The sequence below is a fragment of the Tympanuchus pallidicinctus genome, unplaced genomic scaffold, assembly GCF_026119805.1.
Source record: "Tympanuchus pallidicinctus isolate F22 unplaced genomic scaffold, pur_lepc_1.0 scaffold25, whole genome shotgun sequence".
Lineage (NCBI taxonomy): Eukaryota > Metazoa > Chordata > Aves > Galliformes > Phasianidae > Tympanuchus > Tympanuchus pallidicinctus.
Genome location: NW_026294742.1, coordinates 9,171,660 through 9,241,858, shown reverse-complemented (window position 1 = coordinate 9,241,858; position 70,199 = coordinate 9,171,660). Strand labels below are relative to the sequence as shown.

The following is a 70,199-nucleotide window of genomic DNA, read 5'->3' as shown; positions in this document are numbered from 1 at the left end:
AACAGTTCCTTTCAGACCCAGCAGACAAGAGAAGTAAAATAGGTTTTTCAAGTGGAAAACTGCCAATTATTCCGGATTGTTGTGATAGTTTGGTGATTCACACAAGGCTTCAGCAGACAGGTAGCGAGAGCCTCTCTTTTCAGTGCTCCCTGGGTTACAGAGCACGCTGTGAATCGGTGCTCGCACTGGGAAGAGGTGTCTCACAGCTTTGGACACAGCCTGCCATTAGAGCCCCGGCCCTGCGTGGAGGTGGGCTCTGTTTGACATCCCCAGAGCGCTGTGGGCAGCAGCCAGGCAGGCAGTGAAGTTTCTATTCTTATTTTCTGCTGAAATCCCGTTGATTTGCAAAGCAGGGCAGATTGGAAGCACTGAACATCCCAGCACTGCATCTGGCCCTCAGGGACCCTGGCAGTGAAAGAAAGCTTCCCCGCAGGTGGGTGAGATCAGGGAGAAATAAATACGGAAAATGGGGACTTAGGTGGGGGTAAGTCACTGCATGCCACCATTTGATTATTTGGTAAGGGGTTGTGCTGATTCCGTGAGGCTTTTTGGAAGAGCTTAAAGCTGTAGGATCACTGAGCAATGCTCCCTGCCACGGGACCCTCTTGTCTTCTCTCTAGAGAGCTGCTCAGCCCAATGAGCACTGCTCTCACCTACCTGAAACTCAGCACGTTGCCCAAAAGTGCCTTTTGTGAGGCGTCTAAAGCAGGAATGTGACAGGATACAGAAATCCGAGGACACGAGGGGATAAAGATGTCCATTGACCTGAGAGTTCAGGCTGTTAGGTGTGATTTATGAATGCAAAACATAAAAGAGCATATTTAATTAGTCCGTGATTACATATTAATTACCTTTCTGTGGCATGTACGCCCAGGAGAAATAGAAGGTCTCAAAGCAGAACGAGTCTATTTCCTTTAAGGAAATGAAACTGCAAAAAGGCAGATGCGTGCTGGGGAAGCTGAGGCAGGGCTTTCTCTAGTTAGAGTTTTTCTCAGTCCTTGTGAGCTAAGATTAAAACCAGAATGGAAAATTAATCTTGTGATATAACAGTAAGAGAAAGAATGGGAAATATGCTCACCTTCCATGAATCTGCAATGAAGTTGGCTGGTTCTTCTACACCGCACTGAAAGCTGCTCAGGTTTTTTACCCCATTGCTCGTTATTGAGGCTCTTTTTCTTTTTTTCCCAGTCAGGCTTCTTGATGTGTAGGTAATGTCTAACTCATACCTGGCTGTCTGTGCTTCCTGGCAAACAGCAAGAAGCAAGGCAGGCTTCTGTTAACCTCACACAGCGCTGCTGTATGGGCGTGCTGCCTGTCCGGGTGCCCGTGTCCTCACGGATGAACACCTTGCTGGTGGTCACAGCTGGCTCAGTTGTTGGCTGGCTTTTAGTGCTCAGTGCTCACTGTATACATTGCAATTTATCCCTTGAGCACGTGTGCTATCCTGTGGGCTATTTTTGGTGGCTTTATAAACACTTACGCCCATGGACAGCCAGCCCTGCACTGGGGGCAGAGCAGGGTCTGCTCTCTCATGCAGCTGCTGGCTGGGCTGGGCTGGCTCCTGGGCTGGGTTAAGGCCTCCTGCTCAGCACTTGGCGTGCTGGTTGCTTCACCCCTTGGTGTGTGAAGGGGGAAGACAGTGGTAAGAGAGCTGTCACCTCAGGGGAATGGTGGAAATAAGGCAGAATGTGTTTATCCCGACAGAAGGTAGGAAGTTGTCAGGGAAACAGAGGAACTTTGTCCACTTCTCGTTGGCTGAAAGTTCTGTTTAGAAATCACCATCTAAATTAATTGAAACGCAAAGACAGGAAATAAAGTGTTAAACAGGATGACCTTTGCTGAGTGCTCCCCCAGCACCCCCTCCAGCTTTGCCTCTCCCTGCAGCACACAGCTGTGATAAGTGTTCAGTGCCGAGGGGAAAAAATGAGCGCCTTCCAGGAGCGATGCACAACGCGAGGGGCCGTTCCCTGCCCGGCCGTCCCTCAGCCCTGCTGAGTTGGCAGCCCGGAGGGATGCAGCAGGATTGCATGCAGCCAGGGCTGCACGAACATCAGCGCCACAAGCCGTACCTGGTGGGAGCAGAGCAAGCAAAAGGGATGGCAGCAAAACCCCGATGTGTTGGAGAGGGGAGCCGCTGTGCTTAAAACAGAGGTGGTCAGGGGGAGAAAGAAGGACTATATTCACTTATTTTAACTGTACTTGAAATTCTTTCCAAGATAGCAGTGTCAGATGCAAGTGATAGAACGGACATGTGACATCAATTTTGTCATAAATGCCACAAAATATCTGTGCAGTTTGTAGAAACCATGACAGATCTTTAAAACAAATGCATTCTTCCCATCTTTTTTTTTCTTTTTTTTTTTCCTGACTTTTCAATGTTGGCAGTTTAAGGAATTTGAAAATTGAATCCATCCATCTGGCACTGGGAAAACAAACAACATATTTGTCTCTGTATTCTCTCTTCACTCCAGCGCTTAAGGATCCTAAATGCAACCAAGCACATGTGAAACTGCAGGGAAAGAGAAGGTTAAGTCATTTATACTTCAATTTATTAGCTTGGCTGTGTTATATAATCTGCATTATTTAGCAACAAGCAGAAGTTCTCTTGTAGTTTGGAGCATTCAGAAAATCATGGAGTATGGGAAAATACGCAGTTGGTAAAATAATGAGCAGTAGTTTGAAAGTGCAGGGGTCGATGTCATGCAAGGCTGCACTGTGGGACATGAGGACATCAGGGCCGCTCAGGGCTTACAGACCTTCGTGTGTGCATGTATCTGTGGGCACCATGAGAGGCTTCTTCAGGAGAGGATAAGTCCTGTTCCAAGCATTTAAACCACAATAGGTTCTGGTGCTTACCATGGACTTCATAGCTGTTCTGTGGTTATGCTTCCGTTCTCTGAACTTCAGCACAGCCCATTGTGGCTCCTTTAGCAGCTCAGGGGCTCATTCAAGATGTCTTCCAGTCACTTTCTCCCTGTTTCAGGTGAGGGAGGTGCTGGCAATGTGTGATGGTGACTCAGCGGAGCGCCCAGCTTGTCTCTCTGCCAGTTGTGCCTATAGGAAAACGCAACAATCAACAAATTCCTCTTCTTTTACATGCAGATTGAAATGGTTTCAGAAACTCAATTATCTCTGGGCCCCCATTTTGAAAGCAGGCGCCAGCTGTCAGTTCCCATATTCCCCCAAGGCTTTGTGCTCTGCTCTACATGTTTTTGTTGTTTGCATTTGGTTTCTTAATTTTGATTTTCTGAAGTTACAACAGAGTTGCAGCAGGAAAGCTGAGGCTGTGAGCGGGACCTGGTGCTGCACAGGGCTTTTTGTGCAGCTCCATCTAGCAGCATTCACTGATTAACCCTGCCAGCGTCCCTGGCACGTGTCTTCTTCCCTTTCTTTTGCCTTTCTCATGGCAGTGGGCTGCTTGTCAGGCTGGCTGCACAAGGCGTAGCTCCTCGTGTGCCTATTAAAAGATTTAACATCCTCTCATCTGACACTGAAGGGCAGCCGTGGCGTTGCTTCCCTCTAGAGAAGGCACTTCACCCTTCCAGAGAAGCAGGACGCATCATTCAGTTACTGATTAAATTTTGAGGAAAATAGTGGGAAATGGAGGCCGTCAATTTTTATATCTGTTTGGAGCAACTGGGAATTGATCACTTTTCACCTTGGTAAATGAGGGAAAGCTGTAAGGTATTAATCTTTACCAGAAAATCCGCAAGCACGCCAGCCAAATTATTTTCATTGAACGCCCTGCCCTCCCCGCTGTCTGTAACCTTGGTCACATTATCAAGAATGAAAATCATTATCTCTTTCGTTCACATCTGTTACTAATTTTCGAATCCTCCTTTAAATCTGATTAGAACTCCTCATCCAAACCAAACCCATGTTGAACTCAAGGTTAAAATGTATCATGTTAGCTTAGCGATTCAGATTATATTTTTATTTTCTCTTCCTAATTGAATTTGTACATTGATGCGTGTTACTGTTCTCCTGACTGGTTATTACTAACTGTATGTAAAATGCCAAGGATATAAAATGCTCTGTGAAGGCAGCAAACACAAATTGCTTCTCTGGTTACCGTAACCCATCAGTGCTGTCCCTGCCCAGGCAGTTTGACTTGAGGATGCTCTGTCTCTTCCTTGCCGCTCACTGCCATCAAGCTACTTCTTTATGACTAATTGGGAATGTTACCTGCAACATTAGCTCTTCCAGGCCGTGCTATACAAGTGTCATGAATTTTGGGGGGCCATCCCCCTTACCCAGCAGCAGCACACATCAATGTTGTGGTGCTGTTACGCATTTCCTTCATCTTCTCAACAGCATCCCTGTGAGTTTCCATCGCCTAGCGGTGGTCAGAGCAGTAACAGCAGATGAACGAGGGCACATCGGGCTCCAGTCCACAGCACAGCAGTTTCCTGTTTTCTTCTTTGGTTATTTAGAAAGGTCTCAGCAGAAATAGCTACCAGCCCTTTGGGGAGATGCCTTCTGCAGCCCAGCACCCCACAAGCAGCCCATTCCCTCCATCTGGAGGCACAGCGGGTCCTCGTGCCATGCGGCCAGGCTCGGTGAGGACAGAAATAGCACTGGGTTTCACTTTCATTCTGTGTGGCAGCAGAAGTGTGTGCGCCCAAACAGCATCGCTGCTCAAACGCCAGGGGAAGCAGGGCAGCAGCAATGAGCTGCAGGGCAGGGCTGTCCGGGGTGGCTGTGCTGCAGGGATGGCACCGTGCTGTCTGGCTCTGGTGGCTGGGCCGTGCCCTGCAGACCAGGCTGTACACTGTGCTGTTCTCTTCCTGTGCAGTATTTTCAAGCCTTGTGCCTTGTTACTGCAGGTATGGAAGAAGTCTGACTTTGACTTCTTGTGCAAACACAAAAGAGTCTTTTGGGGCAACATACAGCAGCTACAGGACTTGTCAGAGGTTGGTAAGTTGCAGCCCGTAAGCTGCTCCATCCTTCCTCTTTGAAGGTGACTGAAAGTTATTCTAAAATTAGTTTTCGTTGTTTTATTAATATATTTCTCTAGTCCCTATCTTCTGTGGATCACAGAGCACTTTGCAGCCATGACCCCAGCAGTGTGACAGCAGCCCTGCAAGGAGGTGCAAAGCTGAGAGCCCAACCTCCCCGCAGCAACCTGAGCCAGCCAGTGCATTCCTCCAGCTCTCTGTTCTGTAACAAAGCTGTGAGCCCACCGGGGCCCTTCCTGAACTGCACACATAGGAAGGGAGAATGAATTTCTCCCTCTTTCCCCATACAGTCACACTTTGCTGCCCACTTGCCCCATTTTGTGTCCCCACAGCATGGTGAGGTGCCTGGTGTTGGCAGGGCTCACAGCCCTGTCCTTTGGTGCAGGTCACATTGCAGCCTGTAGGGCTGCCCCGCTGTGTGCATGCTGCAGGGCTGCACAGCTGCAGGAGGAGCCACGGCTCCTCCTACACACATACATGCACCATCTGTAGCCAATAGCAGCGTGCTGCAAGGGCCAGCTATGTTTAGGTTGAAGGAAACGGTTCAGTAGTTACATCATACTTTGATCCTCCTGTCCTGCGATCTTCTGGAGGCTCTCATGTGATGAGTGTGCTCAATCGCATCCATTCTGACTTTGCTTTGGTTTGGTTTTCTGCTCTCTGTTCTTACATGCTCTCCGGCTTGTTTTCACTTTGCACTCCCAGAAGTCGTCCCATCCCAGCCCTGAGCAGAGCCGTAGGGCCGCTGGCCTTCCTCTACCAGACCAGCATTTGGAGTTCTCTCTGCCCTCAGCACAGGTGGGGGGCTGCCCTCAAAGAGCCCACAGAGTGAGGGGGGAGGGATGTGACAGGCTTGTATCTGGCCAGCTCTCACAAAGCAGTGGCACATATGGCTTCACACGGGTGCTCAAAGCACCCAGTGGGCCTCAGCTGCACAGAACGGGGCACACACAGTCCAGCTCTGCTTGGTGTGCGTGGAACACGTGGGCACACTCGCCAGCACTGCTGGAAGTTCTCGTAGTGATCCTGATCCATGGCTGGTGATGAGCCCCAGCTCCTCCTCATCTGCAGGGAGCCCCATACCTCACAGCACTTGTAGAATGCATGCCATCGTGTGAGCTCTGCTGCTGTGGCAGGGGGTTTGTCTGGCTGTTAAATGTTGAAAAACAGTTTTTGGAAAGGTTTGCATTGATCCAGGAGAGTCAAATTCTACACCCGTGTCAGTGCTTCTAACCTAAATATTCTCTCTTGCATATTCCTACCAGCAATGGGGTAGTTCTCATTCTGCAATCAGCCCTCCTGTTCCTGCTGTGCAGCCAGCTGGGATCTGCTCCCATCCATATGTGGGATGGCAGGTCCTGCTCCCCACAGCGCAGTGCTGGTGATTTCCTGGAGGTTACTCTGGCTGCCCCAGGGATTCCATCCAGCAGCACAAGGCCTATCGTTTAAATTTGCTTCTTTTAATAAAAAGTTGGCTTTATTCCTCTGCTTTCTGCTTCTTGCTATTTCAGAGCAGCATTCATGTCAGAGGAAATAAGCTATCAGGGGGAAATGGGACAAGAAGTGGTTAAAATATAGAAATGAAAGGTAGGCAGAAATGGCACATCTCAAAGCCAAAGGAGATGATTACTGAAGTCTACAGGGATCCGTGCAGGAGCTGTGCCACTCAAGATATCCACAAACTGGAAAAATGGAGGAGGGGGCAGGAGATGACATAATAAATTATTCAAAGCTGCAGAAACTAACTGGAAAGAGCTGCAGGAGTGTCTCACTGTAATGAGTGATCAGGTGGTAAGGATACCAGGCAGTCAATTATAAGTAATAAACAAAAGGAAATGCCAAATGCAGGAAGAAAAGTATGGATGTGTGCAGTGAGAAACTATAAATCAAGTATTGGGAAAAAAGAGATACGTAACTGTGGAAGCAATCTCCCTGCTGGAAACTGCCATGTTAGGAAATGGGAGGGAAGGGGGCGAGGGTATACCTGAGAGCAACCTGCATCTTGTGTGTTGTGTGTGCTTGTGGCTGCCCATCTCAGCAGGGACGTGTTAGAACTGAGGAAGGCATAGCAAAGGTCAAGAATTATGATTAGAGCAAGAGAACCCTGTTCTGTGGGCTTTGCATTGCCACAGCGTTTGGGTATTCCTTCAGCTTATTGTACTTCTAAACGTGGGACAGAATGCTTTGGTTTTTATTTGCCTTTATTTCTGGCGCTGCAGTTCTGGCGCTGATCGCTGTGGTGTCGCAGTGATGGTAAGAATGGCCTCACTGAGCAAATAGCTTTGGTACTTCTGCTCATCTCCCCATTAATACCACAGAAGAAGCCCATTCAAACCCAAGGTCCTCTGAAAGTTATACTTGATCATAACAATAAAACAAGGAATAATAAGTGTAGACAATCATCTTTTCATGTAAACACCGAGGCCACATATCACAAATTCTCATTTCAAGGAATGCAATCATAATTTCCCTGTGCACCCTTAAATTTAATTTCCCACGTTCCCCACACAGAAGTGTGATATTGAAGGAAAGCCATCAGCACTGCCTCCGTATGCAGCAGGTCTGCGGCACACACAGACCTTCCTGCTGCCTCCCAGGCAGGTCAGGTCCTGCAGTGCTGGCAGTGGCAGAGATGGGATTTGTGTTTTCAGTCTAAAGAGAAGTTGTAGCTCCTGTGATAAAGACAGATGTTTGAAAAGGTATCTGATGTTCCATAGAACTTTTTCAGCAGTGGCACTTCTCTTTTGTTTATACCTTTCCTTACATATTTTAGTCATGAGTCTGAGCTTAAAACTTGTACGGTCTCGAATCCTGAACCGCTCTTCATTTGTAAACCCACTTGTCTGTAATTCTGTTTTACTGCTGACAAGCCCTAAGTTTATAGAATGATTTGTAGTTACTAACATGGGAAGGCATGACTCGCTTTAAAACAAAACAAGCATAACCCCCTGCATTCTGTACTCCTGCAGTGCATCTGCTGTGCCAGAATTACACGGCAGTGTGCTTGGATATTCACTCAGCATTTGAAATTGTGTGTTAATGTGCTCCTTCATTGCATCGTCACTGCTGAAGCATTCCTGTCTCCAATAGGAGCAAATAAAAGGAAAAGCAAATCCTATTATTTTATCACTTGCACCAGGCTGAGTCTTCACACACAGCAATTCACGGACCTCTCAGAGCACTGCGCAGGGCCAGGCCTTCCTCCCACAGCCACATCTGCCTCTCTGGGGCATTTCTATCTGCACAAACTGCCACTGAGCCGGCCTGGCTCCCCAGCAGCCCCCGAGCTCTCACACTGCTTCCTGTGCTGCCCCAGGTGCTGCATGCATGCGGGGCTGCAGCGTGTGATCCTGCCTACCTCCCGCTCCCAGGCAGCACAGGCAGTGGTCCTGGCCCTGTGCTCCTGCCCTTGTGGCAGGGGATTTGCTGTGTGCATGTGAGCGTGCAGGGAGATGTAAACTGTGCTACCCAGGCTGCCCCACGCCGTGCAGAGCCGCAGTCGCACACACTGCACAAAGCACCCAGGCCGTGAGTCTCAGTCACTCTCTGCTGATTTTTATTGGGCATTGTGTTGCAGGAAAAAATATTGGTGGAAATCAAACGTACTTCTTTTCTCGCAGGCATCCTGTAATTAGCTAAAGTTCTCTTTTCCTCATAGAGAGGTCTTGATGCATAAAGCTAAAGTTTCCTCTTCCTCGCGTGCTGTTGCCAGATGTTTCGGCAGATCTTAAAAGTAACAAAGTTATTTGTGTGAATTTACACATGACTTCACCCCCAGTGCCTGTCATGAAGTGCTCCTCCTCAATTAACCCAATTACTTCTCCCCCCGTTTCTGAGCAGTGTGTTTCCGTTGTCTGTTGGCTGCAGCATTTCAGCAGTGCTGCTGTTTGCTGTGGATCCATGTCCCAGCATTCAGAAAGGCACAGCAGGGCTGTAACCTTCTCAGATTAGTTTCCACTTGCAGTCGAGATTTCATTTTTACACAAACAGCTGCAGGAGACCCAGGACGGGGGGATTCAGAACACGGCTGTCCTTACGGCTCCCGTGACCCCCAGTCCTGAGCCCAGCCGGTCAGACCAGCACCAGCTGATACCAGACTGTGCCAGGAATGGATCCATCCAGCACAGGGCTTTATCAGCTGGATGCAGGCTTCAGCTGTCTGCAGTATGGAGTGCTAAGAGCTCGAGGTGTGTGCTTCATTAGGGCTTTTGCCACTAATTCCACTTCGTTGCAGCTACACATGAAGGTTTACTCTGTGCTCTTGTCTCTTTCCAATGATGACTTTGGATTTTGCTGTGCTCAGGGCCTGATAAAAGCCAACAGATTTCACTTAGCCTGGCTGAGGTTCTGCGCTTCCCAAACCAAGTGCTTATAGCACCATTGCACCCAGCGATTCACGTGCAGCCTTTCTCTGTTCACTCCTCCTATAGCAGGTAACGTGCTTCCAACCTGACCCTCATCACAGCTCACATCTGCATGCCCCAGGATGTGGCCCAGCCCCCTGCCACAGCACAGCCCTGCTGGGAGCTGCAGGTGCTCAGGCAGAGTACAGATAGGGCCTGGCCAGCCTGCTCTCTGCTGCCCCGGGGAGAAGCAGGGAGAGCGTGAGGGTCCTGGGGAGGCAAAGCTGCATGCAAGGAAAGGAAGGATCCTGGGCCGTATGGCAGAAGGCTAAAACAGTGGTTTGTACAGCAGTGAAAGACCCAGTGGGAAATCAAAGCATAAAATGTTGCAGGGCACCAAACCAGAATACAGGACTAGCATGGGGAATAAAGAAGGGAAAAAACACACTGAAAGTAGAAAAAAATACAGTGAGTTGTTAACCTGCAAAGGATGAAGGATGGCACGGCAGAGACCCTCTGTGCCTCAGCCTAACATTAGTAGCAAATGCCTACTTTGAGTTTGGGCCCAGAAGTCCATTCGGACAAATAAATCTGCAGTCACACAGGTTCTGCTCACTGCCTCCTCGTGAGGAATTGTGCTGCTGTGCCTGGGGAAACCGCAGCTGGGAGATGTGCTACCTCTGCTCTGCCCCAGGGGGAACTGCTGGCACGCTGCAGCCACCAGCTCAGTGACTTCAATATACATTCAAGAATTAAAACAAGTGACTTGTGAGAGGACACAAAACCAATCTGCTTATGAGACAAAAGTGAGATCTCAAAGGATTTGCAACTGTGCAGAGCATGGGGTACTGGGCACATCGCTGTCCTTCTGTGGAGACAACAGATTGCAGAGGGAGGAAAAGTCTTCCTACAGAGCTGAGGTTTATGAGAGCTGTCTGCGACCCACAGATACAGAATGAGCAGTTCATAGGAAGAAGCAAAGCCAACTGTCGTTTTGCAAGATGAAGTGTTTATTATTTGCTATTTGTGGATTTCACGCAGTATTTATTACAAGAGCACAAGTTCTTTATTTTAAATAATCATCTTCCAATGCCTATCACCTCTGCAGATCTTTATTCAGTAAGATTTTGCTATGTTAATGTGCTTTCTGGTCACTGGTGCTACCATGCCCTTGGTATCACCAAGCTCTTTCCATTCCCCAGTGCCTGAGACACTGAGCACAGCTCCTCAGCATAAAGAAACCTCTAAGCTTATCTTTTTATTGATTGCTTCGGAGATCAAAGACATCATTTGTGTCCATTTCTGTATTTTAACTGAAATACTGGCAAATCAGTCACTTAGCCTGCAAACTCCTCTTTGCTGCCAATGCAAAGCAGATCCAATCAATTGAACCTAATCTCCATTAATTGCTAGTGCCATTTCAGACACTGTTTTCTTGAAGGTTGCTGAGAAAGTTCCTTCTATTGTATTTCATGAGCACATCGCTTCGTCTGGAAACACTTCAATCATTTATTTTCTAGCCTGCTTCTGGCACTAAAGAATGATGTAGTGCAGATCCTCAGTGGCCTATATACATTTGCCAGCCGGGACCCACGTGTTAGCTCTGTTCTTATTGGGCTTGTCAGCAGTTTGTAACCAAAGACATTTCCCCGTGCTTTAAACTTGCTCGTGTGCTTTTACGTTGTTTCCTTGAGTTTAGAGCAGGTCAGTCTTTACCCCGTGACCCCAGCCCACATTTTCCCCTTCGTGCTTTGTGTGGTTCACTTTACACGAGCTCACTTTGGTCACACGTGGCACCGTCTGCTTGCCTTGGGGCTCCCTGCCCACCCCGGCCCTCCACAGACGAGCAATGCCTGCAGCCAGCAGCCAACACAGCGCCCTGCAGCGCTTCAGGAGTTGCTCTCTGGCCCTTGGCTCAGAATGCTGCACGCAGGTCTGAAGTTCTCAGTTCTCAGTTCCGATGCATTGCTCCATCTCTTCCACGAGAGCCGTAACCGCACCTTTATGATTTAATAATGTTCCACAGCTAGATACATCTTTTAATGTCTATGTTTAATGTTTGCTGAGGTTGAGAGTCCTTGTCTTTGCAAGATTGTTATGTGGTGGCATAGGGAAGCACAGCCATTCATTTCCTTTTTCAGTCTCCTCTGACAGCTCTACCACCGCTCTCCCCCCACAGCCCCACAGCTCTGCACCCAGCTGGGTGCCCCCTGCCCACAGCCCTGCTTGCTCAAACACTTTCGACACGATGCACGGATTGACAGCCAACATTTTTTTTGTCAATACAACGTTCTTCCCCAAATTCAAATTTCTTCCCTCTGTTCTCCAAGTGTCTTTCTCCTTTACATAGAATTATTACTTAAAACTTAGTAGATGCATCGAGATGCAAACCAAAAAAAAGTTTCCTGTATTTGAACTCATCAGTTAAGTATATATTCATTAGCAAAATAGCAACAGTATTTGTATAATGATTGCTATATGGCAGAATTTGTGTATTGAGAAGAAGAGGACTGGTGGAACTAACGAGGATGGATTTCATCTATCTCTATCATCACGGAAGAGTTCTCCAGTTGTTATTTACAGGCTCTCATGTTTCTACTGGAAAATGTTTCTACATTACATTTGTTTTTACAGTCTGGGAGTACCGCAGGGAACTGCTGTGCTTGGAGGAAGGCAGGAGGAGGTCGGCCCGGCTGCACACACAGGCAGCAGGCAGGCTATGGCTGAGCTCTCCATCACTGCAGGCTGTGCGCTGGTTCTCCTCCAGCAGCACTTGTGGCCAGCAGAAGTGAGTCGGTAATGCTCCCTTCCTGACGTGGTGGGCTAGAGGCAGAAAACATCTGAGGGTATTCACTGGCTCCGTTCAATGAATGATGCTTAAAAGGGAACAAATCTATAAGTCAGACCTCTTGTGTGTAGCAGCAACTTGCAGACAATGAGCAAACCCAACTCTGCATTCAAACATGAGTGCAGCTGTACGGTTTACCACGAGCTTACCAACGATGGCCTTGTAACGAATGCTGCTGTGCTTAGCAACGAGCCAAAAACGTCCTTAGTAAATCATTCCACCCTGATCACATCTCGTCTCTGCAAACACGACCCCGCGGTGCCCCTCACTCCAAGCCATGGGATGCTCTTTGCTCACTGTTTGGCACTGCTTTACGTCACTGCGTGATGCTGGAGATAAACGCAGCACAGCAACACGAAATCGTGTCCTCTTGGATAAAAGATGATATCAAGCTGTTAATTAGAGAAGAAATGTCCTACTCGTTACTTTGCAAAACCAGCTTCAACCAAGCATGGGAGCGTGTTTGTAAACAGAGGTCTCATCTAAAGATCTTAGAAACAACCAGCTATGGTAAACACGTTCCTGAGACAGCATGGAGTTCAGGCTGGCGCTGGCACAGTGCGAAGCTGCAGCCCTCCTGTACAGGCTGATGTCCTGGCACACACACAGAATCACAGAATCACACAATGGTAGGTGTTGGAAGGGACCTCCAGAGATCATCGAGTCCAACCCCCTGCCAAAGCAGGTTCCCCACACCAGGTCGCACAGGTCGGCATCCAGGCAGGTCTGGAACATCTCCAGAGAAGGAGACTCCACCACCTCCCTGGGCAGCCTGTTCCAGTGCTCCTCACCTCACTGTACAGAAGTTCCTTCACACCCCAGGGCTGAGCTGAGCAGGTTGACACCAAATGGAAGAGTGTCTATGGTAGAGTATTCACAGAGCAGTAAAGTGGAGTACATTTTCTAGGTATAGCCCCAGATGTGCGTCAGGATTCCCTTCTCTGGGAGACGTTCTGGCTTTTGCTTCATGGCAAAGTCCCCTGCAGCATTCCTGTACCTGATAGCAAAGATCTCTGTGACTGTAGCCTGACTGCTCACTCTGCTGTTCTCATATGGGAAGCAGTGCTTCCTGCTAGCTATAATTTGTGGCACGAGACGACAGTTTGAAATGCCATTTTAAATGTCCCTTTCAAACGTCCATGAGATTAAGGGGAGTTGCAGAGGAATATGTAGATTTTTAGAACCATTTTCCATATGTGCAGCATAGATGAATACAAGGGCTAACACAGTGTGCATTTATTTTGCATATGTAAACATAAAGCAGAGTGTTCCAAAATTCAACACTGTGTTAAAATAGTAATAATAATAATAACAACTAATAAGGATTTATGATGCTTTCAAAATGGTGCTTTTCTTGGCCTTCCCAATGAAAGAATATCCAAATCTGGATTTAAACAGCTGGATAGAAAGAAAACCCATTTCAGTGATGTGTTCAGTACTGTGTGAAGTGATCTATCGGGTACCACAGCAGACACTGGCTGCTCATCAACAGCATGAGCACGGGCAGTACCTGCTCATCATCTCCAACGTCATTAATTGCCCCAAATCAGAACTGACCCCTTTGGCATCTGACAATCACTGCTTCTGAAATTTGTCAGCTCTGTGGAACACCGGTGGCACGAGGGTCCCTCGTTGTGCCCTGGAAAGGCGCCCTGCTCCCTACATTTCTGCAAAGCAGAGCTTTCTGCTTTGCTGTTCCATTTCATTCTATTTTTCACTCCTGGTCTACATCCTCTGTGATGGCTCCTGCTCTGTCCTTGCCCCGCTCTCGGCCGCCGTTACGGGAGACGTCCCCGCAGCGCGCAGAGGAGCCTCTGCACCTCAATTCGCCCCAGCCGCGCTGAACTCCCACTGTTGTTCCTTTTATTCAGAACCTCGCAAGTGAAGCGGCACGGTGCTCCGCGGGGCAGAGGCGCACCTCTCGGTGACAACGTGCGTTCTGTCAGTGCTGCAAGCCGGAATGCCCCCCCCACCCCCCAGCACCTCTTTCCCTCAACTATCCGTGGGCTTTTCAGTTTCCGCGCATTCAGCTCGAGCCCTTCACCCCCACACCTCCAGCGGCCCCCGAGGAACGACACGCAAACCCGCGAGCGCCTTCCCGCTGACTTCTGGCCGCCCCCCCGCACGCCCCGCGTTCTGCTGCGGGGACGTCACCCGCCTCCCGCTGGGACGGACGTCCGCGGAGGGGCAGCGCCAGGAGCGCGGCGCTCAGCCCGGCCCCCCCGCGCGGCGCTGCCCCCGCCTGGGGAGCGGGACGGGACGGGACGGGAGCGGGGCGGGGCGGCCTCGCGGTAGCGGGCCGAGCCCGGGCGGCGGCGGCGGCCCCCTCGGAGCCCGGGTGCAGGCTGCAGTTGCCCGCCGCAGCCAACAGGTCGCACCGTTCCCCCTCGCTTGAGCCCGGCGGGCGCTGCCCCGCGGAGCGGAGCCGAGCGGAGCCGTGCGGGGCCGGAGCGGAGCGGGCGCTGCAGCCGCCCCTATAAGTGCCGCCGGCTCCACTCCCTCTCCACGTCGGGGAGGCGGGCGGCAGGGAGGGGGCGGGGAGGCGGCCGCCGCCGTCCTCCATTTTGTGGCTGGGGCACAGCACCGCCGAGCGCGGCGCGGCCGAGGGGAGGGCGGCGGGAGGGGGGCGGGCAGCGCGGGGCAAAGTCTGCGGAGGCAATTAGCTCTAATTAGCGAGGGGGCGCCGCGGGCAGCGGAGGGAGGGAGGGGCGGGGATTCGGGCCGGAGCTCGGGCCGGTGGGAGGAGGAAGGGGGGGGCGGCGGGCGCTCTCCGCTCCGCTCCAGGAGGGGCGGCTGCTGACTTCCTCCGCCCGCCCCGCTCCGCTCAGCCTGCTGCCCCCGGCCGCTGCCCCCGGCCGCCATGGCGGTGGGTGGCTGAAGGATCCAGCGCCCCCCCCTGGACGAGGTAAGGGCCGTGAGGGAGGTCGGGGAGGGGGGGGACAACGCGGGGCCGGGAACTTCCTTGGGAGGGGGCGGGGGGGACGCCCCGCAGGAATGCCCCGAGCGCCGGGGGGGGGGAGGGGGCGGCAGGCCGGCCGAGCTGCTCCACGGGACGGGGCTGAAGGCGGCCCCGGGGTTTCGTTGCCGCCCGCAGCACGGGTGGTCGCGGGGAGCAGAGCGCAGGGGGAGCGCGGCGCCCCGCTGCCGTGGGCCGGTGTTATTTTGTAGAAGTGGGTGTGCCAGGAGACGGCTCAACAGGTCCCGACACATTGCTTGGGAAGCCGCGCCGCGCGAACGGGAATTCGCCGCACGTAACGCTGTTCGCTGCTCTTCGATCCCTCCGTGGGTCCGCGCGTGTCGCTCCGGCCGCGTCCGCCGCGCCGAGTGTCCACCGCTGCCCGGGGACGTCGTCGGATGGAGCGGATCGGGCGCCTTCCCCTCGTGTGAGCGCGGCGGAGCCGAAGCGAACGGGCTGCGCTTGTGTCCGCGCTTCGATATTTCAGTTATCGTCGCGGTTTCCCCGCGGAGTCGTCGCGCAGCGTTTTCACGGTCCCCGAATTTCGGGCGCTGTGTTTGGGTGTCGGGGCGGCTGTCGGCGTCGCGCGCGAGTTGGAAAACGAGGGCGAGAGATTCTCCCTTCGGCCGCGCTGAGGTTATGCGACACGATCCCAAACCCTCCCCCGGCCCCGAGCTGAGCTCGCTCCACTCGGCCGGGCCACCTTAACGCCGTGCGCCCGGAGCCGCGCTGCTGGCTGCGGCCCTCGCTTTGGCACGCGGGGCCGGGCGGGCGGTGCGGGGCCGGGAGCTGCGCTGTGTGCTGCGGGCCCGTGGCTGAGGGCGGCGGGGTTCGGGCAGAGGAGAGGCAGCGTGGGAAGTTCGGATAAGAATTTGCAGTTTTTCTCCAAATATTTACGCTCCGCGCTGGAAGTAAATAGAGTAAACACAAACAGACGAAACTGAGATTTACTGCCGGTGCTAGATGGGTTTGGAGGATAGCCGCGGGCTTTTGAAGTGTTTGAAGCTGGTAAAAATACTACTTTAGTTTTAGTTGAGTTTTATGTGTAAATGTGGGGCTTATTTACAGAATGACAGTGACTTATTTTTAGGATTCACGCGTTCTGTTTTAGGCTGAACTGAAGCAGAGCGTTCTGGGGCACCGAGGCTGTGCGGCTCCCGGGCAGCTGCCGCGTTGGGCTGGCTGGCACCGAGCGGTGCCGGGGAGGTCGCTGTCGGAGGCTGTGAATGAGGCACTTTCACAGTTCGCAGCTCCTCTGCTTGCTGGCGTGGCTGTAGCAGAGCTGGGAAGTGCTCACAAAGTGCCTGCCGTTGTGCTGTGGCTCTGAGCGGTGCTGGCGCACGGAGCGCTCCGTACGGCTTTAGAAAGCTTTAAAAATAACAAATTCTAATTATCACTCACCTGTTAAAATATATCAGTGGGTTTGGGAAAAACGTGGCGTATGTCAGCTCGTGGCTTGGTTTGCTTTGCTTCCGTCCTCAAACCAAACCAGGCTGATGATTTTGCCTTCTGTTATGCTGTTATTAAAGTACCCTCGATGTGCTAACTTTGGTATCTTGTGATCTTTTTGTAGCTGATGTTAAAATCATGGATTCCAAAGAATTGCTTAAGTCGTCAGATCAAGACGAAACCGGGAAAAATGTGCTCATGAGTACCAAAGGAGGGATTGTGATGGACTTCCATCCGCCCTTCAGGGGTGGAGCCTCCGCACAAGCCCCTGTATCTGCAGCTCCTCTCCCCGTGTCTTCTCAGTCAGACTCTGCTCAGCAACCCGCTCTGGCTGACTTCTCTAAAGGATTGGTAAACAATGTGCCTCCGCCGGACCTGTCCAAGGCAGTGTCGCTCTCCATGGGACTGTATATGGGTGAAACAGATGCGAAAGTGATGGGAAACGACCTTGGATTTTCACAACAGGGCCAAACTGGCATCCCTTCTGGAGAAACGGACTTCAGGCTCCTGGAGGAAAGCATAGCAAGCTTGAACAAGTCCTCGAGCCTGGCAGAGGACACGAAGGGAGCAGTGTCATCCGAGGCGCCGCTGGAGCCGGACTTTGCGGGCATGGCTGGCCGCGGGCCCCTGGAGCCGGGGGCTTCGGTCCAAAGCCAGGTCGGCTCCAACGGCGGCAGCCTGAAGCTGTTCTCTGAAGACCAAAGCACCCTGGATATCCTCCAGGACTTAGAATTGCCATCGGTATCGCCTGGCAAAGAGCCGAATGGGAGCCCGTGGCGGCTGGACCCGTTGCTCGATGACGGAGGTTTGCTGTCCCCCATCTCTGCTGACGACACGTTCCTCCTGGAGGGAAACCTGGGGGAAGACTGCAAGCCCCCCATTTTGTCTGACACTAAACCTAAAATTAATGACCGTGGTGACCTTTTACCCAGTTCCAAAATGCCGATGCCTCAAGTGAAAACAGAAAAGGAAGACTACATTGAACTCTGTACTCCTGGCATAAAGCAAGAAAACATGGGCCCAATTTACTGTCAGGCAAACTTCTCCGGGTCTAATCTGCTGGGTGCTAAAGTCTCTGCCATCTCTATCCATGGTGTCAGCACCTCTGGGGGACAGATGTATCACTATGATTTAAACACTGCATCGCTCTCTCAGCAGCAGGATCAGAAACCAATTTTTAATATCATTCCATCTCTTCCTGCCAGTTCAGAAAATTGGAATAGGTGCCAGGGATCAGGGGACGAGGCTTTAGCTCCCTTGGGAACGCTCAACCTTTCTGGCAGACCTGCTTTCTCTAATGGCTATTCAAGGTAACCAGTTTTATTTCTCTGTACTGAAATATTGCAAGCGTGCTCTGTGTAACTGCGTGCATGGGTTTGGTTTTTGCTGAAGGTCGGTTGTGGCTCTGTTGGTTGGCTCCTGAGCATAGCTGGGTGCTGAGCTGTGCTGCCAAAGGGAAGAAAGGAGCAGGGCAGCAGACTGTTTAAAAAAGAAAAAAAAAGTTTCAAGTGTATCCCAGAGTGGAATGGAGTTTGTGGCGGAAGGATCCATGCGCAGGGCGGCGGGGAGGGGGAAGTATTTGTGTCCGAAAGCCGCTTCGTTCTCAGGGGTCAGAGGATCAATTACTGCAGCATGAGTTTTTTTGTTGTTTTCCCCCTGGTGTTACTGAAATGTTAGGCACAAAAATAGCTTGGTTGCTGGGTAAATTTTGAGAATTGCATTTAAGCTGAAACGGAGCTCTAGCTTTGCTTGGTGTTGCGCTTGCCTTACATGGACAAGAGGATCCTGAGTAGGAAACGCTCAGCAGTTCGCTTAATAGCTGCGTTCAGAGAGATAAGAATGTTTGCAGAGATTTACCCGTACCTGGGCTTAACCCGGAGCCGGGCTGCTGGGAGGCGGTGCGCTCCGAGCGCCTGCCTCTGTGCCGTGCTTTCTGCCGGCCGGCCCGGCGCACGGCTGCTCCGCACGAGGCCTTTCCCCGCTCCCTGCTCAGAGCACGGGTCCGGCCGCAGCGCCGGCTGTGTTTTCCTTGGCCGTGTCGCACAGAGCCTGGCGTGGCCTCACCTGGGGAGGAGGATTTTGGTGCGTGTCGGCGGGGCGTTAGGAAATGGCTCTGCGGGTCTGAATGCGGAGAAGCGGCGACTGTGGGTTCGGTTCGCGTCCGTGTGAGCGCTGTGCGTTATTGCGCTGCTGGCAGTCGGTCCCTGCGGGTGAGCTGTGCGGGCTGAGCTCTGCTTTCCCACGGCTCGGTGGGATGGAGGAGGGTCCGCATCCCTTCAGCACGCAGCTGGAAGCTGCTGCAGCCTGAACTTCAGCGGTAGGTTTTGGTTTTTGTAGCGGAGGTGTGTGCTGCTTTAGGGACGTGTTCAGAGCAAGCTGCAGCATCAGGAAGCCAGGAAGGGAAGTCGGGCTTTGGGGAGAAGGTCTGCTTTGATGGATGAATATTGAATGCGCCTTATCATTTATTTGACAGAGCAGAAATCCTCTGTATGAACCTTTTGCAAAACCAGTCCAACTTTCACATTGTTCTTCATTTATTTCATAGTTTCTGGGAGGGGGGTGAGGGAGGGAGGGAGTTGGTTTTTTTGTTGTTTTTTTTTTTCATTACATTTTCTGTGTGTGTATATGATGATCATAACAAAATCTGTATCCCAGCGAGAACTATTTCTGGATTTGAGAGATTGATTTCAGAGCATATCCCACACAAATAATAACATCACTTTTGAGGCTTTCTGTGAAGTTGATGCATTGTTTTTCTTGTACAGCGCTGCCTGGTCAGACCCGAGCTCTCTGGGAGCTGAGTGCTGTGCGCATCCATCTGTAATGCTTTGGGCAGTCTCATAAACACCATTTTTGTGTGCTTGGTTTCTGGTAACGTTGTGATGAAAAGCCCTCTCAATGCTTCTCATGCATACAGTGCAGATTTGATCCTGCAGTGAAAGGAGCAGCAGTGCTGGATGCTGTGCTGGCTGTTAGGGAGCAGTTCTGGGGGTGGTGATGTGCAGGGTGCTGTGGCTGCCTGGTGCCCTGGGGCAGTTGCAGCTCGTAATGTTTTCTTTTGCCATATTTGAGATAATGGAACTGAACTTAAAATACGTGTTTAAAAAGGAAAATGAGGTTGCTCCTGGTTTTGCTTAGAAAAGTTTGATTTCCTGTGTTCACGGAAGTAGTTATTTATTTTTTTAAATATATTAAAACTACAAGTCCAGTTCTGAGCCCAGCATTGCCTGCTTTACTTTTACCCTTTTTCCCCTTACATTAGGAGTAACAGAATCTTATTTTAAAATAATTGCCAGGTGCTGATGAATCTCAGGGGGTGGGATGGGAATTCATTCCTCCTCAACTTTGTCAGAAATGTTTGGAGTGAGCTGGGTCACTTTCAGTGGATGTTTTGCAGATTTCTTTATGTAGCACCCAGGAGATTTAACAAAAATGACATTCTTGCCATTTGTTCCAGAAACAAAGGAAGAACCATCTCAGGAGGCTCCTGTGGGCGTCTGGGGCTCCATTTGTTGCTTCCTTTGAAGCACCCATTCTGTGAGATGAAGGCTGGGATTGCTGAGCTGCACTTTGCAATGGGAAATATTTCCTACTGCTGGTGGTAGTCTTTCATTATTCAAAGCATGAATAACATGCTGAGTGCATGGGAGGAGCAGCCAGGGTTGTGCTCAGGTGTGCATGCAGCGCTGCTTGCATTGTCCAAACACCTGCAACGTCTCGTAGACGTACAGCCTTAAAATGAAATTTTCAGTTCCCTTTCCTAAGGACAGCACAGCACGCCGTCTCTAATGAGATACGTGATAATCAGGGCTGAGAAAGCTAATCAGTTTCCCTCTGAACAGTGGAAAGCATTCTGAAGTTAATGCAGCTTACACAGAATGCAAACGTAGGGAATTGGTTACAGTGAGCAGAAGCGCAGAGGCCGTCTGCAGCTCGGGGCTGGGCACACGGCTGGCTGTGCAGAGCAGTGGGAGTCCCAGCTGTGGGACGGCCCCATCCGGGTGCTGCAGGGGCTGCGTGCTGACAGCTTGCTCTGGGAGTAAGCGCTCGGGGTCTGGGAATGGGGCAGGGTTTGGTGCGAGGCTTTGCCAAGCGCTGCGCTGAGGAATTGGGGCTTTCGGTGGTGTCCGTCTCCAACCTGACACGACTGGTGGTGTTGCTGCACAAAGCGAAATTGGTTGAATTCCATGTTCCAGTGCTGCGTGCTCGCTGCTCTCTGGAGCAGTGGATTTAATGCGTTTTCCACTCTGCTCTCTTGCTGCCCTGACTTCCTGGAGATGTGGCTCATTGGGGGAATGGAGGACGGCGAGAAGTGCTGCAGCAGCGCAGAGTTCTCTATTTTTTTTTTTTCTCAGCCTACAGCCAGAATTTACAGAAAGTGGGCCCCCTTGGCAGCGGTACGGCTTCTAGTGTTACATCTAAAATCATTCCTAGTGCTCCAGCTTGTGGGGATGGGGATCAGGAAGGCTTGAGGAAGGGCAAGAGCTGCGAGCAACGGCGGTGCAGAACCTGAAGGGGAAGTGCTGCTGCTCAAGGAACAGCCGCCCTTCGCTCAGGTCTGCGTTGCCAGGGCTGTGTTGGGCTCAGAGGTTGTCCCAGGAGGAAGGGGAAAGCGGTGGGCGGCTGCTGGAGGTGTGTGGGTCAGGGGTCCGCTGGCCGCACTGCTCTGTCCCAGTCTGGCCCTCGGCCCGGGCTGTGGCTTGGCACGGTGTGGGGCTGCACCGCCTGACTCAGCAGCGCGTCACGCATGGCACTCCGGGAGCGTCTCCTGCTCGGTCGTTTGCTTTTGACATACAGAGCGGACTTGTTGTGCCAAGGGGTTGCTTTGGGCTTCAGTAGTCTGTGTTGTGACTTGTCTGCTTCGAGTCACCCTGCGCTCAGTGTTTGAGTTCTGGAGACCCACAACAGAAGAGCTGATCTGTATTTTTGGCAGAAAGGAAAGAATCAGGGATGTCACACAGCGTGTACAAAAGGGTGCTGTGAAAGTTAAGGTGCAGAGGTAGATGGTGGACCAGTTCAGATGAAGTCTAGTTTTTCCCACTGAAATGATCCATTCCACTGGTTGGTAGCTGAGCAGATTTTTTTCAAGTCCAACCCAAACAATGATGACCCTGATTCTAAGCCAGAGTTCTAGCTTACCAAGAGAAAAGTTGATCCATGCTGCTATTGCGTACTTATTTTTTAATCTAACAGGAGGGGAATGGCATTTGTGCTGGCAGTATGGATGTGCTGCCATATGGATGGCAGAGGTGCTGCCGGGGCGCAGCGGGGCAGTGGGGGCCGTATGTGACTGCCTTGGATCCCCAGAGATGTTGGCTGCAAACCTTCCAGCCACGCTCCTGTGGGGGCTTTCCTCCTTGCAGTGCAAATCTCAGTGAAGAGATCATCTCTTAATTCTGTTAGCCCATTGTGTGCTAGTCATAAAAATAAGCTGCTTTTTTTTTTTTTCTTTTTTCTTTTGGTAATCTGTGACTTCTGGGTCTTTTCAGAACACTTGCAGCTCATGCGGGATCCAGCCCTGGCTCATCTGCCCAAAATGTGGCTGGCAGCAGTTTCCTCAGGGTTCTTCATTACTCCTCCCCACAGGGCACCATCCGCTGCCATGGTTGGTGAGAGCAGGCCAGGCTGAGCAAATGAGCTTATGTTTCCCACTGGTAACTTTCCTCCCCCCTGTCCCTCACTCGTAGAACTTTCATTGCTAGAGGTGTTTATGGGTTGTGCAAAGGGTTCCAGTGTCATCTTTGAGGTAAATGACTTATCAATGAAATCCTGTCTTCAACCCAAGAGCTTTGCAGAGCTGTGGTTACAGTGAACCCAGAGTTATCAAAACATCCATTTGTGTGTCGTCTCTGGCATAAGAAATGAACTCCAAAATGTATTAAAATAATCAGCTTGTATTTGTTTCTGTGTTTCTAAGAACAGTTAGATGTGGAGCGAGGTAGTTGCTAGGAGGAGAACTTTACGGTATTTGTGCAGCAGATCCGAGAGTTTGTTGGCTTAGGCTCTCTGGTTTCATAGTCTTTGTCTCCCCGTATACGCAAATTTAATCTTACAATTTGCTGAAGTGTTAACGCATTGCATCATTACTCACACAGGCTGCGTGTTGTTCTCATGGCAGGTTTTCTGACTGGGTCACTGTAGTGTGAAATCCATTTAGGATTCAGCATTTGTTTAAGTAACCGAGACGCTCGCAGGCCAGGAGTTAATGTTGTTCTGAGCACTGGGCTCTGGAACTAAAGGAGGGCAGCTGGGAGCCCCATCCCACAGGGCAGCAGCGGGCACAGCGCCCTGCCTGCAGTGAGGGCACAGGGTGCAGGCAGAGCCTGCCAGCCCAGCTCCTGAGGCTGGAGAGGTGAGTAATTCTTCTGAGGGCAGCGCGTTGGGGTGGGAGCGCAGTCAGTGCAGTCACGCTGCTCTGGAGGTTTTCCTTCTTACCTCATCTTTGCCGTGAAGAAGGAAGGAGTCGTGTTCTAGATGTGCTTCCCATGCCCTCAGCTGATGCAGCTGATGCTGAGAAGCTCTCTGCTGGAGGTCTCCTAGCTGGAACTCTGTTCAGGTCTGTGATGTGCTGCCTGACCGACCTGCTGGGACCATCTGGGCTTGGTGCAAAGGTGCAGCCAGCCTGGTTGTGTTTCTTTGCTGCTCTTAAGAGAGAGAATTGAGTTTGGATGCCAGCACATGGTGTTATTCTCCAGGATATCATGTAGGGTCTAGTGTTAATGGTTCCTAAAATCAATAATCTCCAATTGTGTGAGTTTCTGGAGGAAGCGGTGTTCCGCAAATCCATCTTGACATCTTGCAGAGTACGTTTCTGTACCAGCCAACTGTGTTCTTAATATAGTCTGTATCAATTTGTTATAATTAAAACTCACAATTCCGCTTGTACCTATGGATCCTCACTCCGTGTTACTTTCTTCCTAGAAAGTAACAATCCTGAGGCACTTTAAAGATTGATGTCCAACAAGCTGCTGCCAATGTGTACAGATGCAACATTGTATTTGAGTTCTGCTTTTTGCTCAAAGCTGTCAGTTCTCAGGAAGTCTTAAAGGCTAAACTGCGTCTGGGAAAGCAGCTCCAAAGTAATGGCATCCTCCTTGAACTGAGCTCAGTTCTGCTGTAATCCAGTGAAGGAACTAAGTTCTGCTGTGGATTTTTACAGCAGTGCATTCTTTGTGCAATTGGTGATGATGTGCACCACTACTGCGTGTGTCAGAAACCAGCTGGGCATGGGGATCGTGTTTGTGCCTCGTGGTCGCACAGGGTTTAATAGGGAACTTCTTCGCAGCAGGGCGCGATTGGCTGTGCTCTGCTCTATTCAGATCTCACATTTCTGCTTGCTTTCATTTTCATAACAAGCTTGAAGCGAGCGCTTCTCAGGACTCTGGTTTTCTGTTAAGAAAATACGTGGGGTCAGAAGAGTCTGCATGATAAAATAGTGCCTGTATAACCTGGGCAGCCCCGGTGCTGCCAGGTGGGAGCTAGGCCGTGTCACTGCCACCTGTAGCTTATTTCAGCAAGTAAACAGAGGCGGTGACTGGCTGGCTTCCTGGCCTGCCTTGTTTGTTTGTTCCTGCTTGTTTTTCTCTAGAGGATCTGAGATCTGCTGCTTCACTTATCGCAAGAGAACCGGGAAATTCCTGTGGTTTGCTCTGGTGGCCGCCTCCTGCCCATGCCGGGGGCTTCGCTTTTGTCCTGTAGGAAACTTTGGTGGGGTTCGGTAGGGGGGGAAGGGGTGGTTTTGTGCATATGCCTTCCTCTGGGTATCTGCAGATGTGCTCCTGCTTGCAGGGAGCTTTGCTAGAGGTGCTGCAGGCCGGCCACCTCCGTCTGCTGTGTGCTGGCTGAGGATGTGCAGCCCAACTGTGGTGCAATTGCAGCCGTTCCTGGTACCTGCTGTGTTGAGGGCTGGCCCAGTGCAGGGGCTGCCTGCCGCTGCCCATCCTTGGTGCTCGGGCTGCAGCTCTGCACAGTGCTGGCACACCTCTCAGGTCCCTTAGCTGCTCGGCGCCATGCTGTGGTGTGCAGTCACAAACCGCCTTTGGGAGAGCAGGCTTAGACTGCTGTGGCTGCTCTGCATGGTCCCACCAGCCCCTGCAGGGGCTCTTCTGCGCAGCTCCTCTTGGTTGTGGGTTTGATGTCTGTGATGGAAAAGAGCAGCTGATGCCATTTATTTTGTTGTTATTACTCGAAGAACTCGCCTGACACAGCCCGGTTTGTGTGCGCTAATGTGTGGTGCTGTGATAACACGGGCTGGAACTGTTGTGGTACAAATTGCTGTAGCAGAGGAGCTGCTGGCAGCGGTGCTGGTGGAGCACGTTAGCGGTGCAGATGCCAATTCCTTCATGGTAGTGCCTCTGTAAAAAGAAGCCCCGCTTGTTGCTTGCTGTGGCACATTCCCTTGCATGCACTGCGGTGCTGCAGCCCTCAGCTCCCGTGCCACCAAGCAAGCTGTGTCTGCAGCACTGCTGGGCACCCCTAAAGTGGACGGCACAGATGGATATTCTGCTTTCTGGTACCTCCCCATGTGTAAATTGTTAACAGTGTTTTATAACAACGTCTGCTCTGTGGGGGCATTAAATATCTACGTACCCGTGTATTTTTTCCCTCTTCTTTGTTTTCCACAACAATTTTCTAGAGGGGAAAAAAAAAAAAAAAAAAAAAAAGCAAAAAACTAGTAAAGCCTTTGGCTCAATCTGTTGAACAAATTAGAGCTGGAAGTGTGTATGCTGTGTGTGCCTGTGTATTTGCTGTGAATTTAAATCTCTAATTGGACACTGCATAGTTTGGTGCCCTGACTCCAGCTGCACGTTGCCCGGCTGCGCGCCTTCCTCCTGCAGCATTCCTCAGGTCACGGCTGCAGCCAGGTGCTTCGATCTGCTTTGCCCAGTGAGTTTCTCCTAATCTTCTGTCAGGTATGAATTGCATCATCCTGGCCTGGAGCTGACTGTTTTGAAAAGATCTCTGCATTTTGATTCTCTTAAAACATGAAGCAGATGAGAACAAAGGGCAATATAAACTGTTTTAAGAAAGCGTCTTAACTGAGGCATTAAAAATGCTTTTAAAAATTAAAGATCCTGAAACTGGTATCCAGAAAAGCTTTTAGATGCTGGAGATGAGTGAAGGAACACGGGATTTCAGGAAGATAATAAATATTTAGTGAAATAATAGCAAGCCGTATATGAAATAACCAGTTCCAATTCTTTCTGATTGGTAGAATTCCCTATAATTTGGTGGTCTTTTTTTTTATTATTATTATTTTTATTTTTATTTTTTTTTTTACAATGAAGTGAGCAGGGAGCTGGGTGACATCTCTAAGTCCTGACATATGAATGGGAGCAAAAGCAAGCATCTCATAACCTGGGTGCTGCTGCTGGGTCTGCATGCTGTGCTTTGTAGGGGAGAGGGGAGGTCTGTGTGGCCTTTTCAAGTTGGTGGAATTACACTGCTTAGTTCCCTTCGTTTATGAATGCTGTTGATGGGGTGTTGTGGTTTGGTCTCTTTCTGTCTGGAACCATGAAGAACTCAGCAGCTGTTGGGTGTGCTTGTGCTGGGGAAGGGGGAGGTAAATCTGAAGGGAAAGAACCAAAATCTCCAAGGGAGGATGTGTATAAATGATGTGACGGGAGAAGAGTTGGGATCACCCGACCCACCCCTCTGAGTTATGCTGCCTTACTGGTAAGTGCAAAGCACAAGAACTTGTCAGAAAGGCTTTGGACTTTGGTGCTCGCCTGCTGGAGAGTTCCCAAGCTCCATGGTGTTGCTTCCCACAGTGGAAAAACAGGCGATCACATGTGTCCATGGCTTTGGTTTCCCCCTTCAGCTGACATTTTGTGTCTGTCTCAGATCGTTCTTCTGGAAGTGTGATAGCCACTGCATTTCAAGCTTCCTGCAGAAACAGAGATGAAAATACTGGGTGATCGTGGAAGGAGTTATTGTGGTTATCACTGAGAAACTGAACTTGTGACTGCAGAGCGTCACCTGCGCTAGCTTTAAATCCCTGTACTCCTCTTTGGAATTCTTTGCCACAGAGCTGCCTTCTCACCTTCCTGGGCTGTGCTCATGGCACTGCCCGGTTCCTCCTTTCCTGCTGCCTCCCATCTTTAAGTGCAGCAAAACAATCGAGTTTCTGTATTTTCTGTTCGTGTCCGTTTGTGCTCCTGCTGCGGCTCTCAGAGCTGGAGCTGTGGTCGGCAGCAGCAGGAGTTGCTCTGAGCTAATAGCATCTCCATGGCTCCCCAGCCCTTATCCAGTCTGTCTGCATCTGTACTGCAGTCGGTGCCAAAACTCTCAGTAACTGCTGGGAGAAAAGGATCCTTTACCTCTGTAATGTAACGAACCTCAGACTCTGCTTTTGTCAGGTCTGTTGGAAGTGGCTTTCTGAGACCTGCTTGATTTTTATTTTTATTATTATTATTATTATTATTTAACGTATTAAAAAGGAAAATAAATTACAACTTATCTTTCATAAGAAACCTTTTGGCTCAGGCGTGTGGAGGAGATTCTTCCCAAAGGCCCCGGGGTTGCTGTGCTGCTCTGATAGCAGCTCGCTGCCTCCTCCCCACTCTTGCAGCCCATTGCAGCCCAGCTGCCTTTCTGGAGCGCTGCAGCAGCAGAGGCACCGCTGGGGCACTGGGTGGGCTGCTCTGAATGGTTCTCGCTTGGAAGCCATTGCACGATGTAGCGGTGAGGCAGCTCTGAAAAGGCAGGCAGGGATTACCTTCATTGCACTGGTTTCAATTTTCTGTTTCGTTGGTCAGCTCTGGTAGATTTTGTGCACAAACACCAATGGCGTTGAAGGGTTGCGCCATTTCTTAGTTATTCGTTTTGGTGTCAGAGCAATCGCCCTGTGCTTGTTTAGCTCAGATTAGGCCTTGTGAGTGTGGTAAATGACTGTACTGAAGGGATACTTGCTATGAGGACAGTGGTTCCCAACGGAGTGGAGCATTAAGGAAGCGGAAGGCTGCACGTTGTGCTCGCATGAAGATAAATGAAACAAGCTTGCTCACCTCCCTCCCAGATTTCCAGACGAACAGAGTTTAAAATGCAAATTTGTAAAGAATGATAATGTCTTCTTATTTTTAAAGCCAATTTTGTAGTGTAAATTGTAAATGTTGTAATCCTTTTTGGGAGAAAGAGTAGGCTTACTGCTTTTATTTGCTTTGACTGAATTGTATCAGCAAGCTTAAAGCTCGAAAGGAAAATAACATGAAGAGCTCCTGTTTCACAGACACGGGTGGCTGTGGTGCTGTTGCAGATGTGAGCAGCTGCACAGTGCTGGCACCTCTTGCCATGAGCATCTTGGACTGTGTTGTTACCCACCAGGCTGTCTTAGAAGTCGTTTGACCCCATGGACTTCGTTGGGAACTCATTTATTTTTTTTCCAATGTGAGTTCTGGTCTATTGTGAAGTCCTTTTGATGTTAATTTCTATATACTTTAATGAATCCTGTCCTTCCTGAGCACGTATTTCTACTATGTCCTGCACGTCTGCCATTTTCTAAACTGACAAGGAAGTTATTCTAGCTCTCCAATTTAATAAAACCAATCTAACAAGTTTTGTAATGAATTAGCTTTCCATAGCTAGAGCAGACAAGCTTTCAAACAAAACGCCAGCTTATTTGCACCTTAAGTGCATGGTTTAAAAAAGTGAAGTTCATTGCTAGAGCTTCTCCCATAAGGTGCAAACATCAGACAGTCCTTAGTGCCCACAGTTCCTTACTTCCAGTAGCAAAGAATACTTTTTTTTTTTTTAAGTGAGCAGTTAATGTTAGGATGCTTGCAAGATTACATTCTTAGTCATGAGAGATATCTAACAACTGCAACGAGAGCAACTGGTTTGTCAAGTGAGCTTGGGCCTATTTTATCACTTTAAAGATTCTTTTAATGTGTTAAAGGTTGGAACATCTGATATCTTATTAAAGAGCAAGCACAAGGTTGGAATATTGTCAGCAATGCACTTGTTTGTGTGAGTTATTTTGCTCCAGCTCTCAGAGCAAACCGATACGGTTAAGTTGCGCTGCACGCCGCTGGGGAGGGAGGAAGTGAGGGATGCTGCTATTTTGGGCTGACCCCCTCTGTAAACTGAGGAAGGGCCATAAAGGAAATGCAGCTCTCAGCTCTTTGAGCCTTTCCAAGGATTTCGAAGTGTTACTGACTGCAACTTCCTGTGTGCATCAGGCTCCAGGACCTGGCCCTTGTGAAACTGCCCTCCGAAGAGCAAAGTGAAGTGAAGCACGTACGTAACGAGGGAAGCCCCAAAGCCCCATAGAAGTGGATGGCAGGCTGCTCTACCACCTTCCACCAAAACATTTGTCACAAACATCCTATTTTAACCATCAGAGAGGTGTTTATTTTGCAATCTGTTACCGCGGATGACTTGAGGGAGTCAAAAAAGCTGCATATGCTTTTGGTCTGTTCTTAAAGAACAAACTTGAGTTTCTTTCTTGAATCAAAGCGTCTCTTTCTAAGTTCTCTATGAAGAAAAGGAAGTAAGTGAACAAAAAGCTTTGAACTTGTGTTCTTTGTACTCAAAGCTGGGTGTAATGATTCTGCTTTTAGGAAAGGCATATAGTCCTTATCTGTGCATTAGAAGATGAAGTGGCTTTTAAGACACTCAAAGCAGTGCTGGTGCTGCCCTCAGGATGGGAGCTGTCTCAGCGCCGTCCTGCAGGTTGGGATAAGCGTTGTGGGTTTGGTTTTGTTCTGTATTTATAAGATCTGTAGAGCTTTTAAAAACCCTGAAGAATCCGAATGGGATGAGCGCTTGTGGCTTTGGCATGGCCCTCCCCAGCAGTTTACCTTAGCAGCCTCTGGCTTGTGGCAGTCAGTGACTTTTTTTAGGCAGTTTTAAAATGCCAGCGGTGGTTTAACAACAACAATTCGCCATCCTACTGTAAGAAACTCTGTTACTAGTCTGTGAGCGGCTGCAATCTTTATGGAGCTGCAGAGCCAACAGGCTGCCCCAGAACGCATGAGGATCTGCAAGCAGCGACTGCTTTGTGTTTCCAGGTGGGTTTCTGCTGTGAGGTGCTGTCCTGGCTGCACCAGGCTGCCCTCGGTGGCACGGTGTGCAGTGTTGGAGGTGCTGTGAGCAGTGTGGGATGCTGGAGGGGAAGAGCTGCAGGCGTTGGAGCGTGGCAGGAACTGGCTGGAGAGATCTCTGGTTGTTGGGCTGATGGAGAGTGGGCCGAGGCAGGGATAGAAGAGGGACCTATGTGTAAACAAGGCAATTAAAGAACAACCCCCTCGAACCTGAACAAGTGACGGCAGCACGCCTCAAATGGCTGGGAGAGCTGCCAGCAGCGCTGCGCACCGGGATGCACGGCGAGGTGGCACAGTGGTAGCTCTGAGTCGCCGAGCAGATCAAAACCACAGAGCAGTCCGTGCTTTAGGACAGGCAGCAGCTTGCCCAAATGAAAGTGAGCAAAAGTCCTGGAGAATGCAGAAGGTGAAACATATAGGAAGGAAATGAAGTGGGTTTAAGGAGAGAAAAAGAGAACTCGAAAAGCACCTTGCAGGTGGTGCTCAGAGTGGCAGAGACCCACGGTGTGGCTGCAGGCGGAGGAACTGGGGCAGTGAGACCAGCCTGCACCCCGTGCTATGGGGGAGGTGATGCTGCTCCTACAAGGAAAGGGCCTCCTCCTGCAGTGCTGCGGGCTGAGGGTGTCAAAGAGTGTGGGGTGGGGGGAAATCCAGATCTCTCTAATGGGTTTGTGGGTTTTTTTCCTCCTTTGAAGTCTTTAACGTGTGTTCTTGCCAAGGGCTGTTAAAAGAAAAAGAAAAATGTTGTCATGGAACTGAAAGAGATCAGTCCTTTTATAGATTTCGGAACTGGTTGAAGAATAGGAAGCAAAAGGCCTTTCTGGCCTGCTTTACAGGATGGGAAATGGACTGTCCTGTTCCCTGAGGGTCAGTGAGGGCCAGGATCTGCAGAGGGAGCAGGGGTTCTGTGCTGAGCTGGTGCTGCGCCATCCTGGTAGCTCTCCTACAGCACGGTGAGTGCAGAAAAGCAGGTGGGGGTTTGAGTGAGAAGGGGAGAAGGGGCAGGGTCAGACATGGAGGGGAAATCGCCTGGCCTTGCATGTTGAGAAGAAAGATCACAATTCGGAGCTGATAGCTGTGGGTCAGGGATGGGGCTCTGCAGTGTCACCAGTGGTGTTGAGCAGTCATCAGTGCAGTGTGCAATGGCAGCCAGCAAATAGGTTCTGTGTTATCAGAAAGGATAATGAGAATGCCTCGTGCTGCTCGGTACGGCATCAGTGCACCACTGCTCTGCCAGCCCGTCCTCACAGCAGGGCAAGTTGGGATTTGCTGCTGGAGCACCTCTGTTTGTGTCAGATGTTTGCCTCAAAAAGAGCCCCCAAAAGTGTACAGCTAAGCAGACAAAATGAAGGGAAAAAAAAAATGAAATCCACTCAGGTGTGTGTTCCAGGAGGGGTTTGCTTTGAGAAATGCATTGGTTGTTCATGTAATGCCGATGCAGGGATGCGGGTATGGGTTGCACTCACCTTCCCTGTGATACAAGGGCTGTGCATCTGTCTGGAGTCACCTCAGGGCACACTGAGGTCCTCGGCTCCTCACCTGAGGAGTTTCCTTAGATCTGATCTGTTGGTGGCAATGCAGTAATGGGGTCCAGCTGAGAGAGAAAGAAACCTGATTTTTAGAGTTAAAGTAGTATCTGAATCCTGTAAATAGGATGTAATGGGGATGGTTCAGAGAATCAGAAGTCATATTTTCAGTCCACATTAAGTTCACCTGATATCAAGAGCCAAGTGAGGTGCTAATTTTACAAGCGTGGCTATGGTGAGCACTGGCCAGTCAGTATGGTCTGAACTCCAAACAGTGCGAGTTTCTCTCCCTGCTGTCTGGTGTGGGAAACTGAATCTCAGATCATTGTATTCCTAAATCTGAGACCTCAGCACAGCTGAAATTCAGTGAGGTTAACCAAACTCTGAATATAAACTGTACGTGAATCCATATGGAGGAATCAATTCCTTAAATGTGTGGGGGTTTTTTTTCTGATGCTCAGTGTGTATTTTCCTATGTGTAACATAGACCTTCCTGTTGACTGCTATCCTATTGCTCAAGAAATAAGAACTGCTTCTCTGAGACTTTTGCCTATCATCATTTGTCAGAGGCTTTCAAAGCTGTGGATGCTGAGGACTCTCAAATGTAAACACCGTACCGTAATAGAACGATTCTCCTCCACTGGTAATGCTAAAGCAACAAACCCACCAGCTGCCATTATTTCACTCCTCTCCATGCTTTGGATGTGGTGATGCATGCGGAGCAGTCACAACTCGAACGGCTGTGCTGCAGCAGCAGTCCATGCAGGAATACAGAACAGGGCCAAAGGTCTGCGGTGCTTAATCTGGGTTGTGATGGCTTGAGCGAGGCCAAGAGCCAGAGATAAGCAGGGCCGCCTTTTCAAGGAGAGAATGATAAGTGTTTCCCTGTATTGTTTATTCTTGCCATTTTAATCGCAAGTCGTGCACCATCTGGCATTTTTCCTTCTGCTCTGCTTAAGGGCTCGTGGTGTGAGAGTCGCTCTTTTCTGAGGGAAGCCCGCACTGCGCTGGGAAACGTGTGCATTGAGAGGCAAAGAGAGCCCACGTGAGCTTTTCCATCATCTCACTGTTATGTTGATCCCCAGACTGAGATATCAGTAGCTTTCAGGCTCGAGAAGCAAAACTTGAAGTATTTTAAGTACTGAGATGCAGGAGAAAATCAGTGGTGTGGTACTGCCTGGTTCTGCCCTGGCAGGGCTGTGTGTGGTCGTGTTGGACCCAGTGCTGTGCGCCCACTCTGTGTGCAGGGGGACCGGCCCCAGGCGGCACAGCTCTGCCTCTGCTGCTGTCTGTGATCATTCTTGGTTCTGTACCTAAATTCCCACAGTCTCCAGTGATGTGAAACAAACTCTTCTTTACAGTTTGCATTCTTTGGTGCCGGTAGGTTTTGTACCGGGATAGCAGTCTCTGGAGAATGCTGTAAGGTCAGAAATGTTGGAATTCATTCCTTTAGAAAAGACCTTTTGGACTGTATGTTTTGGTGTTTTTTTTTTCATTTTTAATAAAGCCAACATTGCAAAATGTAATTGTAGGGATATCGTAGGGAACATCATCTACACAAAGAAGGCCTGGAAAAGACCAAAGAAAGCACCAGGGAATCTTAACTTGCTCACTGAGATGAGACATGGGCTGCGTTTGTGTCGGGGTGTCAGCGTGGATCATTGATGAGGGAAGGCATTCAAAATATTCCGAAATAATTTCTGCAAAGCCTTCTCACAGCTTCTACATTTCAGACCAGAATAACAGTGAGAAAGTAAGGTTTTTACACGTGGGTTTAAAGGAGAGATTCTTCCGCACCCTGATGCAAAATAAGCATCTTCCTTCCTGTCTGAGGGAAAGGAAGGAGGCTCCTCAAAGCAATCCTCCTGCTTCAGAAAGCCGGCTATTTTCTTTTTCCAAAATGCAGAATACTGAATCACTCCCCTGGCCTCCAGAAAACCTCCCAAGGAGCCCTGCAGGTGTGCCCCATCAGGTCCTGGAGGTCCACTGACTGTGAGAGCTCAGCCCCGTTACCCCAGGGAGGAAAACCACGCACAGGAGTTGCTCCACGTGCAGCTGCAATTACGGGACAGCATCACTGGAATGGAGATGGACTTCTTTAAACAGATGTGCATTATGCGGATCACTAAAGAGATAAAATGAAGTTGGAAACAGAATTCTACAGAGGAAAAAAAAAAGAGCCACAATAATATTCATGTTGCCGTTTCAACTGTATTGCCAAGACTCTGTGTTCTCCTTTTGACCTCAAATTAAAGGCCAGGAATAGAGATTACATCTAAGACCGATGTTTAAAAAACAATCACTGCAAAGTTCCTTGTAAAAGCAGATTTGCTTTAACATCCAAACAGTCCGAATTCCTCAGTGTATGTACAAAATGGGGTGAAAAGATGCCATCAAAGTAACTCACGTGTACGTTTATGCCAGGCTGAAGAATTCAGAAGCTGGAACGGATAATGCACACGTTATGTTGTGCCTTTGAGAAATTCATCCCTGTTCAAAGAGCCACAACTGTGAGCCTCAGTCCACAAACTGAAGTTTTCCTTGCGGAAGTATTTTGCTTCAGAATATGTGAGTGTGCTTGGAGTGCAGAGGGAAAGAAACGTGGGAGAGAAGCAGCAAGTTTCCTGGCAGAGCTCTAGTGTAATTTCACAGGGAAAAAGATCAATTACAGGCATTCATTGTTTAATTATTCTCCTACTTGCAGCATAGATGTATTTAACTGATGACTGCGTAAATACGATCACTTCAATATCGGAAGAAATCTTGCCGCGGAAGTGCAGAACGTGAGGCTGCTCTGAGCGGCCGTGTCCCAGCTCCTGCAGAGCTTTGTGCGATCCTTCCAGTGATGTCCCCCTCCTGCGTGGTTTCAAACGCACTGATATCACTGTGGTGAAGGTGGCTCTCGATGTGGGGCACACTGCCAGCCTCAGGAAGCCCAAAGGCAGCTGCCCTGGTGCCACGCACAGCGTGCGGACGGAGCTCTGCAGCTCACACCGTGCTTCAGGGATGGAGCAGAGCTGCATCTAAAACTGCTGCACGCTTCCAGAGCAGATGAGCCTCGAGATGAGCTTGGAGATGAGCCTCTTCTTGGCCCCCAGCTGCAGAGCTGTTGCTTGAAGACTTCTCAGGAAGAGTCAAAAGCTTCCTTCCAAAATGCATTAGTCCTAATTTCTGATTAGCTCTGCTATGCTTTCCTAATTTTAATATTTAGGCCAGGAAAGCTATTTAATTGGAGGAAAAGAAGTTGTGTTTTTTATATTTGAAAGGAAAGGAAATGACCATGTAAAAAGGCATTCTTCTGAGTCTGAATGCAAGTCACAAGTTTCAGGCCCCCGGGAGGCCAGCTGGCACCCAGCCCACGTACAGTGCGTTGTTTACTTGTTGTCTGAGCAGCCCCAACGCTGCGGAGTGCAGCCAGGAAGCCAAAAAAGAACCAGGTTTTCTGCTGAGAGAGGCAGAGCAAAGCAGTCAGGGAAATATTCACCACCGAGAGCTACAAGTAGCATTGCTTCTGTAAATACTCAGTATCCAGTCCTGCCCTCTGCCTGCACCTCGTTAGGTGCGAGGATGTGTTCTGAGAGCTGTAAGATACACTCCTGTTGGTTACAGTAATTGTCTGCTGTAGGCAGAGGTGTGGCTCATATGGAGGGATGGGACGGGGCTGCATGCTGGACTGGAAGGCCAGGTGCTTTGGGGTGGGCTGGAGGTCGTGGCGTGTGAGCAGGGCACGGTGTGGGAATTGCAGCACGCTCAGCCTGCCCTTCTATTTCTGTCTTTCTAAAAAAGGATTTTAATTTCTTAGATGTCTTTGGAACTATGTCTGCTATTTGAATGGAAGAAGAGGAGGATAGCTTTCAAGAACTTCCCTAGGCAGTATGCTGAGTAGCTTGTTCTACTATAATCCCCTTGGTTTATTTGTGATGTCAAGGATAAATTGAAGTGTGACAGTTAACACCTGAGGAGGATACCTAAATGCACACCCATGTGTGAATATGCCAATGTTAACAACAGGTTAAAGTTGTGTGCAGGAGCTCGTTATCCCCTCCAGGCATCTCCCTAATTCTGACTGCTGTCAAATGTTCTCTGTTCAGAACCCTATGAATTGCGTACAGACGCAAAGAGTTAAGTGTGGAATCAATGTTCATGCTGTTCCTATTAGCAAACTTTCTTGTTTATCAGTTTGACCTTTGTTTAATGTTTCTTGGATGAAACATGCAAGTAAGTGGTATAACAAACGTTGGACTTGGTGGTTACTTCAAAGGCAATGCAGTCTAACAGATTTGAGCACAGACTAGAAATAATGCAAGCCTTTGATGGTAAAGTTATTTATTCCTCCTTAAGAATAGATCTACAGCAGTCACATGTCATCAGAGCTGCTGAGGATCTGAGTGAAGGAAGAGCAATGCTCTGGAGCACTGGGAGGGAGGAGCCAGGCTGGTCCCAGTGCTGGAGCTTTGGGTATCTGCCCATCCCAAAGCAAGCAGAGGTTAACTGCTTTCCTAAAGATGTTTAGATACAGACTTAATTTGTCTATGAATCCAAGAAACCCTTGGGAAGGGTTAGCAAAGTTTTGTGTGAGAAAGAAGCTTCCCCAGGGTCGAAGTTTGTTGGAGCGTTTGATCATGGTCTCTGCCGTAGCAGCTGGAGCTGTTTTGCTGCCATACAAGAAATGCTTATATAAAATTAGGATTTAGTATTGGAAATGGAAGAAGATGGCGGCTGTGAAGTTATCATTTGAAGAAAATAAGGCTTTCTGGATGTCAGCATCTCCTCTTCATTAAACTCAGAGTCGGTGTGTTTAGGTTTCAATTGCAGACTTGGCTTAGACCAAAGCTACACTCGGGCACTGATGCTGAGTGGCAGTAAGAGGTGCAGCACTGCAGCAACAGGTCCAACGGGTTTGAACTGTCATTTTTAGATTCAGACACGATTTCTTGAAATTTGCCTGTGTTCTTTTGGTTTCCTCTCCCGTTTAAACTTCAGCTGCGAATAAGGAAGGAGTTAGATCTTGGCTGTAGGGAGTGTGCTCTCGATCACAGCACGAGGGTCTCAATCCATCTCCTTTAATCAAACGTGGAGAAGGGCACCGGTGTTTGCAGTTGGAAGGGCAGTGCAGTGCCTGCTGCAGGCTGCCAGCAGGGCAGGAAATGTCTGTGTGTCCATGGGCTTCTGCTTAGGTGTGCTCAGCCTTCTAAAGCCATAGCAGTAAGTTATTGGAGTAGAAAGCTCGTTCCTTGGTGTGTAACTATCTGTGTTTTTGTGAGATGTGTACCGTGGGACTGTGAGTGCCAGCTTGTTTTGCTTCTGTGGTTCTTTGTACTGAAAAAGTGGATTGTGGAGATAAGGTTTAGGTAAATGGAAGTTGTGCTGCAATTACAAGGTCCTAGCAATTATGCCTGATTGACACGGGTGTCTTTTTTTTGTTTCCCTCTTTGCTTTACATAACTGTTCTTAAAGGTAGGCTTTATCAATTGCTCACCTGCAGGCAGAAGAGATGTGAGAAGAGCTGGCAGGCAGGCCGTCCTTTTCTGCTCCCAGGCCTTTGTCATTGGCTCTGCCAGTACGGAAACCTCAGAACAGGGACTGCACTTCATGACGATCAGTCAGAGTTTTGTGTTTGAGGTACCACAACCAGCTCTACTACTGAATGGGAGTGACTCAGCTGGGTGTGAAAGATGCTGGACAGTAATGACAGGTAATGATGCGTTGTAAAAGTTTTGGTTTTTTTTCTGGACCTTTGTAGGAGTGCATAGAATTGTAACAAACGTTGAAGTTCAGGAAAGGAAAGAAAAGGTTTCCCAGCAGGAAAATTTTGAATGATTTTCCAAAAGGTTGTTGGCATCGCCACCATTTCAAACCTGCAATAACGCATGGTGCCTGCGTGGAGTCGCGCTGAAGGCACACAGCTCTCAGAGGAAGGGCCGTGCGTCCTAAAGGCTGTGCGTGGTGAGCAGGGCAAACAGCCCCTTAATGAGACTCACAGGTGGAGTTTGGGCTGGGAGGAGCTGCAGTGCTGCTCAGGAAGAGAAAATATACAAAGAGACCGAGGTGAACAATGAGGGCAGGAAACTGTGCGAGGTTCACCGGGGAAGGAATACGGCTTCCTTGGGCTGAAGGGGAGGGGTGGAGGAAGAGCACACTGCAGCATGGATAAAATAATGCAGGAAATCCAGGAGGGAGATGGAAGGCAAGGCATAAAAGTATCGGGGGGGAAAAAAAAAAAGAAAGAAATTAAGAAGAATGCATCTGAAGTCTGGGAGCAAGCAGTGGGAGAGAAGTGGTGAAATGTGGTGAGACATCTTGATAGCCTGAGTGAGAGATGGTGCCAAGTGGAAATAGCAGCAGATAATGACCTACTGGGTATGCATCCTATAGCAGAAATTTTATCTGTAATTGCTTAACTGTGTTGACAAAAGTAGTTATAGCACTGCCAGATAGTCCAATAAAGTTGTCTTGGAAGTGCATGCTGTAGCTGTGCACCTCTCACAGGTCTGTGGCAGTGCTTGTTCCTCGTCCTTCTGGAGTCTTAGAAAAGTTTAGGGAGCTGATTTTGTCCCAACAAGCAAATTTAGCACAAACTTTTCTTCCTGTTCCTACAATGCGTGCTTTTGGGTATGCTCTGTGCATCAAAGGCATCAGAGGCCCATTGAAATGCAACAGAATTATGTTGTTAAAGTTTGTAAGAAATGTTTGCTTGCTTTAAAGCTCTCGTGTGTGTGCACAGGACTGGAGATGAAGGGTAAATTGGGCCAAAGCTCAAGCCTGAGATGTGGAAGAGGGCCATTCTGAAAACAGCCCAATGTAACATGCATTCATGTAGAGGTTCTCCTCCACAGGGATCAAAACCCATTGAAAACATGCCTGCCATCTGAAACTGGAGTGGAGGAAACCAATCAGGTGGGAAGACTGAAAAGAATTGCAATACAGTTTATAGTATTAAGTGCACTGGATGTACCACATACAGTGTTAAGTGTGTGGAGATACCACATCTGTCTCTGATCACAACCACGTGAAACCCAACGATGTTTTTTCAAAGCGAACTCTAATCACTGTGAAAAATGCAGAGCTCATTCTACTCACTCACTCACTGATTTTTGCTTCTAATTTATGTTCTTTTTTTCATAGGAAAATGTTTGCTTCTCCTTCCCATCCATATATTAATGCAGACAGGGCCATATCTCAGAATATCCTCAGTCATTTTGAAGTCAGTGCTGCGCGTTACAGATGGCTTTTTATATACCTAAAGGTTTTTGTAATTGTTAGATGAATGGGGGTTTTTAGGCTGTCTGTGCTGAACGCAGAAGTCATTTAAGGACAGCGTGTTTCTTGCTCAAGGATCTTGTTTAAACTGTGCCTTGGCTCCTTTTTTAGTCCTTTTTTTTTTTTTCCTTTTTTTTTTTTTTTTTCCTCTTTTTCCCCTTGGTTTCACTGGTGGTTTGTGAGCTTCTGGACTCCTGTTCAAAGTTTAAAGAACAATAACTAGTCAAATGTAAAATAATGTCAATTGAACAACCTATGACTCAACAGTCAACCAAGTCATCCTGGCTCCACGTCAAATGGACAGAGGCCAAAACCTAAAACTGGCACAAATCCCCGTCCCTCTTCTTCATATATTTTCACTGAAGCAGAGCCCAGAATGTAACACATTGGTTAAAACTCCACAATAAAGCAGTCTGCATGTAAATGCATTATTTTTGTTGATAAAAAAAAAGGCTGAAAGCCCGTGCCAGGAATAAAGACACATCGTGCAACGCTTTGTACAGACTGGCAGGGAAATATATGTTATACTGTGAAGAATTTACCATCTTGATGTTCTTTCAGTATTAATTCCACTACTAAATAGCTTCTTTAAATTCTCTAGAAAGAATTAATGAAGAGAAATTCCTTTCTGCTTCATTTGCCCTCTTTGCTGCTCAGGAAAGTTGGGGGCTTGTTCTGATCCATGGGTGCCCGCTGTTTTCTTTCCGCAGGGCAGCTGTGCACGCGGTCAGCAGTGTGAGCTGCGTGGAGCCAGGCTGCGCGCTGCACTCAGCAGAGCTGGTGCCGGCTCCTCGTGGATGGCTCTGCTGGCACCAGAACAGCCTTGAATTCTTATTTTGTATTTTTTTGGTCTAAATAGCATAAATGAATTTTCTAATGGGCGGTCTGAATTTATTTATAACTTTATGAATCAATTAGACATTATGCAAGTATTAACCTTCGGCTTTTAAAATATCTGCTCCATGACTCTTGCATTCAGTCGAGTCTCATACTGCCTTTCTTGCAGCACATTAATATTTTTCCATGTACGTTAGAGTCAGCTTTCCAGATGTCTTGCCTTTTTTCCTAGCAACATCATTTTGGCAGCTCCTGACCGCAGCGCTGTGATTGACAGAAGCGCTCGCATTAGGAGCACTGGAGCAGCATATAACACAGCTCACACTGAGGTCATTAATGGAACCAATCCCACTTCCTAATTTCAGTTCAATTCCTCTGGTATGACATTAATAAGGATGCTGTACTGAGGGGTGAAATATTTTTCATCTATATCCTGATTATGTAGAATAAGGTAAGATGGGATGGGTTTTGCTCCTTGGTCTGTTCTATCAACAAAATGCCTCTGTGCAAGAACTCTGTTTCTGAATTCAGTGTGCAGAGAGACAAGCCATGATGTTAATGGCTGTCTGTTAAGATAATACATTTCTGGCACATCCATTGGCTTTCAGTTTGCTCACAAGGCTTGGTGTTTTGATGTTGGAAACTACAGCTCTGCTTCCAGGGGAGCATGGTGGGAGCTGAGGTCAGAGCAGTGCCTGCTCACAGACCAATGGGCGCCTTCATGTCGTGTGTTGAACTAAAACACATCCTTAAAAGTCAAATTCTGAGTAGATTTTAGAGCTTTCTTCTATTGGTGACATATTGGTCTTGAGATCCTCCCCACTGCAGCCCCTCTCTGCCCAGTGATTTTGGGATGCAGTGTGTATGTACACCCATCGAGCTGCACGATTCTGTGAGACTTGAGCTCTTGAAAGCGGTTTGTAGATGATCCACAGCAATCTGCAAAAGTAGGTGTAGATCAAATGTGTATTTTGTTATGCAGCGAAGCGTGAAGGATTAGGATGGCATGTTATGAATTGATCCCATAATTATAGGTAAAGGTTTTATCTAATTGTAACAAGGCACTGGCATCTGCCTTAATTCTTTGCTGCTTCTTTATTTAAGGAAGTAATGAAGAAGCAACGAAAGTGATGATAATAAGGAAAAAATTATGAAAACCTTTGAAAAATATGTATGAATTGATGGCTGTAGAAATGAGGCCCTCCCTTGAAGGCACGACTTTTCGGCAGCTTTGCTGGCACACTGTAGTAAACGTAAAATTTTAGAACGTATAATTTAATTATCATATTCTGGTCATAAGTACTTCAAGTCTGTAGCACATTTGAAATCCCGTGAGCTCGAGCTAAGGTTGCAGCTGCAACATCAATTACCATTTATCCATTCCAAGAAAGCTTTGCCTGTGCCCTTGAAACCTTTACATTCTGGAGAGCATCCAAAAAAAAAAAAATCACGTCACTCACTTGCGTTAGCGTTTCTTTCTCACTCCTGTGTGAGCTCTAAAATGGTAGCAGACGCCATTTCGGAGCGAGGGGAGGCGGTGGTGTTGGGGCACGTGGCAGCGGGCGGCTGGCGCAGCGCGGTGCTCCCAGGGGACACAGTGCACCTCTGGCTTCGGAACAGGCGGGCGTCAGAGTGGGATGGGGCGGCGTGGAGCCCATAGGGAGCCCCTGCCGTGGGGGTGATCGCTTTATTTCCGTTGTGCTGCATCGGGAGTCCGTGCGAAAGATGGATCTGTTGGTATGCGGATGGTAATCGCCCGGACTTTCTGGGTTGATTTCTATTTACTGGGGAATAATTTATGAGAAATGGAGCAGGGGTGCTTGGAACGCGGCCCCTGCTGCCTCAGTGAGATGCTGTGAAACACAAGCTCCCGAGAAGCTCCTCTTGGCAATGCACATTTGTCGTTGAGGCTCTACTAAATACAGATAATTAATTTATCTGGTTCCCCGGGGTGATGGATTCCGTCAACTGGAGGACGGTGTTGGGGTGTGTGTCACTTCTCTGGTGCTGGCAGGGCAGCTCTGGTGTGTCAGCCCTGAGCCTAAGACAGCAGTTTCTGAAGGAGTGCATACGTCTGTAGAGCAGAAGGGCCATTGCTGCGTTTTCCTTTCTAATGAAGTTCTTCTTCATGTACTTGCTGCAAACAGGCTTCAGCTTTGCACCAGGTTCCCTGTGAGGGTCAAAGCAGCAGGGTGAGGGGCTGCAGGACTGCGGAGTGGCTCTCCCTGAGCTCCAGTGAAAACACACTGCTTTGAAAACAGAGTCTTTCCCGGTGGATATACATCAGGTTGGCCTGAGCTGAAGCCATTTTTTTTGTTGTTAACTCAATCTGGATACCTTGGTTAATGTCCTGGTTGTGATGTATGAGAGTTGTTGGGAAGACGTGCAAAAACGTGGGCAGTATTTGGGGTGATTTTATACACAGCAATGAATCACACGGCCCATTTTAGTTGTAATTAAAGGGAACAGTATATATGTAAACGTGTTCTGTGTGTGTCCCATAAATGTGTGTCATTCTGTGCACGTGGAGGCTGATTATGAGGCTTTGCTGCCTTAGGTCTGCCTGTATCTCAGTCTATTTGGGGAGGTTTTACTCCCAGTCCTTCCTTGCCAGGCAGCTATGGAATATATCCTAATGTAGGCCCAGCGTGGCGGAGGCATGATGATACCCACCAGTTTGGTTCTGCACGATCCTTTGCAGGGAGCTCATACCTCCCACCCTGAAGCAGATCTGGACGTGGCCTCCTTGCTGACCTGGTCCTGCTGCTGTCCATGCAGGCACAACGAGCTGCACCATCAGAGCAGAGCCTGGCTTCCTGCTTATCGCCTGGCGATAAGGCATTTATCTGAGTGAGTGATAAAGGAAATGGTGTTAATCATCTTGGCTTTCAAAGGGACAATAAAAGAGCAATACTGGATGCTTTTATTCGCAGACTTTAGGTAAATACTGTAATCTGCAGCAGACTTTTTCTGTTTATTATGGCACTGTTGGCAACGTGCAGCACTTCTTCCAAAGCAGATCTGTTGCCTTCTTTAGGTACAAGGCAGGAAAGAAAGCTTAAGGATAGGTAGGTTCTGTGTAAGCATTTTTGGGAGGGTGGCTTTTCGTGTGTACACACTCAGGTAGTCCATAGGAATGTTTGAATCAACATCCCAAGATGCCTTTGACTTAGAGGTAAATTGCAATGTACTTAATACCCATGGGCGGTATTTGAGCTCTCTGCATACTCCGTGGTTGCCAGATGGAGCAAAGAATGTAGATCTGTGTAGAGTCTGCAGACAGCTGGGGGAAATCATTGGTTTCTACCAATTCATACCAATTTTCAGTCTCTAAACTTAAGCGAGGACATTACAGGAGACAGAAGGGACCATTGTGCACCGCAGTGCTTGGGAAGGCTGTGGTGTGGACTCTGTCTGTGCTTTCCACAGGGACCTTTCCCTGGGCACAGGAATGGCTGGAGCCAAACTCTTCTGTGGGGTTTCTCCAACTGTTGGTGTAGAGGATGGCGGCGGCAGCTCGTTGTTTCGTGCAGGATCTCTCCCTGCTTTCACTGCGATGGGTCAATTGACTTGTTTAACGTTTTTTATGCCTGCTTTGGAGATGGCTTTCCTGCTTAAGAGAGCATCAAAATTAATTAGCAGTCCTCTGGTTAATAACAAAATCAGCAATTCAAAAAATGTGATCTCTTGCTGTACACAGCCGTGTGTTTACATTGTTCTCATTGCTGGAAGATAAGAAGGAGGCCCAGATGGTGGTGACATTGGAAGTGGTTCCTTTCCTGTTATTTGGTGGTGCTACTTACACGAATAAGTACTTGGCTATTGAGAATGCATTATTTAAACACTAAGTTGACTTTTTCGGGAGGGTTGAGGGTTACGATGTGTTATCATTTTGTGGTCTAGATTTATTGTGTAGTGAATGCAATTCATGTGTGCTGCACTGAGCAAGGAGTAAGAGCAAAATAAGTGGACTCATTTACAATGCTTCAGGCTTAGAAGGCTGACATTTAGTCAATCTTGGAGCCTCTTTCTCCAACCGATGACGAATGTTTCATCCATTTCTTGCCTCAGTTGGTATTTGGACACAAAAGGAATGTTTCAGGAGCTGTCTGCAGCGGTGCTGCAGTCTGCAATAGCACCAGGGAATGGCTTTGTTGTGTGTCTGAAAAAACCTGGTATGAGGTGGTGTTGCCTCTGAAGTTCTCTCCAGGGTCAGGTGTTTGAAAAGGTGCAAACTGTCGAGCTGGCAGCTGCCCCACAGCCCTCCCAAGATGTTCCTCCTGTAGGTACCTGGCCCCGTTCCCCTCAGGGCACTCAGGCTGTTGGCAGTGCTGCTGCGCTCGCCCGATGCAGCTGGAGGTGCTGTTGTGGCTGATGTGCAGTGCAGGAAGGTGTAAAACAACAGTACAGTCAGCATGGTTACCATGTGTGGAAGCGTGCTTGTTCTGCGTGTATCAGAAGAAGGCAGAGGTGTGGAGAGAGCAAATGTTGCCACTGCTGCCCACAGCTGCACTGATGGGACGCGCTCATAGAAGAGCCACAGCTCTGCCACAGCTTTGTGCCCCGACTGATGGCTGGTGACAGGGCTGCCGGCTTCGTGTCGGGCCGTGTCTGATGGCCTGGTGCTGACAGCCTGGGTGGGAGATGTTCTTCTTTGCCTTCCTGACTCACAGCTCTGCTTTCCCACCTGGTGCTGTGGGCTCTGCTGCTCTGGGCTGGGATGGGGCGCGCAGTGGGACGGGTCCCCAGGGAATACGAATGTCAAATGCCATAAACTTCACCACACCCATCTTCACTAAAGTTTGAACCTTGAGCTGGGTTTGAAAGTCTCTGGTAAATGATTAACAAAGGAATGGACTTAGATAAACAGCGTGGTTTGTACAGACCTGCTTACCGGAGCTGCATCTTCTTTAAGTCTTCTCATTTCCCTTCATGTCTCCTCAGTGAGAAATTATAAACAAATATCTGTGCAAATAAAACTTGTTTAGGTGTGAATAACTTCTGAAAGGTATGGGAGTGGGCTTCAGTCCCCTTTCTCAGCTAACACATTGCCTCCGAGAATAAAAGTAACTCGTTTATGAACTTGGAACCATTGCGTTTCAGAATGCTTTCCTCTCCCATTTGGACCTGTTTATGTTTTCTTCCCTTTGGGCCAGAGTCATAGTTTGTTAGGGTTTGGTTGAGTTCTGAAACACTACTGCAAATCACCGAAGGATAACAATAATGGTTATGTTATGGGGTGTAAATCCTCACTTCTTGAGGGACACAACCCCTTGGGAAGCAGTTTTGTTGTCTTTGTCTCCTTCTTCCTGTGACTTTGTGAGTAAAAGATTTGTATTGAACACCAGGCGAGGTTGCTGCGGTGCAGGGCTGTGCCTCCCATGAGCTGCTCGCTTTGGCTGTGGATCAGATCTGTGAGGCTCCTGGCTGGGATCGCCCTCGGGATCGCTGTGCTGCTGCACCTGGGGCAAGCAGGAGGCGAGGAGGGACTGTCAGCATTCGACACTTTCCTCCTTTATTAGTAAATACTGGCCTTATCTGATAGAGCCAAGCTGGAAAAGATATGCCAGGAACCCAGATTAGATTGTTGGCAACTGCTTTATTAATTGATACCATCATTTGTTTTTAGTTCTGCTGTTCTATTTGATTCTATTTAGTATCTATCTGTTGTCTTTATCATGTAGTGATTTCTGTGATAGTAGTATAGAAGATGAGCCTAATTAAACATTAAAGGGGATTGAAAACTTTCAGTAGAATATGCTTGGCGCTGCCACCATTTCAGTGACAGTTCATGGATGATTCCTTGAAAATGTTTTTGTCATAAATTCACAAGAGCTCAATTTTTTGGATCTATATTAGTAGTCTGCAAAACTATGCATAGAAAAAGACGCTTCTGTCTCTTCTCATTTCGGAATGTTGAATGATCTGCAGCTCTCAAGTGATGCATGCCTTACTTACATTCTAGGCTCTCCATTCGCATTTCAGTGTTCAAACTGGGATTTGTAGTGTAAGAAAGGGTGCCACCGGACCTGAATCTTTAATAACATAGCCACAAATCGTTTCGTCCAGCAGCAGTCTGCTGTATAGACTGTAGGGTGTGAATTGGACCCAACTAATATGGAGTGAGTATTGTGGCATTGATCACTGATAATTGTTTGCTGTGAGCCATGCAGCCCCGGGTCGGCTCTCATCACTGACCTCCTGTGAAGGAGCAGCTGGGCTCCAGCTCTGCTTTATGACGGGGGAGCGACCAGCAGCTGCTCACGGCCAACTCTGGTTTATCCTAATCGAACATCATCGCATGCAGCTTGGTGATAAGAAGCAGAGATAGATTTGAGTCCTCGACTTCCTTACCTGTGAGGTCGGTTCCCTTGCAAAACTGTCACCACTCATGCAAACCACCTCCTGCAGGGCAGTGGGCCCTAGCAAGCAGCGGCTTCTGTTGTTACGTGACGCATTCCTGGAGTGCTTCGGTGCTGAGGAGGGCAGGCAGGCTTCGTAGAAATGAGTGTGAGTGTGTAATTAAAGACGTGTGTTTGTAAGGACATCAGATGAGCATAACCGGGGTGAATTCCATTCTGCCATTGCTTGGGTGTTGTGCACTTCATTGTGCAACCTAAATATTTTATTATGTTTTTCTGCTCCTTGAGAGAAGACAAATTATTTAGAAAACATAGAAAGGCCATCCTGTGGGTCATTAACAGCGTTGTAATCTACTGATGAGTGCAGCTTTAGTTGAGGGATTAGCTAGCGATGGTGGTGATAGTTGTCGTCATCTTTGTAGAGTAATAGAATAGAGAAAGTGTTGCTGCATTTCAGGTATTTTCTGAGAGCAAAGGACGAATGTGATGGAGTTGAGTCCTTTTCCAAGTCCTGGGGAGGACTGGTGCTTCCTGGGTGGGCTTTCTTCTCTTTTTCCCCAAGCCTGTCTCATTCTGCCTCACTCCGGCTGCAGCCTTTCTTACTGAATCCTTCTCTCCACCCCTTGTTCCGTTCTTGTTCTTTCTATTCAGATGAATTCCTTTGCCAGCCTTTGTACCAGGTTACTGCAGCAGGTCCCCATCGCTGCTGTCTGTCCTTCAGCTCTGCTGTGCCCCGTGCTCATGCAGCCCCCCCGTACTCCTGAGCTGTTGTCTATTTCTCAATTCCTCTGTGGGGATGCAGTGTGAAGAGCTGACTTGTTCAAAATTCAAGCCCTCGGGGTGCTGAAGGGTTTTCAATTGCTCTGAAATTTAATTTTTTTCTGAATGTTTGAATGTTTTTTACGCATATGACCAAATTTAGTCAGGTTTCCTTGGGGGGGGAAAAGGAATATTCTGTTAAAAAGTCAGTCCATGTTCTGAAATTTGAAGTCCGCTTTGGGGAATGAGAGTTTTCTGGGATTTTTCTGAATAGAGGCACCAGGGTCTCAAAATCAGAGTCATTTTTCTGTCCTCATCTAAAAAATTGCTGGAGCCCTACTGCATCAAATTTTAGAATCGCTGGAAGCCAAGCATGCAGTATAGAAATCTCATCTAAAAGATTAAAACTTTTGTGATGCTCAACTCAGCAAAACCTGCTGTGCAGGCTGTAAGGAGTTCAGGTGGCAGCCTGAAGCAGGCGAGGCACTGGGCTCTGTGCTGAATAATCGGCCCCTGAAGGTTGGCAGAGCTGCTGCTGGTTCAGACCTTATGGGTGGGAGCAGCTCAGAGGTGGCTGTGACGGGCTGTGTGCTGTCCCAGCAACAGTTCTTGGTTTAAGAAGTAACCCTTTGTCAGTGGACTGGGTGTTTGCACAGGAATACCACATCCTCAAATTAAGAAATGCTATTACTTTCCTGAAATGCTGGGGTGAGAGGATCTTTTATTACTATAAATATGTGACTTAATTTGCAGTTTCTTGCACAGAAGTGTCCTGATACAAAACTCGATGCTGGTAGTGGAAGGCGAGGACTTAATGCAGACTGCGGGGAACGCAGCCATAATGAAAGCAGTATGGAATGAGAGCGTGCTGTAGGAGTCAATTTTATAGACTAGGATCACTGCACAGGAAACTTGGCTTCAGAGATGGGTAAGGGAAGTGATCTTGACGCAGTCAAATAGGCAGCAGAGCAATCCGTACGGCTTTTCTTACGACTCACAGAGATTGGTGGTTAAATGTTTCTGGGTCTGGTGCACGGAGCTGTGAGGATAAAGGACAAGGCAGCCCATTTCTCACCATCGTATTATGTTTGCCAAAAGGCCACAGATCTTAATTCATATTTTCATGCCTTTTTTCCCAGCCCTGGACTGAGATCAGATGTAAGCTCTTCTCCATCCACAACCTCAGCGACTACGGGACCACCTCCCAAGCTCTGCCTCGTGTGTTCTGACGAGGCCTCTGGGTGTCATTATGGTGTTCTTACTTGTGGCAGCTGCAAAGTGTTCTTCAAAAGAGCTGTGGAAGGTAAGTCTTGTTTTAAACAACGCATTCATCAAGACTGTAAGGTCCAATTCCATATGTGACCGGCCAGAGCCAGTCCTGCTGGAGCCCATTATTGCTCGAATCCTCCTGGGGAGCCAGCCCTGCTATCGCTGTTCCTTTCGTAGTAAAAATAACATTGATATTGGTGTGATTTTCTGTAGCATGGATTCTCTTTACGTTTATAAAACGCTCCCATTCACTCCGGATAAAAAGGTGCGTTGTTATCTTTGCTTTTTGTTTCCTTCATTTTCTTTCAGTGTGGTTTTTGTTTATTTGTCCTGATTATATACAGACGTGTCTGCGTGCGTTGAATTCGCAGTCTGTGGTTCTAAGTTTCATACTCATTGATTTGTGCATGATGATGTGTGTGAAATTGGGTAGCGCTTCTGCAAGGTTGGGAGAGTTTCACAGTGTTTCCTGTCAGCAGTGTTGGTTACGTTACACGTGTGTAACATATATGGTGTACGCAGGGTAATTTACAGGGATGTGTGGGTCGGGGTCGTTGGGATTTCTCTGTAAGCACAGGAAGGACACGGCGGTGAGGAGCATGGAATGGGAGTCTAGAGCGGTGCTGAGCGCCCAACTGCTCACTGCAATATCAGCATCAGAGACAGAAGGAGCACAGAGCATCGCTGTGTGCTGAAAGGGCAGCAGTGGTTCCTGCACTGCCGTTACACAATACAGGAAATCCCTCACGCAGGGCTTCCCGTCCCGTGCCTGTTTCGGGCAGTCCTTACTGGGTGTGATGAAGTGAGTCACGCTGTCATGTTTTGCTAACGTTTTTGCAAGCTGGATTTCACTTGAGAAGGGGGAAGGCTGTGTTTCACAAAGATGCATCGGCATTCTGTCCTTAGAAGAAGGACTGGCCCTGTGCTCCCAACTCACCCAAAGCAATAGGAAATGAAATGACGCAATGGGAAACGGCGTGGAAGCGCAGAGCCTCTCTCAGAGGATCCGAGGATGTTCGCAGGCTGTGCTGCTGCCCTTTGTGGGGAAGGATGTCGTGTCCGTGGCACGCTGAAGCTGCTTCTGAAGTACCATGAGAACCAGCTCCAGTACAGAGCGCCGGGCTGTCCTTGGCTCTCGGCTTGTCCTGTCTGAGATGTGCTCCTGTCTGCAGCCAGGCTCCTGGCTGGGATGAATAATCATCTGTAGCTTGGAGAAGGGCGCTGGATATCCCCCAGAAGCAGCTCTGTGTGGCAGCTGAGTGCGTCACAGCGACAGTTCTGCCTGTTCCACAGCCTTAACCAGGGAAGGAAGCATTGATACATGAAGAAATCAGTCCGGTGATTGCTGTGATTGGTGATGTGACTTTGCAGATCTTGTACCAACTGTGTTGGAGTTAAATATGTAAAGCAGGGTTGGAGCTGTAAAACTGCAACGCACTCCTAAAGGTTTACCTGCACTTTCATTCTCTTACTGTTCCACAGATTGTCCCAATCGTCATCCTTAAGATTCGATATTATGGATGTTTTCAGGAGCTCTTAAAGGATCTGTGAGTTTTAATATTACCTTAAGGAACAAAAAACTTGGTTTTAGCTCTTACGAGCATTTTTCTCTTTAGGAATATATGTAGAAAGAATTTATTTCTGCACAATTGCTTTCATTAATATCTGCCAAGCATCTGTTAGTGTACAGATCCAGCAAACTGCATACCCACTGTAAGCCTGGAAACTCCTTCTGCACCTTTGTCTGCAGTCATATACACTGCAATGGAAATGATTACAGAAACTGAAAGTTTCAGTGTCCAGGTGAATATGAGGTGTATCTCGTTCAGCAAACTGTAGAACTAGAGGAAAAGAGGGAGGATGAAGGTGGGTCAACTGTTCTGTATTTATAGCCATTCTCACACAAACAAAGATCCTTTCTTCAGGAATCCAGGATAGCAAAAGCTGTCTTGTTCTAGTTCTTATTTTCACGGTGCCTCGGAGCCCTTATGGTTGTTTCTGCAGGCCCAGCCCCACACCTCCCTCCTGTTTCCACCTCTCCTGCCAGCCCACATCTTCTTCCCTCCTCCCACCCCCGCTTTCATCTTGCCTCAGATTCTCACACCTCCCTTCTGTGTTAAATCCCTTCCAACACCCCTGCCTCCTGCAGTGCTCCAGATTGTGCTTGTTCTCCAGCCCTTTCCACTCCCAATCTGTTTTAAAGAATCCTTCATTCCTCTGATCATCACAACCCATCAGAGACGGGGACATGCTTGTGCCCAGGTGGTGCGGTGCAGAGCAGCAGTGTTGTCTGGATGCTCTGCAAAATGCCAACATCTGCAGTAAATTCTCTTGGAAGCATCTCAGTTTGCTCACTACCAGATTTCACCAGTGTGTTCTTTAAGTGTCTTCATTTTTTTAAGCAGCAAAGGTAACTGAAATGTCTACGTTTGGCTGGCGTGTCTGCAGGGCAGTGCTCTGACTGTGGGAAGCAGGAGGTGGAAAGATCTCATTTTTCACCAAATGCTAATGTGACAGAAGAGCTTTACTATACTGTTATACAGAGAAATAATGTGATTTCCATATGAAAAACAATATAAAAAGACAATAATGGCTAAGCAGTAGATACAAGAAATCCAAATAGTACATGGAGATGGAACTCCAGAAGTTTGACGAAGGCCACAAGATGGACTCTGCATACCTGAAATTTTCACAGTTGATTTCAAACTAATTCCTTAATCACGTCTGTTTCTATAAGAAGACTCCTAGACTCCATTGTTAGTAACTGAATATTTGGAAGATACTTTTGTTCCTCTTGCTGTTATCCATCAGGACATTGACGTGCAGTGTAAGAGCCTGGGCTGCAGCTTTGTTCCACCACCACTTCTGTTTCTTGTTCCCTGTCTGGGAGAAGGACATACCTCTTAGCAGTGCCTTTTTCTAAAGGAACCTGTGGTTATACAATTGTTCATATAACTCAAATCATTAGGAACAGATGTCGTTCTTGATATCATTCTCCACTGTTTCCCTTCTGTTAACAGCAAAGCAATGTGCTCATTTTAATAGGTGTCCTTCAGGTCACCACATTCCTGGGGCCAAATTTTTGGTGTGAATCTGAGCGGCCGTGGAGATGTCAGAGTGCTTGGTTGTCTGCTTCTGAATGGAACAAGGGCTACTCAGCTTCTAGAGCGGTGGCAGCTATTTCTATATGTCAGGAGAGATGTTGAAATGTATACTTTCCAAATGTGTTTGTGAATGTTATTTATATCTCATGTGAAATCATTCAGGGGAATTGTAAACATGCCATGGAGGCTTAGAGCTTTCTCCTAGCTTGGAGAAATGTAAGAGAAAAGGAGTTGTAAAAATAGAACTTGCCCAACCTTACCAAACAGAAAACAGGATTTCTCCTAAGCGTGTTGGCATCGGTGTCTGAATGGCAGAAGAGTGCTGGGTTTGTATTTGCTGGGAATCATCTGGCTACTGATTTTGTTTTGCAATAAAAGGAGTGCGGCAGTAGGGACGTCCCGCAGTCCCTTCGTGCTGCAGAGACAGAATGACTTCATCTGGTTGCAAGGTTGGTGGTGACTCTGTGTGTTTCTGTGAATGCAGGGCAGCACAACTATCTCTGCGCTGGAAGGAACGACTGCATTATTGACAAAATCCGGCGGAAGAACTGCCCGGCGTGCCGCTATCGGAAATGCCTCCAGGCGGGCATGAACCTCGAAGGTAATCCTCAGCGTCCCGTCCTGCTTTTGTTTCTCATCTGGTGCAGGTCCCGAAGCTGAAGCAGCAGCACTTCAGTGCTGCGTTCTGTGGTGTATAGCAGCGTTTTCATGAAAGCGAGATTTTCAGTGCTAAAATTTCTCCCGTGCTTTCCTGTCCCCACTCAGTTGCTTTATCTCCCTGTTATGCACAGCAGAAGTGAGTCATGCGTGTGAAACGGGGTTATTTTTTCTTCCTGTCAGCACATAGATCTTGTTGCTTTTTCGGTGAATCTGAGACAGCAGAACTCCAGCAGAGGTCTTGTAGGGAAGTGCCGTGCCTGCCTATTCTTACTTGGGAAAGTGACTTGATGCTGAAAACCACAAATGGGAGGGAATGCCCGGGCGTGTAGCTAAAATTGGAGTGGGCCTTGCATCTTCAAGCTGAAGAAAAGGCAATTACTTTTATTCATGCTGCGGGTTCTTGTTCTTAAATGTCTGATAGAGTCTCTCTAGAAAAGATAATGTACTAAAGAAACAGAAATGTGTTGGTGGTGTTTGTTCTGTGCTCAGTGGTGGATGGCTGATGAGAAACTGGAGACCGCATGAGCTAGAGGTTTAGCAACGGCCCTAAAAAGGCATAAAACTTTTTTACTGCTTCCTCTTCGGTATTTCTCCTTGAGCCGTAGAGATAAATGCAGTATTTACAAGCATGGTTATTGTGGTGATAACTTGCATCATCAAAGTTGACAGATAAAGTAAAAATGTCAAAAATGTATATTAATATGAACATTTTCTTCATTTCAGTGAAAATATCCTTCAGTGAAATGTAAGTGGTGGATTGTGTTAGAGGTGGGGCCCTCGATAGCACGTCCTTTCCTGCTGTTCTTCTGCCCCTCTCCACCATGAACACCCTGTGTTCCTGCCATGCTGGTGGCTGCTGCCCATCCTTCTGAGCAAAAGGAGAGGACCCAGCAGGCAGAAATGCTTTCCCCCATGCCACACTTGCACATAAATTCCATCCTCAGGAGGGGACTCTGTGATTTGTCTACGTATCAGTGGGGTCTGTATGCAGGAGGAGCGTGCATGTAGCCTGACAGCCACAGTCTGCAGGCTGTCGGTGGTGTCTGTGCAGGGCATGCAGCTGTGTGCAGGGCAGCAGAGCACTCAATGGGCTCCCAGCAGTGTTGGAGCTATGAGGCTGGGTGGCCGACTGGGAAGGCTGGGAGCCAGCAAAGTCATGGCACAGCCAAAGGGAGGTTTCCTTCCCTGAGGTTTGGCACAAAGACTGCTGGAGAGGAGCGAATTTCTGCAAGATGGTATTGTTACATAGGTTGGGAAGGCAAAAAGGAAAAAAAAAAAGAGAGAAAATTGCTTTCATGGCTGAGGGAAGAGATGCCTGGAAACTGAGCAAAGCTGAAATTGTTAGATCCCAAGGTAGTGTGAGAAGGAGAAAAAGAAAGCTCTGTGAAAACAGCGGGTTATCAGGTGGGTCTGAATGGTGGAATTCTGATGGTGAATTGCTGGTACAAAGGAAACAGTAGAAGTCTGGAGCACAGTATGAAGTGCATGACAGTGCGGAGGCAAGAAGGTTTCTTGTACACCAAAGCCGTGCTGCTGAATCATTCTCTCGCTTGCCTTATCAGTCATACATTTGACACCTTTTAGCTCCCTTTTCTGGAATGTTTTTGTGCTATGTGATTTTTTTGAGCTGGGGGCATTGGGAAAATGCGCAGCTGTCGAACTTCAGGCACCAGAAACTGTAGAAATTATTCTACAGAATAATGTAATTCTTTCTTACAGGCTTTATTTCATTGAATTCTCGTTTCCTTCTGTCACTAATTGACCCTAGCCATCGCTTGGCACCCTTTTTCTTTCTGATGCATTTGAAGAAACGATTTGTCACTAGATTTTGTGCCCATAATAAGTCATCATAAAACCTTTTTTGGCTTTTCATACTGCATTTTATAGTTAAACTCTGGACAACTTATGTTATTTTCTGTTGTCTTCATTTTGAAACCATTTCAAGTTTTTTGTAGGATCTCTTCTTATTTCTCATAATATTAATTGCCTTGCTCTGCAAGTGCAGTGGATGTTGCCTTTCTAGATCCTCTAGAAGTGAGGTGTGCAGCCTCTCCCGCTTATGATGGTGTTTCATCTTCTGTGCAGCAGTGAGAGCATTCCATGTATTGCAGTGAGATGGCGTTTCCACGAAGGTCTCGATCCTCACATTCTCTTTACCACTGAACTTTTGCTTCCAGAGCTTTTCTTCCGTTCTGGCTGGGTTTGTGCCTGTGTGCTCCTCCTCAGCGTTTGTTAAGGGGCTTTTGAGCTGCTGTGGGGTTTGGCACATGGCAGTCTGGCCAGCGGGCATCACCCAGCTCGGCTGCGCATGCCCTCCGTGGCAGAGCCCTCCTCTGCCCGCGGCGCTGTGTGGTTGCTGTGTTACCCTGCCCTGGTGCAGGGGTCCCTCCGTGAGATGGGGTCGTCCCCGTCGTGCAGCTGGGACCTTGCAGTTGTGTCCGGCTGTCCCGAAGGAGAGGCCCTTCTGTGAGGTGGGACGGACCTCATTCACGGCCTCTGTAACATCCCACGACAATCCCCATCTTTTCAGCTGCGTTGGGACTTTCAACCCAGCTGTGGGCAGCTTGGGAATCCTTTAATGCCGGGCTGCTGGACTGCAGTGTCCACAGTGGGCACTGCTGGTGGGCAGCACAGAGCCGGCACAGCCACACCGCCCTGCACTGCAGCTGCTCTGTTCTCTTTCAGCAGAGCTTTTTGGATGCTGGGGCTTATTTCTGTGCCAACTTTATCTGTAGGGTTTATCTTTTGCATTTTGCCTTAAGGAGCTGGTTTTTAATTTGTGGTGTTTTTGTATTTGAAAGTGTAAACCTTCCTTTTTTGTGAGTTACAACAATATATCTACGTCAGGTTTAGTAGTGCAGCTTAATAAAATTCTTGCACAATACTTTATCTTATCAGATATTTCTTTGATTGCAATTTTACCAGACTTTCTGGTCTGTAAGTGTTCCGCCCTAGGTGTCTGCATTCACCTGTAGGCATGTGCATGTAAATTTATGTTCATTTAAAAAAGCAGTTCATTTGCTTTTGAGAACAAGGATGATGGCAAGTGTGTGTGTATGTGTAATGCATAAAAGTAATGATAATAGCAACAGAAAGAAGCCCTTTGCTCCAAAGAGCTCGTTATTGCTGTTCTGCCACGGAAGTCTCAGCAGATGTGGGCAGTATTTAAGCTTTTGCAAAAATTCAATTTATGCGAAGTCCACAGGGGATTTCTTATCCTTACAGGGATTCTGAAGACTTTCTCACAGCCAGTGGGAGAAGTGGAGCTGGGAAGGGGACATTGCATTCTGTTAAGCTACAGTCAGTGGACTTCTGGCCAGTAGAGACAGTGACTGGATCAGCAGAAACTTAACAAACATGAAAGCACTTTATGCAATGTTTTTCTGTGCTATTGGCTTATCTCTGAAGTTGCAGAAGAAAAATCCATCAATTAATTGATAGAAAGAGAAAGAATTAGGTTTCATTCTGGTCTCAGCCAAACGGTGCATTGAGTTCAGCCTCCAGGAGAGGCCAGACAGGAGATCCCTTTATTGACAACTGTTGCTTCAGCTTCTAGTTTATGGTTAACATCTCTGTGTGACGTTTTATTTATTTGGCTTATGAACGCGATGGTTTAATTATACAGCAGTGATTTACATGCAAAGAAGCTGGCAAGAGAAAAATCTCCTCCTGCCCAGCGTTTCAAAAAATGTTTTCCCTGGCTCGAGAGACCGAGTCACTTCTAACCCATGAAGTATATTTCTTTCCTTCCCTCCGTGTGGCTTCTGTACTTAATATATGGAGGAAATGACGGCATGCCCACTCCTGCAAGTCTTTTCCAAGCAGGTGCTGTTCTGTCACATGGAGCCGTACTGCTCTGTGCGTGTAAAGGTTGGGGCCAGGCCTCGTCTGTGTCCTCCTTGCAGACATTATAGAGAATCTGGGGACGTAGACATTAATGTGCCTTCAATAAAAATGTGAAATAAACGGGTTTTCGCAGGAAGTTCGGTAAGTATTGAAGTGGAATTATTTGCAGCTTATGAAAAAGAAAAGTCCTTGAGAAGTTTTAATCGTCCGATCTACAAATGAAGGAGAAAGAAAGCAGCATTCCCTGTGCTGCGGATGTAACGGCACGTGGTCACTGCCCGCCACCTAACAGCAGTTCTTCAATCTTTCCTAGCCCGCAAGACGAAGAAGAAGATAAAAGGCATCCAGCAGGCCACCGCCACGGGCTCCAGGGACGCCGCCGAAGCTGCTGGAAATAAGAGCGTGGTTCCCGCGTCGCTGCCGCAGCTCACACCCACACTGGTGTCGCTGCTGGAGGTGATCGAGCCCGAGGTGCTGTACTCCGGCTACGACAGCACGCTGCCCGACTCCAGCTGGCGCATCCTGTCAACCCTCAACATGCTGGGAGGACGGCAAGTGGTTGCTGCGGTCAAGTGGGCGAAGGCAATACCAGGTGTGTGTTAATTACAGAGCGCAGTCGGGGGGGGGCTTGAACGTCTGTCTTCACGTGTGATGTTCTACAGAGCCCTCAGAGGGAAGGACTGGCCGTACTTGAGCTACACCAGAGCTCGGACTTTTGCAGTGGAGCCTTCCCTTTTATAGGCTGGTGCTGTGGTGCTGGCTTATCTGGGTCTGCATTCAGGTGGTTCTGTTCTCTGACCTGTCACCATGTCTGTAGTTTCTTGTTGACTGGGAATAGGCCTTTGAGCGTTCCAGTTCCGGACAGGAACTCAAGATGTTCATTTTCTCTCAAGCCTTGTAGCTTTGTGATTACATGGGGAATTTGGAAATGTTCTTGCTGTTTGGCTCCTGCCTGAAAACACTTAGCAGTTGCCTTACAGAAGACAGATGCAAAATCACATCCGTGGCCATAACGGGTAGCATCCCATGGTGTCTCTGGGAGGGGCTGGGGCCACAGGAGAGCTGAAGATCTGTTTCTATCTGACAGAACAAAGACAGATGTTTTTCTCCCCTTCTCTTCTAGTCTCTGCCATTACCTGCTTCCAAAACCAAATTGGCAACAGCACTTCCACAGTGTTTTGCATCACTGTGGGACAGCCTGCAGGCTGCTGGCATTCTGAAATAAAACTGACACCACTGGGTTCTGTGTTTGCAATCTCCTCTGGACGGTTCCCCTAAAGAGATGAATCCTTCAGGTTATCACATGCCCTCTGTGAACATAGCGAGCTTCTGCCTAATAATTTTATTAATAGGGGCTATTATTATTATCCTATTTTTACACTTGTTTAAAATTACCCAGACGGTTCTTTGTGGGCATATTTAATTTCTATGTACTTCTGCTAAGTGTCCCCCAGCCCACAGCCTGGCAGTGCAGAATCCTTGAGCTGAGGTTGTCAAGGCAGCCTTTTCCTGAGGAGTTTTTGAGCAAAACTTTTGAGATTTGACCCAGTAAGTTAGAAGTAAGCTTGAAATAATTTGCTTCTGTTTTAGCAGCAGTGAATAGTGGTTAATAGTGATCACTGCAGTCTCCAAAGCCAAAAGCCTGCTTTGAAGCTGTTCAGACCTACCGAGTTTTGCTATTTAATAATCTACTGACTGCTATCCATTTAAACGTCTTCAGGAAGCAGTGCTGTAATGAGCTCTTTAGATGCCAAATGCCTAATGAAATTAAATAAAATCAACTTGAATTCAGACTTTAATAATGATTCATGGTGACACAATGTTTTCTTGTTAGATGTAGGCATGATCCGCTGGAAACTAGCATTGCAAATGAAAAGCTGCCTGCATCTTAAGCCTGTTTAAGGGACCAATTTTCAGATTTTACACATTTCCTCATTATCTTAATTGGCTCTATTCATTCTCCATATTCTTACAAGATTAACTGCCGTCGTTAACTGTTTCTAATGCGATGCATATTTTGTAAGTTCTGTATATGATTCTTGAATAAGATCAAAATTTGAAGTTAGATCATTTATCATCTTGTGGACTGCCTGCAAACATTAGGAAAAACACTGTTAATTACAGAAGGTTGCCAGATGAATGGTAGTGAATATTAGATATTTTTGTCTTGTGATCTATGTTTGACTGATTACCTTCTCCACATAATCCCACACACATATTCTGATGTATTTTTTTTTTAAGTATGACCTTCTGCTTCCTGTCATACCCATCAGCAGATCCATCTGGCACTGTCATAGAATTACAGAGCCACCAAGGTTGGAAATGACCCCCGAGGTCACCCAGTCCAACCATCCACCAAACTTTTCCCACTAAATTCCCTCCCTCAGTACAACATCTGAACCTTTCTTGTACACCTGCAGGGAAATCTCCATCCAGAAAGCAGCTCGCAGCAGTTGCAGAAGGCCAGCACTGTTGGTGGCTGTGCATTTCTGTAGGGAGGTGCTGAGAGCTTTGTACGTGTAGATGTCAGTGTCATCTATTGGATGAGGTTGAAGCGTTACTTTCTGTTAGCCCTGTGGCCTGTGTCTCCCCATCACTTTCTGCCAGGCCCTGGCCTGTTTCTCCACGTCAGGGCAGTCACCCCACGCCGTGCTGAGCGCTCTGCTCGGACCTCTCCTGGTTCAGCTCAGTTCTCCTGCCCAGAAGCTGTAATCTGAGTGCTACGGTTGATTTTTGCATGTGCAAATATTTGAACGTAACCTTGGTAGTTGGAAAATGGTGTTTGCACCCTTTTAAAGTACTTCTATTTCCAACAAGACTTTCACATTTAAAAAAAAAAAAAAAAAAAAAACCTTCATTTTTGTTCTATATTTTTTTTCTGCTACCAAGAATGCAGTCTGAAATACAGAAACGCTTGACTGAGTCAACTAGCAGCAAGCAATCTTGTTGCAGGTACTGTCATTGCAATTACAGAAATCATTACGAAATTCACTTTAAAAAGCAGTAACCTGCATTGGTGGTACAGAGGTTGTACTGACGGGAAGCACAATCTGTTTCAGAGTTCTTTGTGTTCTGGGTTTGTTTTTGAGGTTTCTTTTGCTACCAGCGCAGCCACACCTCACTGCTTTTATTTTTGTGTTGTTAAGGTTTCAGAAACCTACACCTGGATGACCAAATGACCCTTCTGCAGTACTCCTGGATGTTCCTAATGGCTTTTGCTTTAGGATGGAGATCATACAAACAATCAAATGGAAATCTCCTTTGCTTTGCACCAGATCTGATTATTAACGAGTAAGTAAGACTGCATCCTTGTCCAGTTTTACCAGGGGGATGCAAACTGCTGCAGCCCATCCATTCTGCACGGGAGAGGCGAGTAGCTGGGCAGCAAAGGTGCAAGGATCCCAGGTCCCTTTGTTGTTTGCAGCATTGTTTTCCTTCCAGCAGATCGCTTAGTTTTCACCCAGCTTTACTGAAAGAGAAATGTTGTCAGTACTGAGTGCATTTCCATGAAGTTTTGTGGGAGGTGCTCGTACGAAATGTCCCCTGCTGCCACCCTTCCTGCTCCACTCATTGCAGTCATTCATCTCACCAGAGCCGAAGAAGCTGAAGTTAGAAGTAATTGTGAGATGGAGGGAGAAGCGTAGCAAACTGCACAGCGTGCTGTGTGTGGTGTGTAAGAGTAATCTTATCTGTTTAGCTAATTCTTGGTTGGTTAAATGTTTGTATCTGAGCACGGGTAAAATCTGGCTTAAAAGGTCGCAAATGGAAAAACTTATGTTGTATCTTTGTAGTTGTTGAACTTTGTTACCAGTTTTCAAGAGAAAAATGAATTTGCTTCAGTATCGGGGCATCTTTCTTATCCTGAGCATCATCTTCCTTGTGTTTTTCAAAGTGGTGCTGTGTGGTCACCTGTGCTGTGGAGGACTGAAGGAGGGAACTCTGGCAGAGAAGGAGATGGGCAGCGAGCTTGGCTCGAGCTGTGGGGGTCAGAAGTGGCTGCTGCAGATGTGAGCACAGGGCAGTACTTGCCAGGTGCTGCTCTGCCGGTGTGGCTGCAGGTCGGTCCTGCTGTGCCTCTCGGGCTGGGGAGCCCAGGCTGCCTGTCAGCTCTCCTGGGATGCAGTGTGCTGCTGGCCGTGCTCGGCTTCCTTGCTGTGCTGCTCTCCTTGGAGGCTGCTCAGCGATTGCCCTGTGGGGCAGGGTTAGCAGAGCTCCAGGGCACCGCCGCCGCCTCCTGCAGGGTGGTGATGCTAGCAGTGCTGCTGTGTGCTGAGATGTGTTGTCTGTGCTTTGAATGAGTTGCTGAAAATGTGTTATGGGTGTCAATGTTGGAGGTTGCTGGCCTGAGCCATGCGAGATGTGGCTCAGCCACATGTGATGTGATCACTGCGGGTTTGCCATTCTTTTCCTTCATCAAGCGCAACAGTCCATGCAGGACTGTGCAGGGCCGTCCACAGAGCCTAACCAGCACCGGGATTGCACTGACAAGGGTCTGAAAAGCAACGTGAGTGATGAGTTCTGATCATGTCCCGGTTCCACTCTGCAGGCAGTGCTGCCCCTTGGGCACATTTTGAGATAGTGTTCAATATTTTTGTTCCTATCGCACTTCAGTTCCTGTTCTCCCCAGTCTGTTCTCTGCTTAAAAACCAGTGGTGGTTACATTTCCTATGGGACTGGCCATTTACATTTCATAATACTTCTTTTGTTGCCACTTATTTGTCTGAATATTCTTCCCTGTAAATATATATTCAGACCTTCACAAGCTTTAATAATTTCTTCATAGTAATTATTTCTTTTTTTTGGGGGGGCGGGGGGTGCAGATGTGTGCCCCATCTGTGTACTTCTGTTTAAATTATTAGAATATGTCCGTGAAATAAAGAAGTTTCCCCATGGTGGAGTTAATTGAAGTAACTGACGTCACTAATAAACACGATAGCATCTCAACTGCTACATTCAGATATCTCCTGCAGTTCTATCAATGGGTCAAAACCACAGAGCTTGGCAGTGAAGCATGTGCCTGTACTCTAAAAAAGCAAGGGTAATCCTCCTCTACTCAGTATTAATTCTCCAAAGTATTCTGGTTAGCAGTTCCGGTATGTGGACTGTTCATTAAGATGACATTTGTTTTCAATAACATTTGTTGACTAAGAGAACTGCAGTTCCTCCTGACTCCTCCTCTGGTGTGCTTCAGGTTCTCTATAAAACTCTGGTCGTAACTTTTTATGTACTATTCAGCAATAAAACACAGCCACCTTTGAGTTAGCTCTGGCAGCTCCTGAATGGTGCACGAAGACGGTGTGAGCTGCCAGACGTGTGCAGAGCACAGTGCCATGGGCCACAGCAGAGATGTTGTGAGCATCAAGAGAATGGCACACAGACCAGGTCTGCTCGTGCTCTGCTTGATACTGGATTCTACAGGTAGCGTTGTGGCACATGACATTCCCAAAAAGGCACTCTGGAGTTCATTTGGTGATTTTCCTGAGATGCGTTGCTTTGTATTTTTCACCCAGCCTCTCCTTTGCTGCTCCCCAACCTCAGGGTCTGGATTAAGATAGCATTTATTATGTTACGGTGATTTATCGTATATTTAGCCTGCTTCCTGTGTTATGTACATGTACAGCATACATATATGTAAAAAGTTTTTCTACAGGTTGTAGAAAAGCTTGGCAGGTCGATGCTTAGGCTTTAGACCATCACCTGGTTGTTGGAGAGATGTGAGTGCTGCTGGTTCAGTGGTGCTGTGTCACCACAGCACAGTTCTGACCGCCCTCAGTCTGCTCACAGCCTCTGTTTGTGTCACAGTGCTCATGGAGTTACAGGGAGGGATGCTCAGTTGTGCTCACTGCATGCACAGATGGCTTTCGATTGCAACCTGGCTTTAGAATGAAGGTTTTGAAAGTTGAGTCTTAGGATTCGGGCTGTGTTTGCATGCACAGCATCCTAGCTTTTGCTGTTCTTAGGTTTGAGCTCGTCTCCTTTGTCTGTACAGAGCTGACTACCACAGCTCTGCACTGGTGCTGCTGGGACAGAAAGCAAGGAGCTGTTAATTACAGTTTTACAAGCAGTGTTTTATCAGTGCTCTTATTCCCAGAATTTTTTTGGACATTCTTTTGTAACCAGTTCTGTGCAATCCGTATTGTCTGATTTTCGGAAGGCAGCTTTTTGTTTACTGGTTCTATGGACTTGGCAGAGCTGAATGACTCAGCGGTGCTTTTATCGACACGTGTGTGTGTGTACATTAAGTGCAACTTGCATGGGCTGCCATTTGTGCTACTTTTGAGCCTGATGCCCAACTTGTGCTCTGCTTTCTGTTTACCAAAGCAAAAGAAGATGAGATATTACAGAACAGAGATGTGTTTTGAATCAGGCTAGATACACAGTCACTAACGCAGAATCGCTTCAGAGATGATAAACTGCCATTAGTCAGCTGCTTAAATCTCAGCTTCTGTGAAGGCCAGGAGTTGCACAAACGTTGCACTGTTGCACTGTGTGGCCCATTGCACTCTGCCTGGCCAGCTGCCTGCTCTGCTCTCATCAGCTCTTCCTGGGCTTGGGGTACCAGCAGCACTCAGACCTTCCTTTTCCCTGGCTGCCCAGGGCCGGTCCCCATTGGGGCTTTGCTTGAAGGCCCTGCAGTCGGTCGGGTTCTGCTCCTGCTCCCTTGCTGGCAGCTGAGCTGGTTGCATTCCCGCAGGGCGGTGAGGGGCAGAGCTGGGCCCTCTTCCCAGCCCTCCTCCCCACCGCCCCCAGCGGAGTGCAGCTCTCTGTTGGCTCAGCTCTGAGCAGAGGGGCCATGCTGCACTTTCAGTTTTTGGGGACCGCCATTGCCACAGCTTTGGTAGTAACAAAAATCTGCATGGAGATAGAATGGATTCCCAGACTCGGGGTGATGACTGCATCTACAGCAGATGGAAACAAATGACAGGCCAACCCATTTCATAACATTTCTTTCAACCTTCTGCCCAGAAACGGTCATACTTCTACACGAGGAAAACTGCTGAGCCCTGTTGTGGAATGTGTTTGAATTACCCAATTGCAATGCTGTTCGATGCCCTTTGACACAACCCAGAGGGCTCAGCAGAAGTTCTTCCAAGCAGCCGGACGACGCACACCGGCAGCCCCGTGTCAGGTGCTCTGAGCAGCTGCCTGCAGCACGGCGCCCTGCGCAGACCCAGAGCGTGCGAGGTGAGCGCGTGGCTTCAGCTGCCAGCAGGGCGCCCTGCTGGATGCAGGGCTGTGCAGCTCCAGGAGCCCCGGCTGCCCGGTGCTGCAGCCAGCAGCCCTGCCGTGCCTCAGAAGGAACGGGTCGTGTTTGCATTTGGAAAAGGTGGGGTTTCTGGACTTGTGCCTTACGTGGTTTTTAGCAGATCTAAATAGCTTGTATTTCTTGCTCTTATTCTTAGGATTTTCTCTTATTCTTAGGATGTTGCACCTCAAGGAAGGTGCGTGTGCTTTGTGTTGGCTGAGGGTTTCCTACGCTGCTTCCCAGCAGCGCAGTTACGTTTCTGTTGCAGGCATTGGCTCTCGGAGGGCAGAAAAAGGAGAACTGAAAGATGCTAGCAGCTCCAGAGGAAATGGAGCCATTTCATAACCAAATCCTTCTCTTATACTGGGATTCAATTTCATTTCTTTGTTGAGATTCTAATATTGAATAGAAAATATTTTGGAAGAGGTAACACTGAGTTTCAGTGTTATTCTCCTGATGCTGCAGCTTGGGGCCTCTGCTTCCATGTGGTGACTGAGGCACTCACCCTAGGGGAGTTCCCTGGAGAAAACTGAAGGCTCTTTTGCTGTAAGCCAAGTGCTGACATCTGCCACCCCACTGGTCCTGAGGGAAGGATGGAGAAACTTAGATTTGGAACTTGAAGACGCCATTTAACTAATTGTTGTCTTTACTTCTCAGGCAGAGAATGAATCTACCCTGTATGTATGAACAATGCAAACATATGCTGATGGTTGCCCGCGAGCTGTCACGGCTTCAAGTCTCATATGAAGAGTATCTCTGCATGAAAACATTGCTTCTCCTCTCTACAAGTAGGTAAACATTTAAACACCTGTGTGAGCAATGCGAGCTTACCTTGTCAGTGCCATGCAGTGTGTGCAGCGTGGCACGGTGTGAGGTGTCTGATCACAAATAGCTCTCGCAGTGCTCAGTTTGCTGCAGGGGGTTACTGAGGAGTTCTGCTCAGCAGGTATGGGATGTTTGTGCCATGGCAGTGCAGACTGCATGCAGACCTTTGCAGCTCCAGCAGAGCCCTAAGCCACAGACTGGCTGAGCAGGTAGCACCCAAAGAAGTGGCCGAAGCTCTGATTTAAGCCCCAAAAATATTTAAAAAAAAAATCAGAGAGCAAGGTCTGATCCAGTGAAATTATTTCCTCCCAAAAAAAGTGACTGAACTCTCCTAGAAGTTATTGCCAAATGCAACTGCTGCTTTCTGCATTTGCATCTAGAAAATATGTAGTGGATTTATGATAGATATTGTAAGGTAGATGTACATAATATACTACATGGTGGCTTTATGTGTCTTTCAATGAGATGAACTGTAATTGGAACAACTCACAACTTAATCATGTTGTTTTCTGTATTGCATGGAAGGTCAAAGGATAGCACCAAAACAGTCCTTTTCTGGACTACATACAACAATGCTAACATGAAGCATTGTGTAAATGATCTTACAGTGTAATTTCTGCTCTGTATTATTATTCCTTTCTACCTAATGATTTTTTTTCTCTCTTCACACACTGTTGTTGTAACTCCCTGACAAGCTTCAGTTTTAACCCTGGCTCAGTGCAGTGCAGACTGAGAATAGCTGGGGAGATGCAGCAGGGATGTGCATGTGCACAAGGGGAGGTGTGAGCAGTGGAGCCAGCCCTGTTCTCAGCCCTTCAGGGGTCCCCAGGCCAGCCGTCCCATGTGCAGAGGTGCTCCTGAAAAGAAATCATCACTGCCACAGCTCCACACTGCTGCGGTTTGTAAAGGCTGCAAACTTTGCTCAAATGGGAGATTTGAATCTAAAACCTCTCCTGAAAATTCCTGACGTGTTTTGGGCGGAAGGGAGGCCAACTTTCCTACAGGATCTGGAAATTTCCTGATGGGAATTTCCATGCCAGGAGTGGGAAGGAGACGGCCTCAGTAGAATTGAGCCCATTCACGAGCGATGTGTGACAGGCGCGAGCCCGCAGAATCCTTCTTTGTTGTCCCTCCCTGAAAGACAATACGCTCTCACATTGCTCTTGGAGCCCGCCTGCTGTGTAAGTGGTACGCTGTGGCACTTCTGAGAGCTGAAGGGCTGAAATGTGCATCGTTTTGTTCATCTGTGGCTTCACAACTAAAATTCCCGGGGTCTTTTCTAAGAGAAGAGGAAGAAGAGGGGGGAAGCGGAGCCCCGGGGGCCAGAGCACCCATTGCACATGGCTGTCACACACAGACCTTCTCCTTACACACGATGGGCACGGCTGAAGGCAGCATCACAATGCCATCTCCTGCATGGGCCAGGCAGGTTGTGGCACCGCAGGTCCCCGAAGGGGCTGTGTCGTGGGGGCCTCCTTTCACCCTGACCTCTTTTCCTTTCTGTCTGCTCTGTCTGTGCTCCATCCCCCTGTAGTTCTTGTCATTTGCTTCAGTGCAGGGACAAAAGGCTGCACCTCATGGGTAGGGCCACGTGTGTCCATCTGCCTGCTGCACCACACTTGGCCTTGGGAAGGGCCTTCCTACCAGCTGCGCGGGGTGCCGGCCCCCCTCCATCCTCATCCCTCCTTGTTCCTGGGTTGCCTGTAGTTGTGTGTGATCTTCTCTTGGCCAGCAGCCCTGTGCTGTTTGTTGAACCAGTTGTCTGTCTCAGCTTCCTCTCCTCTTCCTTCTCTCTCAGCTCTCGTTTCTTTTCGTAATTGAAAATTGTGTCCTTCTAGTTGTTTTTGCATAACTCATGTAAGATTGCCCAACTAATAGCACAGTTCATAGATGTATAACCTAGATGTGTGTCGCGTTCCAGTTCCTAAGGAAGGCCTGAAGAGCCAGACTTTGTTTGAAGAAATTCGCATGACATACATAAAAGAGCTGGGAAAGGCCATCGTGAAAAGAGAAGGGAACTCGAGCCAGAACTGGCAGCGGTTCTATCAGCTGACGAAGCTGTTGGACTCTATGCACGATGTAAGTCCTGAAGGGCGCCGGGATGTGGCTGTGCACTGCTCTGCCCTCAGCTTCACTTTGGGGCCGAGTGCTGTGGGCTGGGAGGTGGTATGCGATGTCTATGAAGGACCAGGTGGAAGAGATGAGCTTTCTGCTCTCAGAGCACCTTTCCAATGGACTCTGTGGCAGTTAGATCTTTAATTAAAGTGTATTTCAGTCTCTGGTTTTTAAAAATGATGTTGCTTTGAAACTGAGGAACTGTGACCCCGAATGCGCGGAGCTGCCAGGCTGTGGCTCAGCCGGACAGGGCGAGGGAGATTGCAAGACCTCAGTTTTCCTTTCCCTGTTAGTTTACCTGGAAAGATTTTATTTAGATTATCCGTGTTCCTGTGATTTGTATGCTAAGGTTAGAGCTGATGCGGCGTGCCTTCGGTGTCTGTGGAGAGCTGGCACCATCTCCTCCTAGATCTGCGTGAGGATGGCGTGGATGGGAGCGGCGGTGAGGCTGAGCTGAGGGCGGCAGATCAGGGCTCAGCAGGGACGGCTGGGGAAGCGGCGCTGCTGTGAGCAGCGGTGTGAAAGTTTCTCTCTGCTTTGTCCCCCGTAGGTGGTTGAAAATCTTCTGAGCTTTTGCTTCCAGACGTTTTTGGATAAATCCATGAGTATTGAGTTCCCAGAAATGTTGGCAGAAATCATCAGCAACCAGATACCAAAATACTCAAATGGAAATATAAAGAAGCTCTTATTTCATCAGAAGTGACTGCCTTAATACAAAAGGGTTGCCTTAAGAAAACGTCAAATGATAGCTTTTTTCTTTTTTTCTTTTCTTTTTCTTTTTTTTTTTTTTTTTTTTTTGTAAAGACAGAACCTACCAGACTTGTTCATTTTGTCCTTGCAGCGGTGTTTCTTTTGTAATTATGCACTACATGTGGTTTACAGAGGGCCAAGATTTAGGCGATAGAAGCAGCGGATTCCTCACATTTAATACGTGACTGGGGAGAAAGGAAAGAAGAATACATTTTGCTTGCCAGAAATTGTACTTCTCCCCCTGTGCGACACCAATGGATGCATCAAAACCACCGGTGACAAGATCTGAGGCTGTGTTACGAACATTCTGCTAATTAATTTCTGCAGTCGGCTGGAAACAATTTTATTTTTTAGTAATGCGTTTTGGATTTTCTTTTTTTTTTTTTAAAGTTAAGGTAGCATTTTGGTTTATGCATGTAACCTGAAGAAAGTTTACAAGTGTATATCAGAAAAGGGAAGTTGTGCCTTTTATAGCTATTACTGTCTGGTTTTAGCAATTTCCTTTCACTTTATATACCGTGAACGAGGCTTGTTCATTTTTTCTTACATAATTTTTTTGTAATACTTCAAGATGCCTATTGTACAGCTGGTTTTTTAAGGCGGGGCAGCTCGTAGCTTTCCTAAATGACCTCTAGATGTTCATCCTTGAGTATATTCGTGTGGAAATGGGTTGGGTTTTCTAACCTGATAGCTTTCAACTGTCAAGGCGACCGTAAAATTTGGCATTTTTTAAGGGCCAGGGTGGGTGGGAGAACACTCTCAAATCTAATTTCAGTAGATGTGAAATGAAACAAATACTTTTGGTATAATGTACAAAAGCGTTGGATATGCAGATTCATAGAGAATTAACACAGTCCTAACTGGATGTAAACGAGCAGGTTATTTTATATATTATAAAAACAAAAAGCCTGATTTTTGCATATAATGCAACAGCCATAACTACGAGAGTCATGGGCTGCGTTGATGCCAAGAAGATCAGTCCTGACCGCCCATCAGGAAACCTTCAGGAAAATATGCATAGCTTCAGAAAAGTTTACTTCTGCGCGGAGGAACTCGCGCCTTCCGCGCCCCGAACCCGGCGCCGCGCAGGACCCGCGGGAGGGCGGCCGTGGGGCAGAGCAGAGGCCGCCCCCCTCTGCGCCCGGCGCTTCGGCTCCGCTCTTCTGTGCCGCTGGGCTCCGGGTGCGCGGCCCCGGGGCGACGTCGGAGATGTTGGCTCCGCTGGCGCCGCCCGCACCTCGCACGCAGCGGCCGCAACCCGCGCGGCGCCGCCGCCTCTCGCCTCTGCTTCGCCCTTCTCCTCCGGAGCAGGAGAGCTCCGCTGCCGGCTTCGTGGTCCCGCAGGTGTAACGTCCGCCCTTGTCTGTGTACGGCTGCGTCCCTTCCTATCGAGTGACTAGCGTGCCATAAATCTGCCATAGGTCTCGTGAATCTCTCCTCGTTGCCATGGGTAGCTGTATTTTGAGACGTTTAGAAGCTGTAGTAGCCTTTTCTACCTGCACCTTAACGATTTTCTGTGTCTCGAAATTGAAATATTTACCAAGCCACTCTAAAATTTGATTTGTACTGAAAGTGGCCCGATTATTTGTGTAATAGCGACGAGAAAAATCATCTGGGAAGATACAAAACCTAATATATTTTTGTATTTAGTTATAGTTTCCAGTATGTATAATCGGTATATTCGCTGATCTGAGAAAAGAAGGGAAGGGCTACTGCAGCTTTAAAAGCAATTTATTAATGACTGTAAAATAGCTTGTATAGTGTATAATAAGGATGATTTTTAGATGACAGATTGCTTTATCATGATACATGTAATTATATTTTTTGTAGGGGTCACGGATGTGCTGAATGGTAACCCGTGCCAGCCGTGCTTTGTCTGGAGGTAGTGCTGAAGGCACTGACATTCAGCATCCAAAGAAGTACTCTGTCAGAAAGAAACAAAAAACAAACCTGTGTTCAGTGGCTGTTTCTAAGGTTGAATTTGCATTTCTCCAATCACTGTGTCAGAGCGCAAGTCGGACCTTGGGCGGAACGCTCCCCTCCGCGCCTCCGCCTGAGCGGATGGGCTCCCTTCGTAGACAGCCGCGCGCCGCAGCGAGAGCAGCTGGAAACATTGGGCAATAATATGCATCAGGTACCAGCAATATGTAAATACAGAGCGTAGGTTGTTCACAACACACCGGTTCCTTTCTGCCGTTCAGCAGAAGCTCGTTTCCGAGCGAGATAGGAAACTCGATTTTTCATCCTTTCTTAAACCTTTTTGAATGTTATACCTATGAAAGAAAAAGATGCTATATTAAGTACTTTGGAGTAAAATATCATCTTTAATAAAAAACGAAAGTTCTTCTCCTCTCTTTGAATGATCTGTACAAAACACGTACATTTTAGGGCAGTTTTAGGTGCCCTTCAGCGCTTGGGGGCGGCTCTGGGCCCCTCAGCCCTGGGGATGCGCGCTGCGGCGCTGCGCCCTGGCAGAGCTCTGCTGGAGATCCACCATTGCAGCTCTGTGTGCAGGCGGTGCGTGCAGCCCTTCTGCAGAGTTGGCGTGCGCAGACGCTGCTTCTGCTCTCTTTCGGTCTGGTTTTTTTGGCCTTTGCTTTTTTTTCTTTTTTCTTCTTTCTCTGGTTTATTTCCCCCTCCTCCCCCCAGCAGAGAATTAACTACAGTGAATGTGAACAAATCGTTGTCGTCGCGAGAGAGGCGGTAACTGAGGAGAGGAAAGGAGAGGAGAGGCTGCCGCCCCTCTGCTCCGTGTGCCTGCAGGTTCCTTTCGGTTCGCGAGCGTAAGGAAAGAAGGCAGCTGTGGTGTTCGGAGGTGGCATCCACGCTGCACGCGCTGTTGAGTTTGAAGCGTCACGGTTACAAACGCGTCGTGTTTGGTGAGCAGTGAGGAGTACGTGTGGTGTGTGTCATAGTCCTGTAGCACTGGGCAGTATCTGCACTCTGGGTAAAGCAGGGAGAATGGCGACTTGTGTCCCTTCAGTGCCTTATCACGGTGCGTGCGTCCGCGCGGGGCGTCGCGCTCGGGGCTGCACGGGGCGACAGGAGCGGCCTTAAGGAGGGCAGCGGGGATGCGCCGGGGGCCGGTGCCGTGTTGGGCTTCAAAACGCCCTTGCCCTTTTTGCTACGACAGGTCAGGAATAGGAGGAAGTGCCTGGGTGAGGGTCAGCCCGCTCCCGCTCCGTAGCGCTGGGCGAGGGCTGGGGCCGCGGCTCTGGGGGAGCGCCGTCGGCGTGCTGCGGCCCGGCACCGCGCAGACCCTGCGGCTGCTTTCGGTGTCACATAGGAACCAAACGCTGGGGGAAGGAGCGGAGCCGCTCCCGAGGATGGGAGGCGTGGGTGCTGGGGAGGCTGAGCGCGAAACACCCCGCCTCCACCAAGCGCGGGACAGCTGCGTCGGCCGTGTGTCAGTACTCTATTTTGTATATTCAAAGAAAGATATATAACGGGGACAAATCCTATATCGTACCGGTGTATGGCATTATTACAAAAAAAAAAAAAAATCATTATTTTTATCACAGTAATTTTAAACAGCATAAAAAAATAAAATTAAACCAGTGACTCCTGTTTAAAAATGAAAGTTGTAGTTTTTTATTCATGCTGAATAATTCTGTAGTAACAAGTCTGTAGTTTTCACCGACTCAGTGAAATGTTGGACTGTAAAAGCTTGTGTGGAATTGTTGAGCATTTATTTTTTCATTTAAATTTGCTGTTCTGGTAATACAAAGCCACACATCTGTACAGAAGTTGCAGTAAATGTGAGCCATTTACAGCAATGCCGAGTAATGGACAGAAACCATACAATAAAATTCTGCTTTTTTCATTAAATGGCTCCAAAATGCCTCTGTGGAATTGTCGCCGTGTTCCTGGGTGGGTTCCCTCACGTTGTCACTGCGCTCCTCACACGCACACAGTATTTATAGGAAAGCTGATTGCTGCTGCAGTTCAGTTCCCAAGTGAGAGAATTTCTGCTAATTGCGTTCGGAGGAGCGTTTTAATTGGAAATCATGGCTTGCATTTTCCAGTCCTCGCCACTGAGGTTCTAA

At 48.2% G+C, this 70,199-nt stretch overlaps 1 protein-coding gene across 3 annotated transcripts; it reads left to right on the top strand.

The window, feature by feature from the left end:
* Positions 1-14,897: 14,897 nt before the first annotated feature.
* On the top strand, positions 14,898-69,981 carry NR3C1 (nuclear receptor subfamily 3 group C member 1). 3 transcript variants are annotated; one of them, XR_008208250.1, is made up of 10 exons: positions 14,898-15,054; positions 16,679-17,864; positions 47,478-47,641; positions 51,196-51,312; positions 55,531-55,809; positions 58,364-58,508; positions 63,121-63,251; positions 65,210-65,367; positions 65,954-67,499; positions 67,984-69,981. XR_008208250.1 is itself a non-coding variant. In XM_052689556.1 (9 exons), the coding sequence occupies exons 2-9, from the start codon at positions 16,693-16,695 to the stop codon at positions 66,104-66,106; spliced, it is 2,319 nt and encodes a 772-aa protein (XP_052545516.1). In that variant the 5' UTR covers positions 14,898-15,054; positions 16,679-16,692; the 3' UTR covers positions 66,107-69,981. The 3 variants fall into 3 exon arrangements, 1 of the variants encoding a protein (XP_052545516.1); XR_008208249.1 differs by having other exon boundaries at positions 65,954-68,287; positions 68,803-69,981; XM_052689556.1 differs by having other exon boundaries at positions 65,954-69,981.
* Positions 69,982-70,199: the final 218 nt, after the last annotated feature.

Bases quoted from the DNA above. Each gene is read 5' to 3' on its own strand.
- NR3C1 (XM_052689556.1), top strand. From the start codon at position 16,693: ATGGATTCCAAAGAATTGCTTAAGTCGTCAGATCAAGACGAAACCGGG. The intron at 55,810-58,363 runs GTGTGTGTTAAT...TGTGTTGTTAAG, and splicing joins GTGGGCGAAGGCAATACCAG to GTTTCAGAAACCTACACCTG. The intron at 65,368-65,953 runs GTAAGTCCTGAA...TGTCCCCCGTAG, and splicing joins TGTTGGACTCTATGCACGAT to GTGGTTGAAAATCTTCTGAG.